General features: G+C 38.9%; 1 protein-coding gene across 3 annotated transcripts; it reads right to left on the bottom strand.

Annotated features, from left to right (window-relative positions):
- Window positions 1–30155: 30155 nt before the first annotated feature.
- LOC106876843 (beta-1,3-galactosyltransferase 5) lies at window positions 30156–57278 on the bottom strand. 3 transcript variants are annotated; one of them, XM_089338465.1, is made up of 2 exons: window positions 56021–57278; window positions 30156–31559 (listed from the first exon to the last, which is right to left on the bottom strand). In XM_089338465.1, exon 2 carries the CDS (start codon window positions 31401–31403, stop codon window positions 30303–30305), a length of 1101 nt encoding a protein of 366 aa, XP_089194591.1. In that variant the 5' UTR covers window positions 31404–31559; window positions 56021–57278; the 3' UTR covers window positions 30156–30302. The 3 variants fall into 3 exon arrangements, 2 of the variants coding, with proteins under 2 accessions (XP_089194591.1, XP_089194592.1); XM_089338466.1 differs by lacking the exon at window positions 56021–57278 and adding an exon at window positions 44474–47073; XR_016237679.1 differs by lacking the exon at window positions 56021–57278 and adding an exon at window positions 44474–49683 and having other exon boundaries at window positions 31400–31559.
- Between the last annotated feature and the right edge of the window lie 10222 nt (window positions 57279–67500).

Here is a 67500-nt window from a genome sequence, read left to right as displayed (position 1 = left end):
CAAAGAATAAGTCCTGGGGTCGATTTACTCGACTAAAGGCGGTGCTCCAGCATGGCCACAGTAAAAAGACTGAAACAAGTAAAAGAGTAAAAAAGAGTACACACACATGTATATATACATAGATAGATAGATAGATAGATACGTACGTACGTACGTACATACATACATACATACATACATACACATGCCTGCATACATACAGACGCATGCATACATACATACACATATATTTATAAGTATGTGTATGTATATGCTATAAGATCCAGCACCAAGACTCTCTACAGGTCACGTGCTAATGTAAACTCTCTCTCTCTCTCTCTAGTAATAAACAGTGTCACAAACAAAGCTCAATTTTGATTTCTTTATAGATTTAACCCATAAGAAGTAATGAACGGAACCAGAGTAAGCTTTGAACATGGGAAAGTTTTTTTGAATGTTAAAAACGTGTTTGAAGTGTAATGAGAGGGCATTCTATTGTGAAAATTGACTGGCAATGACATGTACAATATCTAAGTTACAATGAAATATAGTCACGAATTGCTACCCTCTTTTGGACATTTCAATACTTTGAGCAAACAGACTCAAAATAATGTATTATTCTCAAAGTATATTAAAATCAATATACCTTTTAACTTGTCAAGAAAAATTAGCTCGATTGTATCTAATCTCAAAAACGTGACAAACGACTCCAGGAGCGTAAAAATATATTACTTGAAAGAAATTAATCAGTTAGTTTTATCGAAAACTGAATAGAACGTGAAAAACCGATAGACAACCAAGAATTACGAGAAACAAGATAACACCTAGACACACAAAACTTTATCTTACGTATCAACATACAATCCAAGAAACATGGACGCATACAACATTAACTGTCAGAATATATACCTCTTGCTGAACGAGCTGCGAATGACAAAAAGCACTTGAAACACATAAGACTATTGAAAGTAAAAGACCATTCGAATCTCTAAAAAGACTTTGTTCAAATTTCCAAAAATACAACTCCACTGGTCAAAAATGGATTTTGGGTTTCGAATCCCCGAGGAAATAGATATTTCCTCGGGGATTCGAAACCCAAGATCCTACGAGGATCGGCTAAAAACCTACGAGGATAAACTGACCAAGACACTTTCATGGAATGTGACTAAATGAAGTTTATTTTTCAGCATATTCCCCCTTGTAGTCCGCAGCTTCTACCATCGGTATGGCAGTTCTTGGATTCTATCATCTTTCATCTTGTTGGTCAAAACAGTCATCAAAAGCAGATGTAACGCCATCATCACTGAGAAATTGGTCCCCAGCATGAATGTCGGCATGAATGTTCTAAGGGGCTAAACGTTTTTTCAGCAAGTACTTGATAACAACACGATACCAAATTAACTTTGAACAAAATTGTTCAAGAGAAATCACTAATTATTTTTTAAGTCTTCTTTGAATAGTCAGATGTCAGTTTACCTGGTCAGAAACAAAGCGGTTAATAATAATAATAGTAATAATAAAAAGTTGAAATTAATGATGCAAGATGTTCAGCCTACCTCAGTGCACAACAAGCTTTTTCTTCAAATATCACAATACAACCACTACATTTAAGCTTTATCACAACTTTTCTCAATTCTCACGGCAGCCGCTTCTTGCTCGCCGTTACATCACTCGTGGACGTCGACTCCAACTCGAGAGCAAAATATGTTTTGTTTTGTTTTTTACCATCAGAGTTTTCTTTATTACGATTTCAGACTGGCTGCTCAGTTTTTCAACTGACGTTCAGATTGTCTTTTACGAGGCACCACTGGTGTGGATGACCGTTGGCTCACAATAAGCTCATCCGTTCTTTGACAGGTCTTATTTTTTAGTCCACAACATTCTCCTTACTCTGCAAGCCAGGAAGAAGAACCCATTTAGTCACCGGTCACCTGACCGTAAAACCGGCAGTACCGAATTCTCCTGGCCCGACCATAATCCAGCAGACTTAACAATTTCGTTCAGAGTAAATGAAAATGCAGTGTATTTGGCTCTCGATATCTTTGTCGAGTACTTGCAACGTGACAAAATTGCACACCATTCACCCATTTCACATAGTAATGTAACATGTTAAGAAGTACTCAGGCAGAAAGAAATCTATTAAAAGGGGACATTCATAAACAATAGGTGCTGATGCAATTTATTTGCTGCTGCGTGTGCTGCATAACGAAGAATTTTTATATGTACTGAGACGATGTGAGAACTGTCCGGCCCATAGATCACTGTATAGTGAGTGACTCACACACATATGTGCCATTATCGTACTTACGTAAAAGCGGCGAGCTGGCAGAATCGTTCGCACACCGGGCGAAACGCTTAGCGGTATATCGTCTGCCGTTACGTTCTCAGTTCAAATTCCGCCGAGGTCGACTTTGCCTATCATACTTTCCGGGTCGATGAAACAAGTACCAGTTACGCACTGGGGTCGATGTAATCGACTATCCCCCTTCCCTCAAAGTTTTCAAGGCCTTGTGCCTAGAGTATAATTAATTATCATACTTACATACACACGAGCCTATATGAGCAGAAGACTATGCAAGGATAAGTTAGTAAAAAGCTCCGTGATGATAGTAACATCGATCATCAAAGCAGTTTATCATGGACCAATAACCGGATTGCTACCTGCCACTTTGAAGGGTATGAGTTTGCAATGAAGGAACAACCACTCATAATAAAAAAAATACTGGTGGAATGTTCCCGTGAAGACCTCAGTTAAATGTAAACAAAACAGACCTGATATAATGGTTTGGGATAAGAGAAGAGAAACTGTGCACAGTTGTGGAAATTAGTTGCCCATCGGATGTCAGCATAAAGCTGAAGATCAGTGACAAAGAGAACACCTATGCTGAACTATTAAGGAATCATCATTTACTCTATCCAGATTACAAGTTTAGGTTTATACCCATAATTATTGGGGCCCAGGGATATGTAACACACTGCCTAAATACCAATCCTGAGAAATTAGGCTTCTCAAAACCAGAAAGGAGAAAGCTATTTAAAGATCTGTGAAACTTTCCAGTAGTTTATCATTTAAATGTATATATGAGCATGTGTAGATATGCAAATATATGCATGAGAATACATACATACATACATACAAATTTGCACATACATACATACATACATACATACATACATACATACATATATACATGCATACATGCATACGTAGAATAAGTACTAGACTTCCAAAGAATAAGTCCTGGGGTCGATTTACTCGACTAAAGGCGGTGCTCCAGCATGGCCACAGTAAAAAGACTGAAACAAGTAAAAGAGTAAAAAAGAGTACACACACATGTATATATACATAGATAGATAGATAGATAGATACGTACGTACGTACGTACATACATACATACATACATACATACACATGCCTGCATACATACAGACGCATGCATACATACATACACATATATTTATAAGTATGTGTATGTATATGCTATAAGATCCAGCACCAAGACTCTCTACAGGTCACGTGCTAATGTAAACTCTCTCTCTCTCTCTCTAGTAATAAACAGTGTCACAAACAAAGCTCAATTTTGATTTCTTTATAGATTTAACCCATAAGAAGTAATGAACGGAACCAGAGTAAGCTTTGAACATGGGAAAGTTTTTTTGAATGTTAAAAACGTGTTTGAAGTGTAATGAGAGGGCATTCTATTGTGAAAATTGACTGGCAATGACATGTACAATATCTAAGTTACAATGAAATATAGTCACGAATTGCTACCCTCTTTTGGACATTTCAATACTTTGAGCAAACAGACTCAAAATAATGTATTATTCTCAAAGTATATTAAAATCAATATACCTTTTAACTTGTCAAGAAAAATTAGCTCGATTGTATCTAATCTCAAAAACGTGACAAACGACTCCAGGAGCGTAAAAATATATTACTTGAAAGAAATTAATCAGTTAGTTTTATCGAAAACTGAATAGAACGTGAAAAACCGATAGACAACCAAGGATTACGAGAAACAAGATAACACCTAGACACACAAAACTTTATCTTACGTATCAACATACAATCCAAGAAACATGGACGCATACAACATTAACTGTCAGAATATATACCTCTTGCTGAACGAGCTGCGAATGACAAAAAGCACTTGAAACACATAAGACTATTGAAAGTAAAAGACCATTCGAATCTCTAAAAAGACTTTGTTCAAATTTCCAAAAATACAACTCCACTGGTCAAAAATGGATTTTGGGTTTCGAATCCCCGAGGAAATAGATATTTCCTCGGGGATTCGAAACCCAAGATCCTACGAGGATCGGCTAAAAACCTACGAGGATAAACTGACCAAGACACTTTCATGGAATGTGACTAAATGAAGTTTATTTTTCAGCATATTCCCCCTTGTAGTCCGCAGCTTCTACCATCGGTATGGCAGTTCTTGGATTCTATCATCTTTCATCTTGTTGGTCAAAACAGTCATCAAAAGCAGATGTAACGCCATCATCACTGAGAAATTGGTCCCCAGCATGAATGTCGGCATGAATGTTCTAAGGGGCTAAACGTTTTTTCAGCAAGTACTTGATAACAACACGATACCAAATTAACTTTGAACAAAATTGTTCAAGAGAAATCACTAATTATTTTTTAAGTCTTCTTTGAATAGTCAGATGTCAGTTTACCTGGTCAGAAACAAAGCGGTTAATAATAATAATAGTAATAATAAAAAGTTGAAATTAATGATGCAAGATGTTCAGCCTACCTCAGTGCACAACAAGCTTTTTCTTCAAATATCACAATACAACCACTACATTTAAGCTTTATCACAACTTTTCTCAATTCTCACGGCAGCCGCTTCTTGCTCGCCGTTACATCACTCGTGGACGTCGACTCCAACTCGAGAGCAAAATATGTTTTGTTTTGTTTTTTACCATCAGAGTTTTCTTTATTACGATTTCAGACTGGCTGCTCAGTTTTTCAACTGACGTTCAGATTGTCTTTTACGAGGCACCACTGGTGTGGATGACCGTTGGCTCACAATAAGCTCATCCGTTCTTTGACAGGTCTTATTTTTTAGTCCACAACATTCTCCTTACTCTGCAAGCCAGGAAGAAGAACCCATTTAGTCACCGGTCACCTGACCGTAAAACCGGCAGTACCGAATTCTCCTGGCCCGACCATAATCCAGCAGACTTAACAATTTCGTTCAGAGTAAATGAAAATGCAGTGTATTTGGCTCTCGATATCTTTGTCGAGTACTTGCAACGTGACAAAATTGCACACCATTCACCCATTTCACATAGTAATGTAACATGTTAAGAAGTACTCAGGCAGAAAGAAATCTATTAAAAGGGGACATTCATAAACAATAGGTGCTGATGCAATTTATTTGCTGCTGCGTGTGCTGCATAACGAAGAATTTTTATATGTACTGAGACGATGTGAGAACTGTCCGGCCCATAGATCACTGTATAGTGAGTGACTCACACACATATGTGCCATTATCGTACTTACGTAAAAGCGGCGAGCTGGCAGAATCGTTCGCACACCGGGCGAAACGCTTAGCGGTATATCGTCTGCCGTTACGTTCTCAGTTCAAATTCCGCCGAGGTCGACTTTGCCTATCATACTTTCCGGGTCGATGAAACAAGTACCAGTTACGCACTGGGGTCGATGTAATCGACTATCCCCCTTCCCTCAAAGTTTTCAAGGCCTTGTGCCTAGAGTATAATTAATTATCATACTTACATACACACGAGCCTATATGAGCAGAAGACTATGCAAGGATAAGTTAGTAAAAAGCTCCGTGATGATAGTAACATCGATCATCAAAGCAGTTTATCATGGACCAATAACCGGATTGCTACCTGCCACTTTGAAGGGTATGAGTTTGCAATGAAGGAACAACCACTCATAATAAAAAAAATACTGGTGGAATGTTCCCGTGAAGACCTCAGTTAAATGTAAACAAAACAGACCTGATATAATGGTTTGGGATAAGAGAAGAGAAACTGTGCACAGTTGTGGAAATTAGTTGCCCATCGGATGTCAGCATAAAGCTGAAGATCAGTGACAAAGAGAACACCTATGCTGAACTATTAAGGAATCATCATTTACTCTATCCAGATTACAAGTTTAGGTTTATACCCATAATTATTGGGGCCCAGGGATATGTAACACACTGCCTAAATACCAATCCTGAGAAATTAGGCTTCTCAAAACCAGAAAGGAGAAAGCTATTTAAAGATCTGTGAAACTTTCCAGTAGTTTATCATTTAAATATATACGAGCATGTCTAGATATGCAACTTTTATGCATGAGAATACATACATAAAACATACAAATCTGCTCATACATACATACATACATACATAAATGATGGCCGTCCACACGTGACCGAGGAAGACCATTGCCGACCTTCAGGAACCAGAGGTCGGCAATCCCTGAGCTGAGTTTTAGGTCCAATGAGGCTTGCACAACACCTCATAGACCATCTCCACTTTCTTGACATTATCCAGAGACAAGCCATACATACATACATACAAAAATACCCTGTTGTTGATGTTGAAATTCCAAAGAATGAGTCTTGGATCAAGCTTAGAAACCAGTTCTTTATTGGCAAGAAATATTGAAGTGAAACTGAATAATCACACACACACACACACACACACATCTAGGCATACTTACTTACATGTATATCTCGCATCTTGTTTTTCTCATACAAATAGCACAGATGTACACTCACAGACACACACACACATACATACACTCAGAGATTAAAACACACATTAACGCACACATACATATACACCGTTCATGCACTCTAAATCTAACCCGTCCTCCCTCTCTCCCTCCCTCCCTCTCTCTTCCTCTTACTCTCTCGCTCTCTTACTTTCTTCTTCCTTCAGCCTGTTTGTCACTGATACACATCTGATCCTCTCCTCCTCCTCCTCCTCCTCCTCCTCCTCCAGCACCTCCTTCCGTGCCCTATACACACATCTGATATTTATCTGATATCAACAACATACCTCATCTCTTCCAAGGCCACCATCCACCGCCAGGAGGCAGATCTGGGGCACATACTTTTTCACGCGCATACACACACACATACATACGTACATACATACACACACACACACGCATGCATACGTACATACACGCATGCATACGTACATACACGCATGCATACATAGATACGTACGCACACACATCCATGCATACATACATTCATACATAGATACATATATACATACATTCATCCATACCCATACACCCTTACACACGCAATACATATGCACGTACGTACGTACATACATATATACATGTATGCATGCACACATGCATACACACATACTTACACAGATACATACACGCACACAGACATACACGCGCACACGCACACAGACATACACGCGCGCACGCACACACAGACTACGCACACACATATGTGTATGTGTGTGCGCGATAGAATAAGTAGTAGGCTTCCAAAGAATAAGTCCTGGGGGTCGATTTGTTCGATTGATGGCGGTGCTCCAGCTCGGCCGCAGTCAAATGGCTGAAACAAGTAAAAAAGAGTGAAGAGTAAGGAAAAAATCCCGTCGTCGTCGCCGCCGCCGCTGCGGTCTCGTCGGACCTGTCCATTACACTCCAGGGGATTTGGTGTACCCCAGTCAATTAGTGACCACTAGACCGACTGTTGTAGTATGTAATGTGTACCTGCACACACACAAACACACACACAGTCACACCACACACATATGATATGTTGGAACAGCTGTAGCCCATTGAAATGAATATAACAATTATCTCCTGTTTACTAATAGTGGGATGAGATACAAATTGATGCTACTAGCAGGGTTTGAACTCAAACATTAATCAATACACACACACACACACACACACACACGCGTATATATGCGTATTACATCTGTAAAACTTGTGAATGCGTATATGCATATATGTATGTATGTATGTATGCACGTATGTATGTATGTCATTGTTCAGTTTAATTCAAGATTTCGTGCCAAAAGAGAAAGAACCGGTTTTTAACCTAGATTCAAGGCTCCTTCATTGGAAATTTAACACCAACAACAAGGTATGTTTTGTTTGTACAGGGTGTCCACAAAGCCTGAGTACATGGAGTAAATAAAATGATAACATAAACAATTGAATATAAGAAATAATAGTTTCTCAAAGTATGTGTTAATCCCCATGTACCCAGACTTTGTGGACAACTTGTATGTTTGTATGTATGTATGTATGTTTGTATGTACGTATGTATATGTGCAGATTTGTATGTTTTATGTATGTATTCTCATGCATATAGTTTCATATCTAGACATATTTAAATGATAAACTTCTGGAAAGTTTTACAGATTTTTACAGTTCCAGTGATGGATTGGATCTGTAGTTTCCGAATTAGCTTTCTCCTTTTTGGTTTTGAAAAGCCTAATTTCTCAAGATTGGTATTTAGGCAGTGAGTTACATATCCTAGGGCCCCAATAATTACATGTATAAACTTGAACTGTATGTATGTATGCATGTATGTATGTATATTTGTATGCACGTATGTATGTGTATGTATGTGTGCGTATGTATGTCTGTGAAGGCGCAAGGCTCAGTAGTTAGAGCATCGAGCTTACGATAGTGAAGTTGTGAGTTCGATTACCGGACCGGGCTGTGTGTTGTGTTCTTGAGCAAGACACTTCATTTCATGTAGCTCCAGTTCACTCAGCTGTAGAAATGAGTCGCGACGTCACCAGTGCCAAGTTGTATCGGCTTTTGCCTTTTCCTTGGATAACATCAGTGGTGTAGAGGGTGGAGGCTAGAATTTGAACTCAGAACGTAAAGACAGACGAAATACCACTAAGCATTTCACCCGGTGTGCTAACGTTTCTGCCAGCTCGCCGCCTTAATATAACAATAATAATAATAATCATTTCTACTACAGGCACAAGGCCTGAAACTTTTGGGGAGGGGGCCAGTCGATTAGATCGACCCCAGCACTTAACTGGTACTTAATTTATCGCCCCCGAAAGGATGAAAAGTAAAGTCGACCTCGGCCGAATTTGAACGCAGAACGTAGCGGCAGACAAAATACTGCTAAGAATTTTCCCCAACGTGCTAATGATTCTGCGGGCTCACCACCTTAATAATAATAATAATAATAATAATAATAGTAGTAATAATAATAATAATAATAATAATAATAATAATAATAATAATAATAATAATAATGATCTTCTCTACTATAGGCACAAGACCTGAAATTTGGGGCTCGACATAGCTCGGCAGAGGGTTGCAGTCATTTATCCTTTTACTCAAAATAGTTAAGTCAATTACATCGACCCCCAGCATTTTACTGGTACTTAATTTATCGACCCCGAAAGGATAAAAAGCAAAGTCGACTTCGGCGGAATTTGAACTCAGAACGTCAAGCCGGGACGAAATACCGCTAAGCATTTTTGTCCTAGATCCTCATGTTTCTGCCAATTCAGCGCCTAAGTAGCAAAATGTATCAAGCACCGAAAACAAAGAAACAAACCGAAAAATTATAAAATACAATATATATATATATATATATATATATATATATATATATATATATATATATATATATATATATATATATATATGTATATATATATATATATATATATATATATATGTATATATATATATATATATATATATATATATATATATTATATATATAGCAAAACTGAAATAGGGTAAGATTACAATTTTTTCCCATTGTCAACAACAAAGGACAGTATAGATAGGCTGCAATGATGAGAAAGTAATTAATTTTGCAATGTAATCGATACATAAACGCTGCGGTGAAGACGAAGGTCTAACGAGATCGAGAGATTGATAAAGAGAGTTAAACGACGATGGTATAGCAAATATTGCGGAAAAAGATATAGACGAAACGAACTAGATTTCTACAACCGTTGCCCGCCATTGTTATCTTCTGCGTTGAACAACAGTCGACGAGGATTATTGCATAACAGATTTTGGGGCTTTTTTTTTCTTTTTGTCTTGTTTTTACTGCTGTTGTTGCTGCTGCTGTTGCCCGTTGTTGTTACTAATGTTCCCTTTGTTGTTGTTGCTACTGTTGCCGCTACTCATATCGTTTATTATCGAGGCGCGTTCAGTATATACCAACGATAAAAGACGTCCAAACCGAGGTCATCCCATTTCACACCTGAACTTGTGAGGGCAGTTCTGTCATAATGCATCGCAGATTATATTATTAAATGTATCCTGTGTTTAAGGGTGGGGCTTGAGGCAGAAATGGATATTATTAGTTGATGCGCCGCTGTGTGCATACAAACGCACACACACTTATATGCAGTGCCACATACATACATGTATGCATGTATATATATATATATATATATATATATATATATATATATATATATATATATATGTTATACATACATATATATCATATATAAATGGCAATTTCTGTTTGACTGTTACCATCTTAGTGCCCAGACCAGCGAGCCAATTTTCACAAAACTTTGCATACATGTTACACTAACATCCAGTTCAATAATAGGTTAATTGGATTTCAATAAAAATCTATAATTCGCACACCCACTTCAGGGGCGTTGGGCGAATTATATGACAAAATGAGAAGGTTGCAAAAAGTATTAGTCGGAGGAAAAGGTAATAGCAGAGGGAAGGTGACTTATATCAGTGAAGAATATAGAAAAAGTCCAGATAGGGAAGACGGAGAAAGAAAATCGCCAACGATACACACGCGGTCACATACTTAAATGACTGGAAGGAAATGAGTGAAGAAAAAATTCTTTCAAAGACCGGAGAGTACAAGAGAAGGAGGTATGTGTGTATATGTGTGGTATGTGCGTGCGCGCAGGTCTGTGTGTGTGTCTGTAATGATAGCACGTCTATGTGCGTGTGTGTGTGTGTGTGTGTGTGTGTGTATGGTTGTGGCTGTTTATGTATGTGTGTGGTTGGACTATATATGCATACATACATACATATATATATGGGAGGAGAGCATTGCTGAGGCCCATGAACGGAAGCTGTTGGGCTATGAAGAGCTGGTAGCTGAGATTCGGGAGAAGGGTTACACCAGTGAGCTGGTTGCGATTGAGGTTGGGTGCAGGGATTTCCCATCAGCTTCTCTCAGAATGTTTCTGAAGGTGGCTGGTGTATCTGCTGCGAGGAGGATCACCAAGGAATGTGGGGAGAAAGCAGTTGAGGGTAGTGCTTGGATTACCAGGAGGTTTGTGAAAGCGTATGAAGTCGACCTCCACGGAATTTGAACTCAGAACGTAATGACCGACGAAATGCCGCTAAGCATTTGGCTTGGCCTGCTAACCAACCTGATCGCCGATTTCTCACAATCGTTAATATTGGTTTCAAACTTGGGTACAGGGCCCCTAATTTGAAGGAAGGGGTAAGCTGATTACATCGAAACCTGTACTCAACTTGTACTTATTTTATCGCCCCCGAAAGGATGAAAAGCAGAGTTGACCTCGACGGAATTTGAACCCATTATGTCAAGACGGACGAAATGCTGCTCAACATTCCTTCGGCCTGCTAACGAATCTGCCAAATTACTGTCATTAATATTGCTTTCAAATAATTAGGTCGACACAACTATAATTAAAGAGAAAGTCAAGCATAGAAATTAGACTTCGACAGAAATACGTCAACGAAGTTAACATCCTGGCTTTACAGCTTAGCCAAGCTGTGAACCAGTGCATCTGCTGTCGGTCCCAAGTCGCATATTTGGCTCAGCAACGAAAACAGAAATATATGTTGTACACACTTCGGATATGTTTTTAATTTAAAAAATGTTTTCTCTCTTTTCTTTGTTAAGGTGAAGAAGAGTGTGACCCGAAGCTGAACTCTGAATAATAATTATGGCACTAAACATTAATTATATGCAACAACGGAATTCTTATTTGCTGTTAATTAGAATGGAATTTAAGAGTGGTGGAATAGCAGAAAGGGTTTAGCATCAGATAAAAATGTTTGACGACGTTTAGTTATATCTCCTTGAGTTGGGAATTTAAATTTAGACGAGACTGACTACAGGATCGGCCCCAAATATATATATATTTTTATTTTTTTTTTGTTTTGTTATTCGACAATGATTCAAAACGGTTTGAGGTTTTATCAAGTAATAGGGTCTCTGATAAGATAAAATGTGTATACTTTGTGTTTACAGAAATCAGATCAGATAATGAACAATTTTTTGACAATGGTAAGATGAAAATTAATTTATAGTTTGAAAACCCCTGGTCTATAGGATATAAAGTCATCTCAGAAATATAAAGCTGATTTATCCGATCGGTGCGCAGCCGATATAAGATATCAATGGAGGTTTATAAGCCTTAAAAATTCACTCTGTCACTGCCTACGCATAACGTAGTAGATAAAGGAGTTCGTTAATGCAGTGGTGCAGTCAACTAGAGGTTCTGAGTTCAATCCCAGGCATGGCACTAAGATGAATCACAAAACACCTGGAGAAGACTGGAATGTACAACAGCCGAAACATGCTGAAAGTAACGATCAAGATGAGAACACCATATATAAAAATGTTATGTATGTATGTATACTATATATATATATATATATATATATATATATATATATATATATATACATACATACATATTACCTCTAGTGGTTAGAGCAGCGGACTCGCGGTTGAGGGATCACGGGTTCGAATCTCAGTTTGGGCGATGTGTGTTTATGAGTGAAACACCTAAGCTCCACGTGGCTCCGGCAGAAGGTAATGGTGAACTTCTGCCGAGTCTTTCGCCACAACTTTCCTCCTGCATCTAGCAGCTCACCTGCGACGGATCGGCGTCCCATCCAGGTGGGGGAACCTATACTCCAATAAAACCGGGAAACCGGCCCTTATGAATGTACCAGGCATGGCCCGAGAAGGAACAAACAACATATCTATATATATAAAGTGTGTTTGCTGGGACATATTATCCAGGCAGATACCGTGTTTGCTCTCAGTTCGGTTCCAGATGCCGGCTAACACTCCAGTCCGTATTCGATGCCCTTGCTTCAAGAAGTTGGTAAATTTTCTCTTTAGATAATAACGTGTCCCCTACTCAGGACTGCAAAGGCTCTGTAGAGTATAAAATAGCATTAATAATATGGAGATTTGCGCGCGCGCCTGCGTGTGTATGTGTGTGCGCGCATGAATATAAGCAGAAGCAGGGGTCGGTTTAGTCGCATTATATGTTCTGGGCCCTACAGTATTTATTTATTGACAAGCCCCAGCATACTTAGGTCAGGATTGGGCCCCGAAACCCAAGAGGCTCCCTGGCAAATCAATGCACTGGGCTCAATAGTATTTATTGCCAATAAGCCACAATATACATAAATCAGAATTGGTTCCTCAGGCTCGTGGGACCCTTCAGCAGCTGCCCATTGTGCCCAGATCTTAAGGCGGCCCGGGGCGCAGGCATGGTCCTCTGTTTAAGAAGCTTTAACCTCAACCCCACAGTGCAGCATCATGTCTTTTACTATGGCGTCAGACTGACCAGCAGTGCCGGCCCTCGGGTTGCTGGTGCCCCGGGCAAGCTGAACTTCAGCCCCCTTACAAGTATAATTTTTTAAAGCTTTCAGTAGGAGAAAAACTAAAAATGTAGATTAAAAAGTACATAGCGCCCCTGGTGACTGTCCGAGTTGCCGGTACCTTGAGCCGGCCCTGCTGACCAGTGAGTGAATTTGACGTACTGAAAGTTGTATGTCTTTGTGCATGTGTTTGTCTCCCTCCGCTTGACAACCGGTGTTGGTTTGTCTACACCCGAGCAACTAAGCGATTCGGCAAAAGAGACAGAGTAGGTATTGGACTTAAAAAGAAAAATCAAAATGTTGGGGTTGATTTGTTCGTACATCATACGACCCTGGAGTAGTAGTTCCGATTTCGGTGGGATTACTGTAGTCCATAACGCTTTCACTTCACCACCAGCAATAGTCCACTTTACCACCTTGACAGGGACTAATCATGCTTCATCGAGCAGAAATCCAGTTGACACCTCATAAACACCAAGCAGTTCAGACCGAAGAGGTAAGGATACTCTTTCTCCACCACGTAAACTAGAAGCATGACCTTTTGTCCTGCAACTTCAGTCAGGACATCAACCGGTCCTCTCAGTTCAGTACAGTGCTCGGTAACACCACACAATTGCCGTGACGACTGTGCTAGATCTCGATGCTGTAACATCTCGAATCTCACAAATGTCTGATCCAAGGCCGAATCAATCATACGGCGACACTTCTGGCCGTCAATTCTACCATCTACTTGTATGGTGTCAATTACAGTCTTTTCATATCTTCTCGGGGTTGGGACTTCTTTGAAATATTCGGCTGGCGGTTGCCCCTTAACACCAGCCTTTTCTAGTTTCCCGACCCTCCTTTGTCTTTCGTTACCTTCTTACTATCATTTTTTCGTGTAAGGCAGTCAAAACTGAGATGTGCCTTTTCACCTCATATCCAGCACTCTCTCCTAAGTACGAACTTTTTACTACCGTCCTGCCTTTGCTCTCTCTCTCTCTCTCTCTCTCTCTCTCTCTCTCTCTCTCTCTCTCTCTCTTCGGGCTGTAACTATTCTGAATCTTGTGTCCTGGCTTCCCACAATGCCAACAATTTATTCCAACCATCTCTTGTTCTTTCTTCCTCAAATAGCTTTCTCTTTTATGTCCGACCTTCTCGCAGTACCACCAACTTTCATTAAATCTCCCCGCTTGTCTAGGACTGAGTTTTCAACAGCCGGTCTTCCCTGACTATCCATGAATGGTTGTCTGGTCCGGAAGCGTCGTTAGGAGTTTATCCAATGCTTTTTCCCCCTTTTTTATCTTTTTGAATGTTTCATTAGAGATTCTATTTCATATATATATATATATATATATATCGAAACGTCTAGTGGCTATCTGTTTTCCTATGTGTTCGTTCCGTGGTCTGTAGTTTATTGTTCTAACGTCCTGTACCCTGATATGCATCTATATACACATGTAGATGTAAGTATGTACATATATGTGTGTATACATGCATATATATTCTTTGTATTATATATATATATATACATATATACATATATATACACACCCCTCACATACATAAAACCACACACACACACACACACACACACATACACAACACACATACACACATGCACACACACACACACACCTCTCACATACACAATACTCACTCACATACATAACACACACGCACGCACGAAAACATACACAATATACACATACACGCACGCACAAAAAATATACACTCACGCGCACACATACAGAAACACATAAACACACACACCCGTACCTAACACTCACAATCCCACACACACACGCACATCCACACACATACACACACACGCACACACCCACACTTCTCACCAACACTACACACTCACACAGACACGCATACAATCACACACACATGGGCATAAACAACACACGCATATACAATAGCAAACGCACGCACACACACGTACACAGCAACGCACATACACACAACATACACATACACACAAACACACACGCACGCACAGAAAACATACACATACACACACGCGCACATACAAAATACACACACACACGTACACGTACCCAACACCTACAACCCCACACAAACACGAACACACACACACCCAAACAACCACCTGTTGACCTTCTACCTACACTGTCTATAGCGTCCACTAACCAGTCCTGCTACTAATTTCTTCCACTACGTCATACACACACACACACACAAACACACTAACAGATAAACCACCAAACCATACACACACACACACACACACACACACACATACATACGCACACACGTTCTGTTATCACACACACACTCGCAGACTTCCGCACACGCACAGATATTCATCTCCCTTTTTCACTCTCCTATCTTAGAAAGAACTTTTCCCCCACCACCTCCTCTTCCGGTCTTTTCATAATGTAACCTCGTGGGCATCGGTACCATTTTCCTCTTTCTCCGTTCTTCCATTCTCCGAACTTTCCATCTTTCCGACGAAGGGCTACGCCCGAAACGTCATACACTCTCTCTTTCCTTTCCTGAGCGTCCAATAATACTATCCATATCACGTCCTCACTTTGTTGTTTTTTTTTGTTTTTTTATTATTGTTTTTTTTAACTATATATATATATATATATATATATATATATATATATATATATGATTCGAATTCACGGAAAACAAAAGACAGACAGGTGAGGGAACAGCAAGCAGGTGTATTAGTTTGACACTCGAGGAAAATGGAAAAATCTTTGAGGTTTGGAGCATATGCTCTTCGATAGAAAGTGATAAGGGGTTATTTTCAGGCCCAAGGTGCCACGCAACGGAACTGAACCTGGAACTATGTGATTAGGAAGCAAACTGCTTACCACCCGTAATTTTTTTCTTCGTTGGATTGCATGAAGTAAGATCATATTTTGAACAATTGAGGATTTTATTGTCACGAAAATGAACGAAATAAGTAGAAAATGGGTTGTTTTGCTTTTATTAATATTGAGAGGTTTTTTTTCTTTTTTTCTGAACATTTGTCAATAATGGCGTCTAGAATAACGAGAAGAAATGCTACCTACATAGGGAACAGAAAGAAAAAGTGAAAAACTTAAGATGTTTGTCGCAACACAAAGATGGGAGAAAAAATTGACATAACAAAATAAAAAATAAGACAGAGACTTTACTATTGATAACAGTATCTTTCTCTCTCTCTCTCACACACACACACACACACTTTCTCTTTCTCTCTCACACACACACACTTTCTCTTTCTCTCTCTCTCTCACACACACACACAGAGCTTTATAGAAGGGACTATTACGTGACAAATGTCTTATTCGGCTTCGTTTTGAAATGTCATTAGAACACACGAACATCGCACACGCTGAGCCCATTTGTGTGAAAATGTGTTTTTGCATAAATTAGGTCAGTTCGTGCAAGGTTGTTTAAGCTGCTATTTTTTTCTGACCGTTCAAAGTTTTTTTGTTTTTTTTTTTAAATAAAAAAAATTTATCTGTCCTTCAACCGCCTACCTAAAGTAATCAGAAATATGAATGGAATCTCTACTGAAACATTAAGGAAAAAAAGAAAAAAGGACAAAAAAACATTGGATAAACTCCTAACGACGACTCCGAACCAGCCAACCATTCAATGATAGTCAGGGAAGACCGGCTGCTAAAAGCTCAATCATCGACCAACTTCCAGCCATAAAGCGACAGCAAAACTGAAGCTATAGTAGAAGGCACTTGCCTAAGGTGCCACGCAGTGGGACTGAACACAGAACCATGTGGTTGGTAAGCAAGTTACTTACCACACAGCCACTCTGTATATATACGGAGGGTTTCTTTCAGTTTCCATCTTCCAAATCCACTCACAAGGCTTTGGTCGGCCATATATATATTCCCCGAAAAGATGAAAGGCAAAGTCGACCTCGGCAGAATTTGAACTCAGAACGTAGCGACGGGCGAAATACTGCAAAGCAACGATTCTACCAGATCGCCACCTTAAATTACCGTAAAATAATAACAGCTTCCTTACATTCATTATAATTTTGGCTATTATGTTCTGAGTTCAAATCCCACCGAGGTCGACTTTGCCTTTCATCCTTTTGGGGTCGAATAAAATGAGCACCAGTCAAGCACTGGGGTCGATGTGATCGATTTATTCCTTCCCTCAAAATTGCTGGCCTTGTGCCAAAATTTGAATCTATTATTATTTGTAAATTGGCGTGAGGCGGCGAGCTGGTAGAATCGTTAGCACACCGGGCGAAATGCTTAGCGGCCTTTCGTCTGTCTTTACATTCTAAGTTCAAATTCTGTCGAGGTCGACTTTGCCTTTCATCCTCTCGTACTGGGTCGATCTAATCGATTGGCCCCCTCCCTCAAAATTTCGGGCCTTGTGCCTAGTGTAGAAAAGAATAATATAGTTTCTTTCATTTAGGCGGCGAGCTGGCAGAATCGTTAGCATGCCGGACAAAATGCTCAGCGGTATTTCGTCCGTCTTTGCATTCTGAGTTTAAATTCCACTATAGCTGACTTTTCCTTTCGTCCTTTCGGGGTCGATAAAATAAATACCAGTTCATTACTGAGGTCGATAGAATCGACTTAGCCCCTCCCCCGAAATTGCTGGCATTGAGCCAAAATTTGAAACCAATATGTTCTCCTTTATTCGTGACCAAGGATCGAAACATGAATCTTCACGTTCGTTTCTTTTGTTCTCTAATATACCTACATCCGTGGAGACGCAATGGCCCAGTGGTTAGGGTAGCGGACTCGCGGTCATAGGATCGCGGTTTCGATTCCCAGACCGGGCGTTGTGAGTGTTTATTGAACGAAAACACCTAAAGCTCCACGAGGCTCCGGCAGGGGATGGTGGCGAACCCTACTGTACTCTTTCACCAAAACTTTCTCTCATTCTTACTTCTTGTTTCTGTTGTGCCTGTAATTCAAAGGGTCAGCCTTGTCACACTGTGTCACGCTGAATATCCCTGAGAACTATGTTAAGAGTACACGTGTCTGTGGAGTGCTCAGCCACTTGCATGTTAATTTCACGAGCAGGCTGTTCCGTTGATCGGATCAACTGGAACCCTCGACGTCGTAAGCGACGGAGTGCCACAAAGTCTGGGTACATGGGGATTTAACACATACTTTAAGAAATTATTATTTCTTATATTTAATTGTTTATCTTATTATTTTATTTATTTCATGTACCCACATGGGGATTAACACATACTTTAAGAAATTATTATTTCTTATATTTGATTGTTTATGTTATGATTTTATTTACTCCATGTAGCCAGACTTTGTGGACACCCTGTATGATGCAAACTTCCCGTGTTCAAAGTGGTCTTACTTTAAATCCGTTCATCAAAGTTTCATATTAATTTATCCTCTAAACACCACCTTAATAATGACAAAATAATTTTACTAAATCCTACAATATTTTAATAATACATTGAAACAAAAGCAGTGTGCTTCATTCAAAATATGGTAACAATGAAGTTAAGAACACTAACTTATAAGCAACCAGGTACGACTTTAAACTACATCCGGTTGTGAGGCCCTGAGGATTCGAAAGTTCCATGGTTTTGAGGCATGAGGAATTAACTCTTAACTATTATTGTTCCCAGATCCATTCTGACCCGGAGTAGTAGTAGTAGTAGTAGTACCTATCAGGATTCCAGCAATGGGTTAAATAGCGTGTAACCACCCAAGCCAGGGTAAACTGAAATCATGGTCGATGTGAACTATTTCGGCAGATGAACTTATCGAGTCAATGGCGAATATCACCAGAAGCTGAGTGGATGAAGAGGCAACAAACTGTCAACGGCCAGGATCAACCAGTTTCGTTAGCGAACTACTGTTACCATCTGTAGTGGTGAAGTGCGCAGGTGAGATATTTCAGCTAGGGGAAAGGCCAGCGCGACTAAAACCCAAGCCAGATGTTCAATTGGGCGTGGAAGAGCTGCAATGGTTCGAATAAGTTACTCGACCGGATGATGAAGATGACTAACAAGCAACATCAACTCTGCTTTCTTTCAGTTTTATACCCACCACGCATCCAATACTGCGAACGATAAATCTCTTGGCGTTGTCTTGCGTCAAGTTTGGTACAATTTTGAGTGAATTAGATTGCTTTCAGAAATAGATGAATTCTATAAATGAATGACGTCACGTTGGCTAATCTGAATTAATTTTTGTGTTTCCGACGCCATTCATTATTTATAGAAGCTGTTAGTTGGCTGCAGTTTGTTCTTCCCACGAATCCAAATGCATTTATTATTTTATAACGCTGTTTTGTAACAGCTTGCAAAATTACTTGACAAAATAACGTCTCTCTTTGCTGGCTAATACGTCTCCATTTGAATGTGTTCTCTCTTTCCACTCTCTTTTACTTGTTTCAGTCATTTGACTGCGGCCATGCTGGAGCACCGCCTTTAGTCGAGCAAATCGACCCCAGGACTTATTCTTTGTAAGCCTAGTACTTATTCTATCAGTCTCTTTGGTCGAACCGCTAAGTTACGGGGACGTAAACACACCAGTATCGGTTGTCAAGCGATGTTGGGGAGGAAAAACACAGACACAAACATACACACACACACACACACATATATATATATGTATATATATATATAAATATACAGGGATTAGCAATTGATTCCAAACTACAAATTTTCTCCAAAGTGGATGGCGATATTTATGGCACACATAGAACAAAAAACCGGAGGGAAAAGCGTAAACAGGCCAAGCCTTTAGTTAATTGGATACGAATCGTTTCATGGTTAAGTGAATGGAAATTTCACTATTCCAATCTTCAGCCTCAATATTCTGATAAATTTGAAAGTGTCTCTAAAAAAATTCACGGTAATCTTTGGCCATGCGACACCAAAAATCAACGATAAGAAAGGCACTTACGAATTCATCGGCTAGCGAGTTCAGGCACCTCACCTCAAAGAAATCTATTCCATGTGCGTCACAAATAGTCCCGTATGAAAAAAAGTTCCGTGTCGAACTGGATTACGGTTTAGCCATCTAACTTAGAGATATCAAATATAAAATATACAAGAATAAGGGCAGAGAATCGTCAATTAATAATAGAATTAATAATTAACAATTCTGCCAAGTAGTTCAGTATGAAAAAAACCTTTATCGGTAAGACTATTTATCATTATAAATATACAGGGATTAGCAATTGAGTTGCTTCTCCAACATACTGAAAATTTAGAAATAGCAGTCAAAGAACTACTGATTCCAAACTACAAATTTTCTCCAAAGTGGATGGCGATATTTATGGCACACATAGAACAAAAAACCGGAGGGAAAAGCGTAAACAGGCCAAGCCTTTAGTTAATTGGATACGAATCGTTTCATGGTTAAGTGAATGGAAATTTCACTATTCCAATCTTCAGCCTCAATATTCTGATAAATTTGAAAGTGTCTCTAAAAAAATTCACGGTAATCTTTGGCCATGCGACACCAAAAATCAACGATAAGAAAGGCACTTACGAATTCATCGGCTAGCGAGTTCAGGCACCTCACCTCAAAGAAATCTATTCCATGTGCGTCACAAATAGTCCCGTATGAAAAAAAGTTCCGTGTCGAACTGGATTACGGTTTAGCCATCTAACTTAGAGATATCAAATATAAAATATACAAGAATAAGGGCAGAGAATCGTCAATTAATAATAGAATTAATAATTAACAATTCTGCCAAGTAGTTCAGTATGAAAAAAACCTTTATCGGTAAGACTATTTATCATTATAAATATACAGGGATTAGCAATTGAGTTGCTTCTCCAACATACTGAAAATTTAGAAATAGCAGTCAAAGAACTACTGATTCCAAACTACAAATTTTCTCCAAAGTGGATGGCGATATTTATGGCACACATAGAACAAAAAACCGGAGGGAAAAGCGTAAACAGGCCAAGCCTTTAGTTAATTGGATACGAATCGTTTCATGGTTAAGTGAATGGAAATTTCACTATTCCAATCTTCAGCCTCAATATTCTGATAAATTTGAAAGTGTCTCTAAAAAAATTCACGGTAATCGTTGGCCATGCGACACCAAAAATCAACGATAAGAAAGGCACTTACGAATTCATCGGCTAGCGAGTTCAGGCACCTCACCTCAAAGAAATCTATTCCATGTGCGTCACAAATAGTCCCGTGTGCCATAAATATCGCCATCCACTTTGGAGAAAATTTGTAGTTTGGAATCAGTAGTTCTTTGACTGCTATTTCTAAATTTTCAGTATGTTGGAGAAGCAACTCAATTGCTAATCCCTGTATATTTATAATGATAAATAGTCTTACCGATAAAGGTTTTTTTCATACTGAACTACTTGGCAGAATTGTTAATTATTAATTCTATTATTAATTGACGATTCTCTGCCCTTATTCTTGTATATATATATATATATATATATATATATATATACGACGGGTTGGGTAATTTTAGCCAACCGAAAGTTGTTTTTAAATTAAACCTGTTTTTTTTTTAATCGAACGAATTTTTTTTAATTCAAAGTAGTTTTTAAAAAAATTTAACAGTATTTTTATTTAACGTAGTTTTTTTTTTCTATGTAGTTTTCTTATTCAACGTAGTTTTTTAATTCAACTTATTTTAAAAATATTTAACAGTTTTTTTCAATTTAACGGAGTTATTTTATTTAATGTTATTTTAAAATTAAATCTAGTTTCTTTTAATTCAACGTAGTTCTTTTCATTAAACGTATTTTTTCTACTTCAACGCTGTTTTTTATTTAACGTAAGTTTTTTTTACGTAGTAATATTTCTTACGTAGTTTTTTTTTTTCAGTGCAGTTTCTTTTTATTAAACGTAGTTTTTTTTAATCAAACCTAGTTTTTTTTTTAATTTAACGTAGTTTTCTTTATGTAACACAGTTTTTAAATTACTGTAGGTTTTTTTTTTTTATTAAACTCAGTTTTTTTCAATTAAACCTAGTTTTTAAAAATTTAACGTAGATTTTTTTTTTAACGCAGTTTTTTTAAAAATTTAGCATAGCTTTTAAAGTAATGTAGTTTTTTGTATTAAACATAGGTTTTTCATTTAACGTAGCTTTTAAAAAATTTAACGTAGTATTTTTATTTAGCGTAGGTTTTTTACGTAGTTTTTTTTTTATTCAATGTAGTTTTTTTTTAATCCAACGTAGAAGAAAATATGAGTAGGTAAGAAGTAGATGAGGTGATGTGGTTAGAAAAGGCATTTCGTGCTATTCATCTCAGTTCTGTTGTTAATTCCTGGTCTATATTGTTTGATACGAAGTGTTTTCTTGATCATTAAATTACCAATATTCCAGTCAGTAGTTTAAATGTACTACATCACAGTTATTACCTTGGTGATTATTTTTTTAATTTGCTTATTTGTGCTTTAAACGTTTTATCATTAGTTATACAATAAATATTTTATGTACAAAACCTCTAAAGACTTAACACCGCACCTAGAATTAAGTTTAGTAAGCTGTTTTATAATGCCAATTGTCCTCTATAAGGAAAAAAACTTGGATAATGTAGTACACAGCTATGGAGAAAAAGTTTGGAAGCCTTTGAGACGTGAATCTTTCGCGGATTGAACAGAGTAAGTTGGAAAAAAAAACGGTAACAAATGTTGCAGGACTAGAAAACCTAAACGTCCACATACACCTTTTATCGAGAGTCAAACCCACGAAGATGTCATATTTTGGACTTGCAATTTGTCACGAGTCGCCGCCCTCAATCTGATAGACAGAAAGACATGAGGAGAAGAGAGCAAGAGGCCATCAAAAACGTTTGTAAACTGACATGAAAGAATGGACTAGAAACAGGAGCCTGGCATGCGGTATAATACAGAGGGAACTGGAGGGACCATGCCAAGCCGACCACAGGCAGGGCATCAGACTGATGGCACAATACAGCACGAATCAGATGTTTTGAAATATGAACATTACAAGGCTTTGGCTGTGATAACGAACTATTAGAATGTAAATATACGCCTATGTTCTAGATGGTTACTGACAAGATCGGTCTATTTATACTGTTCCATTTTAAATAAGAATTATCTATTTTATGTGGTGGCTTATATCGAGGTAATGGCCGGGTAAATATGTTAAAGAAAGTTTGAAAAGATCTGACTCTCTTTTTTAAAAGGTTTAGCCATTTGATCACATTTGACACGAATTTATATATCTGAACTTCTTCCATGCAAATTTGAATTTATCCAATGGTTCATTTTAGCCTTATCGAAAAACCAGCAAGGTTTTCAGCTTTAACAATGAATTTCTAGTCGTGCTACCCACATCACTAAAAATTTGATTACAACGAACAAAATTTTAAGGCTATTCGTTTTATTATTAGTGATGCATTGCCTCGGAGAGGATTTCGGTATAAGGTGCGTTATGATAACAACGAACGGAGAAATAGTAAGACATATTGGTTGGTATAACTCACCATCTAATTTTTAAGAGGTTACCTTTAACCAAAATGAAATAACAGCTTTTATTCTTTTACTTGTTTCAGTCATTTGACTGCGGCCATGCTGGAGCACCACCTTTAAAAAAATGATCAACAACCTTAATCGATTTTCGAATCTTATTGGGTTCTCATAAGAGGCGTCCACATTATTTTGCCAATCTCAAACAAAGGATTCGACCACGACGAGACTCGAACTCGCAATCTTCTTATTCGAAGTCAGACGCCTTATTCATAAAGCCACACGGGAGGGGGGGACACGAAGCTTTTTTTTGTTTTTGTTTTTGAAACTGTGTAATTGATTACATCGATGATTGTTCTTGAGTTGTAATCAGTTTATCAATTCCACCACCACCTGGAGGATACAAATCAAATTCTACCTCAGAACACAAGACAACGAAACTAAATACCATGTAGCAATTTTTTGTCGCCATTCGTTGTTTCAACCCTGCAAACATTTTTTTTTATTAATTGCAATTATATTTATTACAGACAACGGTTTATAAAAATAACGAGAGAAATCAATAAGTTTTAGAAAAATAATCAGCAGATTTATTTTCGTTTGTTCTTCTTTCAACAATTCATTGACACATAATAACAGTAGTAGTAGTGATAATAATAATAATAATGATTTCAAATTTTGGCATAAGGCCAGCAATATCGGATGAGGGGCCAAGTCGATTACATCGACCCCAGTGCTCAACTGGTACTTATTTTATCGTCCTAGAAAGGATGAAAGGCAAAGTCGACCTCGGTAGAATTTGAACTCAGAAAGTAAGGACGGAAAAAATGCCGCTAAGCATTTTATCCGGCGTGCAAACGATTCTGCCAAGCCACCGCCAATAATAATAATAATAATAATAATAATAATAATAGGGAATAACAAACATTCTGGACGTGCACGAGCGACTCCCTGCGAAGAAGGATTAAATCTGTGATCATCACCAAACAGGATTTAAGAAACCGCAAATAAATGAAAAAGAAAAAAAAAAAAAAATTTTTGTAATGTAAGTCATTTCAGGACGCTGAAATATTTCTCTCATATATGAAACACAGTTGCTGCCGGATTCGCGCGTAAAAATATAGACAACACGTGAAAATACGATATACCCATACAGCAATTTAATCAACACGCGAAAATGCGATGTCCCTATAAAAAATTGTTTTTAAATGATAGAAAGAAGAAAAAAAACTGGGAGTACAAATATTAATCATATAGGCATTCCCATATACATAAATGTAATGTTTAGACATTTCACACACATACACACCTTGCCTAGGATTTGCACTGCATTAGCTAACGCCTTCATCCACTACGCTTTGCCCATAGGACATAGTGTAGTGGATAAAGGCACTGAAATGAAATGCTGTCACCTAAAAGTTCCGAGTTCGATCCAAGACAAGGTACTAAGGTGAATCACAAGATACCTGAAGAAGGCTCGAGTGTAAACAGCCAAAACGTAGTGAAAAGCAATCACCGAGGTGAGGATACAATTCCGATTCATAGAGTATAAAGTTCCTCCTCTCAGAATTACAAGAAAGATATTTTATTTTACGCCGTTCTAATGATTCTGCTTCTCCACTAACCTGCTTAATATTGGGTTGGTGCATAATTATTGCGGCTTTTTTTTTTTTTTTTTTTTCAACAAAAACATCTTCAAATGACGGTCTGACCGTCTGCCAAGCAAATGGGAAGCAGTAATTGAAGTAGATGGTGAATATGCTCCGGAATAATCATTTAAAGATGTTTTTGTTACATGTTGCTATTGTTTTTGTTGAATAAAATTTGTTGAAAAAAACCCGCAATAATTATGCACCATCCAGTTTAAATACAAGTCCAGCAAATTTCTCTTTGTATTAGGTGCATAGTGGAGGGAAGTTAGACAATTATGCTGATCCTACATTCGACTGGTTGTTAAGGAGGTGAGTGGCCTAGAGATTAGGGTGTTGTCTCATGATTGTAAGATATAAAAGCAAAATCAAAGTCAAAATCAGTGAGCCATAAATGCATCTTTAATAGCCGAATTATTTTTAATGGTTGAAATGTTAAGTTAGCACAGAGATCACGAATATTAGGGTAGAGGAACGTTTTGTGTTTATAGAGTTTTGCTTAATAAATAACGCATCCGGATTCTACCAGATACAAACTTGGAAAACCTATAAAACGATTTCTAAATTCAAACTAGTAAATTCACTTCTTATGGGCCATTAAGCTTCTTTTCACTCCTAGCAAAATTTTATTCACCCCTTAGAATTTATATGGACCGACTTCGTGAGATTCAAACTAATAAATTCATTCTTTATGGTTCCCTGAGCTTCTTTTCATTCCTACCAAAATTTTATTCGCCCTTTATAGTCTATATGGACCTATTTTGTGAAGCCCCGATCTAAACTAAATCCACAACCACACCACACGATACATTTTCTTTTTGACAAAAGAGCTGAGCTTGGTACAAGGTCAGACATTTCGTGAGTAGAATTTAATTGAGAGAATGCATCCACTCAAGTATTTGACTGAAACTTGTTATATCGACTCCGAGTGGATAAAAAGCAAAGTCGATGATACTGACGGACGTTCAGAATGAAAATGAAAAGTACTAAATAATAAACATGAAAATTAGCAGCCATTTAGTTTTCGTCAATCCTCAAATATATTACATACGATCCTTTTGAATCAAACTGAGCACGTGATAACAGCAGCGACCAATCATAATAGTCTGCATTAATGAAAGGAAACGGTGAAAACAACCAAATACAATGAAAATATTTTTGTAAAAATTGGGAAAAAAGAATGTAAATCAAATTTTTGTGATAAAAATATCAATTTATATATACAAACAAAATGGCCTTGCATTTATGTGGGCGAGTAATAAAGATGAAAGTGATTAATGTTCATTTTTATATATTTTCGTTTTTGTAAGGGAATAAACGATATGGGGGAAATACTAGCAGGAACTGAAGCCGCAAATCTTACCTGAACTTTACGATGCTAGCCCCGTTTATGATAGGAAAGTTAGCGAGTCCCTACCAGGAAGTCAACCAAGCAGGCGCTGAACTTTGCCAAAACAAATATTTTGTCCAAAACAAAATATTTTTGATCAAAATAAGTGACGTCACGAAACCTACAACTTATCAGAAGTTGTTCCTTCACCGTAGTCAGCAAGGAATGGAGATCACCAGGAAGCCAACCAAACAAAAAAAGCTAGATTTTGTCAAAACAGAAAGACGTCATCAAAATTATAACCAATCAAAACTTGATCCTTTACCGTAAAAACCATATATATACTAACAGATTTGGACTGACATTTCGAACTCTTAGCAGCTGAGAAGGTGAACCCGTGCACCTAAACTGGCATTGAAAAAAGAACTGCACGGACCACGGGAGAAATTGTTTTAATTTATCGACCCCCCAAAAGGATAATAGGTAAAAATCGACCTCGGCGGAATTTGAACTCAGAACGTAGCGACGTGCGAAATACCGCTAAGCATTTCGTCCATCGCTCACCGCCTTAATAATGATAATAGTATTTTGTAGCAAAAGCACAAGGCCTGAATTTTTTTAGGGTGGGGGAGGAAGCGGGATAGTCGATCACATCGATCCCAGTGTTTCGCTGATATTAACTTAATCAACCTCGAAAAGATGAAAGGCAAAGTCAACCTCGGCGGAATTTGAACTCAGAACGTGAAGACGGACGAAATGCCGCTAAGCATTTCGTCCGGCCTGCTAATGATACTGCCAACACGCCGCCTTAACAATAATAATCATTTCGAACTAAAAGCACAAAACCTGAAATGTTGGGGGAGGGGACTAGTCGATTACATCGACCCCAGTATGCAACTGGTACTCAATTTATCAACCCCGAAAGGATGAAAGGCAAAATCGACTTCGGCGGAATTTAAACTCAGAACGAAGCGACGGGCGAAATACCGCTAAGCATTCGTCCAGCGCGCTGTCGGTTCTGCTAATTCGCCGCCTTAATAATAATAATAAATCCTTTTTCTTTCTCTCCATCTTTTCGACTTTTTTAAAATAAAAATTCAAAATAACTGAAATTTCAATAACGTACCTTTGTTATGATTTTCACTAAACATTTCCATTGATATTTATTATCAAATCCCTGTAAAAGTTACTGAAATGTCTGAATATTTGATAGTTTGAACAGGTTTTTTCGACTGAACCTTATCACTTTAAAACTCTCCTAAGCCCTTTATTCATATATTTGTAGCATTGATAAGCCAAAAATTGTCAAAACCGGTTTAGTATTTGAATAAACCTGTTACAAAATTTATTAACAACTACACGTTTTAAGACTCAAGTGCATTTTCGAACCCTAATACAAATTATCCGATATTTTTTCATGCATGGGAACTCACTTATATAAGAGTTTCTCACCTTCCCGAGAGTCAAACTAAAATACCTGCTTTTTGTTTATACACCTGTCTTCGTCTTTTTTTTTTCTGTAAATTTCAACTATATGCATATATATGTATGTATGTATGTATTACTCACATACACACATACGTTTTATTCATATATAAAGCTATATATATATATATATATATATATATATATATTCATATATATATATATATATCTATTTATATATATATATATATATCTATTTATATATATATATATATCTATTTATATATATATATATATATATTTATATATATATATATATATATATTTATATATATATATATATATTTATATATATATATATATTTATATATATATATATATATATATATCTATTTATATATATATATATATATATTTATATATATATATATATATTTATATATATATATATATATATCTATTTATATATATATATATCTATTTATATATATATATATCTATTTATATATATATATATCTATTTATATATATATATATATATATATATATAAAGATATATTTATATAAAGAAATATTTATATATTGCACATATATATAAAGATACATTGATGTATATATATATTACACTTATATATATATATATATAAACATATTTATATATATATTACATTTATATACGCCACAGAAACCGGGAAACCAGACCCATGTGTCTGGCTAGGCTTTAAAAAGGGCGCATAAAGAATAAACAGGTAGCCATAGACGCAGCATGGCCAAACAGTTAAGAAGTCCACTTAGCATTTATAAGATGCTGAGTTCGATCCCATAGGTTAGCTTATCGGATCAATTTTCTTTTCCTGTAGTCTTAAGCTGAGTGAAATCGGATTGATGGAAACTATGCGGAAGCCCTCAAACGGGGTTTAATTTAATTCTCCTAGAACTGACAGCCTAAAGGCATTGATATTGTATTCACAGTGATTTGAAACAAAGACACGAAGTCGGTTTATCTGGTGTCATTATTCCTGTTTAGACTGAGGTACTCTCAATATGGACTAACCGTTCCAGCTTTAACTACTGTTTTTTCTCCTGTGTGTGCGTTTATAGACAAACAGATATGCATATATGTATTATCAATAAGATGAAGGTGATTGGGTCAGTGGCTAGCGCGTTGGGCTCACAATTATGAGGTAGTGAGTTCGATTCCCGGTCCAGGCTTAGCGGTATTTCGTCCGTCGCTACCTTCCGAGTTCAAATTCTGCCGAGCTCGACTTTCCCTTTCATACTTTCGGGGTCGATAAATTAAGTACCAGTTAAACACCAGGGTCGATGTAATCGACTTATCCCCTTCCCCCAAAATTTCAGGTCTTGTGTTTATAGTAGATAGAGTTATTTCGTGACTTATATTTGCAACTATAAGATACCTAATTTCTTCTATCACTTTTCACTTGCCACCCTCTATGGCCGGAGATCACAACAATACGCATGCGCATACGTCCAGACATGCGTATGAATTTATTTAAGCGGGGATTAACATTTTCCGAGAGAAAGATGACTCGCGACCCTTCTACGCAAGACATGTTTTAAGCAATCCCTCTTTTGTCCCTTTATTCGGGGGGAGTCGTGGGGCTAGTGTTCTCCCCACGACCGTTCTCAGAAATTCATCATCAGTTGTGACCACGGTTATTTTCGGTGTTTCAATTATTTTTTTTTTTTTCTTCTTTTTCTGTTTGATATCTGGCAAATAACAATCACAGAATTTCAAACAATTTCATGTTTGAGATAATTTGAGAAATAATGAGAATATCTGATCAAAGAAATGAAATGATTTCGTTTATTCCGTACCTGTCCGTTTCTTTGTCTGAAATTAAAATCACAATGTCCTAGATTCCAATTTAAAAAACAATATGCAAGACCTCTCCAAACACTCACTCTCTCTCTCTCTCTCTCTCTCTCTGTTAACATTTAGCATTCCATATGTCTTCAATTGCTTTTATGGACATGTAATGACTGGTTAACACCGACTTACGGAACTCACACAAATCGTTTGTTTGGTATCTAGAATTATAAAACCCACGAGTCGGCTGTAAATGGAAACCGTTTCCCAGATACTCTATACACAAAGATACGTACACATCTTCTAAATAGAGAAAAGGCACGTACACTGACACGTTGTGAATGCTAGCGGCAGTATATAAATCCATCACATACCCAGTTCCTGAACAGAAGCCAGGATATGAATCTTTAGAGTATTCTTCGTAGGAAACATACCATTTGGAATCTTTAGAACGTATGGGGCCCGCCGTCAAAGGACAGCAGCCGGCAACAGTCTTATGTAGGGGTTTCTCTTTTAATGTTTCAATTAGTTTCGGTATGTTAACCCACATATCATCATCTGTTTTCATCACGTGTTTCACGTGAGGGCAATGCCTGCTCACCCAACCAAGCATTGTTATTGTTTTAAAAGTCAAATTCCGGTAACCCTCTTTGAAATCCCCCTGAATGATGTCTTTGTATATGCCTGCTTCTTTCAACAACGCTGTGTTTTCTGCGTCTGTAGGAAGTCGACCGAACGTAAATGCATAGCGAACGTTTGAAGTATTATTTCGTGAGTGATGCAACCAAGTGTTGCGAATGGTGTCTCGTTGCGTTTTCGATTTGAACTGAGTGAATATTATAATAAACAAATCCAACTGAATTGGCAGATTTTCGTGGGGTTTGCAAATATCTCGGTTCTCTACTATAATTGGAATGTTGTTTGGAACGCAGTTTTTACAAGAATTTCTACTTTGGTCTGTTAACGTTGCAGTTCTTATGGCTTTTACTATTTTACTAGATGAGGCAGCCGTTGCCACCGATGCTGTGGCGTTAGGTTCCACCAATATCGACTGCGTAAATGCTCGCCAATTTGAAGTGAATGCTTTAAGAATGGAGTCAGGTAAGTGCAAATTTCCGGAACCGTATTTTGTTAGAACAGATGTGTAGCCAAAATAATAGGCAACAGAAGAGAAAACGAATAGCATTACGAACACACTGATACGTTTATAAATCGGCTTCATGTTGAGGATACTGGGACAAAGAAAGAGATCAGCATTGAAAATTGGTAAGAAAATAGAAAAGGGTAAAATATCTCAAGACTCCTGGAAAAAATTATAATAAAGTTCTCTCCATTCTAACACCATTCTCCGTTTTCCATTTCGATATGCCGGAAATATCTGCAAAATATACAAAAAAAAAAGTTTAAATAACACACAGATAGAAAATATGTGAGTTGGCATAAAGGTGTGTGTGTGTGTGTGTGTGTGTGTGTGTGTGTGTGTGTGTGTGATCGCCAAAAATTGAAACAACACGGTTACACTGTCGGACGATTTGATACAAATAACTTCTCCCTCAAATCTCATACATTTTACTCTCATCAAAAAAGAAGTAAAGCCGTCCTCTTTGGTTCGTATTCATCTTAACTACAATCACGTGTACCCTGCCTACAAGGATGATAATCACCCTTCACTCCTTAATCTTCGACACACAGGTAACATTTCCACCTGTAATCTAGATATCTCATTTAAACATGTCATGAACAGAGACTTTGAAAGCATCCTACTCCAAAAGGCTGTGGGTCGTGGCCTATTTGTTAGAGCGTTCGACTCATGACCATAAGGTTACTGGTTCAATTACTAGACCGAGCGTCATGTTGCATCCTTGAGCAAGGCCCTTCAATTTTACATTGTTCCATTCTACTCAGTTGTAATAAATACCAGGCGAGTGCTGATGCATTTCTCTCTTTTTTCTCTCTTATTCTAGGTATCTTCATCATGGATCTTCTACCGGTCAAAAGTCCAGGGGTACAGTAACAGCATAAAATGCTCGGTAATTCTACGAAGTACAGTTTAATTCCTCATTTTGTGATTCATTTAAAACAGGCATGGTTAGTCCGCAATACTCCGTGACTAGCATAAGGTCGAGTTCCCGGTTTCTCTGACGTATATATTCCACCCATAACAGAGGGCACCACCCGCTCCAGATTGAGTGGCTGTCTCGCAGACTTTGACATATATATGTTTTCCAGAAGGAGGCGCCGGTAGCAGAAACGCTGACAAGCCGGACAAAATGCTAAGTGACATTTCGTTCGCCTTTACGTTTTGAGTTCAAATGCCGCGGCGGGATCGACTTTGCCTTTCATCCTTTCAGGGTCAATAAAATAAGTACCAGTTGTGTACTGGGCCGACGTAATCGACTTAATCCCTGCCCCGCAATTGCGAGCCTTATGCCAAAATTTGGGGTCCATTGTTATATAAAATAAACAGCGCATCACTTCAAACTGCTGTTGCTTTTTTTAAATATTGTACTTTTAGGCGCAGGCTTGGCTGATTGGTAAGAATCTTGCTTCCCAACCACATGGTTTCGGGTTCGATCCTCATAGGTAAGTGTCTCTTGTAGCCCTCAGATCGAACAAAGCCTTGTGAGTGGGTTTGGCAGGCGGAAAGTGAAAGGAGTCTGTCGTGTGTGTGTGTCTTTGTGTCTGTGTTTGTGCCCTACCATCCCGTAACATCTCTCTTTCCATCAACCCCCCCTCCAACTCTCTCACTACCTCCGCCTTCTTCAAACCCACTGACTCCCACCTCTACCTCAACTTCTCCTCCTCCCATCCATTCCACACCAAACGAGCCATCCCCTACTCCCAGTTCCTCCGCCTCCGACGTTTGTGCAGCCTGGACCAGGATTTCGAGACCCAGTCCCAGTATCTTGCTCGTCTGTTCATGCATCGAGGATACCCCTCCCACCTTCTCCAATCCGCCCTCTCTCCTCCCCCACACCAATCCCCTAACCGTACCCCCTTCCCACCCTGCCACCCTACGGATTTCAGATTTTCTTCGTCGGAGGATCCTACGGGCCTTACGTCGCCTCCAGCTCGATCCCACTACCCACCCCATTTTCCCCAACCCACCCCTATCCGCTTTCAAACGCGCCCGCAACCTACGCGATCTACTGGTCCGCAGTACCTTCTCCTCTTCCTCCCCACCCCCACCCGGCTCCTTCCCGTGCTCCAGATCCCGCTGTCACACCTGCCCCTTCATCACCAACACTACCTCTGTCACCGGATCGAACCTACAAACACTTCACATTCCACACAGTTTCACCTGCACCTCCTCCAACCTTATTTACTGCATCAAATGCACCCTATGCAACCAACTCTACGTGGGGCAGACGGGCCGCCGGCTGGCCGACCGTTTCACCGAACACCTAAGGGACGTTCGGCTAGGTTCGGACTCCCATGTCGGCCGTCACTTCCAACTGCCCAACCACTCTCCCTCTAACATCTCCGTTTTTGGCCTCGCCCTGCACCATGGGTCCACTCCCTCGCGACTCCACTTGGAGCAACGCTACATTTTCAACCTTAATTCTTCTTTCCCCTTCGGACTCAACGCAGCCTTCTCTTCCTTATGACTCTCCCCTTTTACGTCCCTGCAACACTTTACATAATTTTTTTTTTTAATCCCCCCCCCCTGTTCCCCTTACATTATATCCATTATTCTCTTGTTATTACACTTACTTTTTTCCAATTTTTATCTCACCACTACCTACACGCACACATACCCACACACCTTACATATATATACCGCCCACATACATGACAAACATACATACGCGCCCTCACACACACATAGCCGAATGCACATATATACACACACACACCCATATATACGCGCACGCCTTCATACACAGCCGCATACACATGCACACACAAAATAACACACATACGCACGCACACACATAAACACAATTAATTATGCAATGCATGATAAAATTAGTAATGGCTATTAAAACAAAATGAGAAAGAGGTATATACATCATGGCTAAAAACATGTCTGAACAAGAAGAATTGTTATTTTTCTGCCTTGAATAGTAATTTTAGACGCATGCACTTGCTTGTTGTCTTCGTTTATTATGATCATCAACACCATCATCATTTAACGTCCATTTTCCATGCTGGCATGAGTTGGATGGAATGTATTTAGGTTTAAACTCGTTTTGAACTTCCGAACATGCTATCTCTCCATGGCGTGATTCATTCCGGGTACTTCTCAATAAGGTTGCAGTAAAATGTCACATGATTCATTTAAATACAGAACTTAGAAAACCAACTTAAATGTAACTTTTTTCAAATAATGCAATCTCTTTATGCCATGATTTATTGTTGAAACAACTCCTTGGAAGTATTAGATCTGGAACACTATTAAATTTTAAAAATAGGAATGTAAGTCATTGCTTTTGTTAAAAATTTGTCTGATAAGGAACAATATTAGGGTAAAAGCTTGATGACGAAAAGTAATACATCAAAACGTGGATCGACGTAAAACAAGATTGTTATTTATGATAAGGTCATCCATCGTCATAGACTAAGTTTGGTATACGTTTAGTATATTGGGGATGCGTGGCTAAATGCTAAGGGGTGTTGCACTCGTGATGGCCTGATTGTGGTTTCTGTTATTTTGTTCTAAACCAAATGTATTTAATGAGCTTTCTGCAATCAGGGAGGATAAGGATCTCAGTTTTCTTCATTTCGTTTCTTTATATACTTATATATACATTATATATATATAATATATGTGTATATATGTAGTGAAACTACCTCCCGCCATTAGATACAAACTACTATCGCCATTACATACAATCTTCTCATTTAAATATAAATAAATGCGAGCGTAGTAGAGAACCCATTCCCTGTCCATCACGTGACTGATCATTATTCGAATCGGCAACTTCTTCGAACCGTTCCCGCCAGAACGCAAACTGACCAATCACGGCCCCTAATAAGGTCACGTGATAGAGAATATTTCTACCATCTGGTGAGCCAATAGTTTGTTATAAATAGCTTTAACTCGGCAGCCAAATTCGTCTCGGTCCAGTTTCTCTTTGAGAACTGTTCCGTGTACCACACGACAGCAGCAGCAGTTCCAGCGACCACTTCAGCAGCTTCGTCCAGCCACGATGACCTCCGCCGTCGCCACATCAGCAACAAGAGTCTACTACTACTATCCAGCATCATCATCATGACCAACACGATTCTACGATTACTACTAACCAGCAACAATCTCTACCAGCGTCAACACGATTTACTATGTACACCAAACCAAACTCCGCGGCACATCTCTCTCTTCGATTCTGTTAGGTGACTTAGCTTCACCACAGTAAACAAACAGACAAGAGAACCACAGCCAGCGACGAACATCTGTATAACAAGAATCACGGCTAGGCATCGATGCCTCGACATCACAACTAGTGATCAGCTCTGCCAAACTCAGCCTCCCTCACTTTCACATACAGAACTTTTCTTATTGTGTACCCAAGATCTGGTATAATTGCTCACGTGTCATTGACTCTTTCTATCTGCTGTAAACACTCATACACACATGTATCACTCACATACACACTTTTCTTTGTACGACGGCCTGTCTTTGATTATGTTCTTATATGTCGCATTCACACTCTCACACAGACATACATCTTTAACGCTACAATAAATATCTCTGTTGTTCATCTTATACGGTTGTGGTCTTTCATTACTGGTCATCTATGTTATCGACGCATAACATATCATCTATATACATCATTTGATATATATTTTTGTGTTCGACCGTGTGACACGTTTAAATAAAAGGAGTCCTGTTTTTCCATTCGTCACCATATCTCCTTTTATGAGTTCGCACGGTCGTCCCTAACATATATACTCTTTTACTCTTTTACTTGTTTCAGTCATTTGACTGCGGCCATGCTGGAGCACCACCTTTAGTCGAGCAAATCGACGTTGTATTATTAAATATAACACAACGTCGATGACTTACATTCATATTTTTAAAATACTTTTCTGATACAATCTTGACCTAGATTTAGATTTCCATTGTTTTCTTAATCACGTAATTCTATTTTAACTGACATCCTATACTGAATTTGATAGTTGGTTTTTGTGGGTTTTTTTATGGAGTATGAAATTTAATAGTGTTCCAGATCTAATACTTCCAAGGAGTTGTTTCAACAATAAATCATAATTAACACAACACTCGTTATCAATCTGATTCAAACTTGTTAATAGCCAATAACATTTTTTTTTTTAAGAAACATAACATTTTTCGTTTTATGCACACATAACTCTCTCGTTATCTTATTACACATGTATGTGCACGTGTGTGTTACCATCACCGTTTGACAACCGGTGTTGGTGTGTTTACGTCCCCGTAACTGAGCGGTTCATCAAAAGGGTCGACAGAATAAATACGAGGCTTAAAAAAAAAGTCCGAGGGTCGATTGTTCGACTACAACCCTTTAAGGCGGTAGCCCCAGTATGGCCGCAGTCAAATGACACACAAGTAAAAGAATAAAAGAAAGAACATACATACACACACACACACACGTATGTATGTATTTTCAGGAACCGATCGAATCGGGTATTTAAACAATAAAAACATCAAGGTAGAGTCGGAGACAGCGAACCAGCGCAGTTATGTGTTGACACATACGTGCGTTCTAAAATGAATAGGGATTTGTCACTCCAGTTACGTACACATTCACAAGTATTGACAGAATACACAACGTGTCATCAAAGTCACACAGTCGACTATAGGTTCCGGATCAAAACGCATGGAAGGTTCCGAGTTAGGTGGAGAATAAACTATAACATGGATGGGCTGTTTCACTACAGCTGTTTCAGACGTGTCCTTTAGGTTTAATAATAATAATCATTCAAGTTAGGCCTTTAACTTGAATGATTATTATTATTATTATTAAACCTTCACATTTTATGTATTGTACTAATAATAGCTTTCCTACTTGTGCGGATATTTCTACTTTATTCCTATTTTATTTTATTTATATTATTTAAATAGTAGGATACGTTATTTGAATTTATAAAGACCTGAAAAGTTACTTCATTCTGAGTGGAATTTATTTCAGTTTTTTGGCCATAAATGGAGTGCATTTAATTCGATTATGAAGAAGAGAGAGGATGAGGCAAAAAAAACTGTCAACAGTCTGTCATCCTATGTGAAAGGCCTCTCCGAAAAGATACAAAAGATATGCAGTCCATATGACATCAGGACAGTATTCAAGAGTAATACAACACTTCGCAAATATCTCCTTCGAATAAAACCACCAATAGAAGAGAATATGACCAAAACCTGTGTGTACTCCATCCCATGCAGCTGTGGTAGGTTATACAAAGGCGAAACATATCGCCCCCTCAAAATAAGAGTAGAGGAACATCACAAAGCTGTGACATGAGGAGATATATATACACACCTTACATATATATACCGCCCACATACATGACAAACATACATACGCGCCCTCACACACACATAGCCGAACGCACATATATACACACACACACACCCATATATACGCGCACGCCTACATACACAGCCGCATACACATGCACACACATACACACAGGAGTGCACACACAAAATAACACACATACCTGGCACACATACGCACGCACACACATAAACACACACACACACACCCCTCACATACATAAAACCACACACACACACATACACATATACACACACACCTCTCACATACACAATACTCACTCACATACATAACACATACGCACGCACGAAAACATACACAATATACACATACACGCACGCACAAAAAATATACACACGTGCACACGGAAACACATAAACGCACACACACCCGTACCTAACACTCACAATCCCACACACACACGCACATCCACACATATACACACACACGCACACACCCACATACACACACACTTCTCACCAACACTACACACTCACACAGACACGCATACAATCATACACACATGGGCATAAACATCACACGCATATACAATAGCAAACGCACGCACACACACGTACACAGCAACGCACATACACACAACATACACATACACACAAACACACACGCACGCACAGAAAACATACACATACACACACGCGCACATACAAAATACACACACACACGTACACGTACCTAACACCGACAACCCCACACAAACACGAACACACACACACCCAAATAACCACCTGTTGACCTTCTACCTACACTGTCTACAGCGTCCACTAACCAGTCCTGCTACTAATTTCTTCCACTACGTCATACACACACACACACAAACACACTAACAGATAAACCACCAAACCATGCACACACACACACACACACACACACATACATACGCACACACACGTTCTGTTATCACACACACACTCGCAGACTTTCGCACACGCACAGATTCATCTCCCTTTTTCACTCTCCTATCTTAGAAAGAACTTTTCCCCCACCACCTCCTCTTCCGGTCTTTTCATAATGTAACCTCGTGGGCATCGGTACCATTTTCCTCTTTCTCCGTTCTTCCATTCTCCGAACTTTCCATCTTTCCGATGAAGGGCTACGCCCGAAACGTCATATACTCTCTCTTTCCTTTCCTGAGCGTCCAATAATACTATCCATATCACGTCCTCACTTTGTTGTTTTTTTGTTATTGTTTCTTTTAACTATATATATATATATATATATATATATATATATATATATATATATATATATATATATATATATATATTATATAATCATCATCATCATCATCGTTTAACGTCCGCCTTTCATGGGTTGGACGATTTGACTGAGGACTGGTGAAACCGGATGGCAACACCAGGCTCCAATCTAATTTGGCAGAGTTTCTACAGCTGGATGCCCTTCCTAACACCAACCACTCAGAGAGTGTAGTGGGTGCTTTTACGTGTCACCCGCACGAAGGCCAGTCAGGCGGTACTGGCAACGGCCACGTTCGAAATGGTGTCTTTTATGTGCCACCCGCACAAAAGCCAGTCCAGGGCCACTGGCAACGATCTCCCTCGAAAACCCTACGAAGGCCAGTCAGGCGGCACTGGCAACGGTCACGCTCAAAATGGTGCATCTTATGTGCCACCCGCACAAGAGCCAGTCCAGGGGCCCTGGCAACGATCTCACTTGGCTTGCCGGGTCTTCTCACGCACAGCACATATATATCGTCGTCGTCGTTTAACGTCCGCTTTCCATGCTAGCATGGGTTGGACGATTTGACTGAGGACTGGTGAAACCAGATGGCTACACCAGGCTCCAATCTGATTTGGCAGTGTTCCCACAGCTGGATGCCCTTCCTAACGCCAACCACTCAGAGAGTGTAGTGGGTGCTTTTACGTGTCACCCGCATGAAGGCCAGTCAGGCGGTACTGGCAACGGCCACGCTCATCTCGCTCGAGGAACCTCATGTGTCACCTGCACAAGAGCCAGTCCAGGGGCACCAGCAACGATCTCGTTCAAAAATCCTACAACAACCCCACACAAGAGCCAGCCCAGGGGCACTGGCAACGATCTCGCTCGAAAAACCTCATGTGTCTCCCGCACAAGAGCCAGCCCAGGGGCACCGGCAACGATCCCGCTCGGAAAGATTTCATGTGTAGCCCTCACATGAGCCAATCCAGGGTCACTGGCAACGATCCCGCTCGAAAGATTTCATGTGTCGCCCGCACATGAGCCAGTCCAGGGGCACTGGCAACGATCCCGTCCCGCTCAAAACATTTCATGTCACACGCACAAGAGCCAGTCCAGGGGCACTGGCAACAATCTCGCTCGAAAGATTTCATGTGTCGCCCGCACAAGAGCCAGTCCAGGGGCACCGGCAACGATCCCGCTCGGAAAGATTTCATGTGTCTCCCGCATATGAGCCAGTCCAGGGGCACCGGCAACGATCTCGCTCGAAAGATTTCATGTGTCGCCCGCACATGAGCCAGTCCAGGGGCACTGGCATCGATCCCGCTCGAAAGATTTCATGTGTCACCAGCACAAGAGCCAGTCCGGGGGCACTGGCAACGATCTCGCTCGAAAGATATCATGTATCGCTCGCACATGAGCCAGTCCAGGGGCACTGGCAACGATCTCGCTCGAAAGATTTCATGTATTGTCTGCCCATGAGCCAGTCCTGGGGCACCGGCAACGATCTCGCTCGAAAAACCTCATGTGTCACCCGTACAAGAGCCAGTCCAGGGGCACTGGCAATGATCTCGCACAAAAGATATCATGTGTCACCCGCACATGAGCCAGTCCGGGGACACTGGCAACGATCCCGCTCGAAAGATTTCATGTGTTGCCCACACATGAGCCAGGCCGGGGGCACTGGCAAACGATCCCGCTCGAAACATTTCATGTGTCACCCGCATAAGAGCCAGTCCAGGGGCACTGGCAACGATCTCGCTCGAAAGATATCATGTATCGCTCGCACATGAGCCAGTCCAGGGGCACTGGCAACGATCTCGCTCGAAAGATTTCATGTATTGTCTGCCCATGAGCCAGTCCTGGGGCACCGGCAACGATCTCGCTCGAAAAACCTCACGTGTCACCCGCACAAGAGCCAGTCCAGGGGCACTGGCAACGATCTCGCACAAAAGATATCATGTGTCACCCGCACATGAGCCAGTCCGGGGACACTGGCAACGATCCCGCTCGAAAGATTTCATGTGTTGCCCGCACATGAGCCAGTCCGGGGGCACTGGCAAACGATCCCGCTCGAAACATTTCATGTGTCACCCGCACAAGAGCCAGTCCAGGGCCACTGGCAACGATCTCGCTCGAAAGATATCATGTGTCGCCCGCACATGAGCCAGTCCAGGGGTACTGGCAACGATCCCGCTCGAAAGATTTCATGTGTCACCCGCACATGAGCCAGTCCGGGGGCACCGGAAACAATCTCGCTCGGAAGATTTCATGTGTCGCCCGCACGAGCCAGTCCAGGGGCACTGGCATCGATCCCGCTCGAAAGATTTCATGTGTCGCCCGCACATGAGCCAGTCCAGGGGCACTGGCAATGATCCCGCTCGAAACATTTCATGTGTCACCCGCACAAGGGCCAGTCCAGGGGCACTGGCAACGATCCCGCTCGAAACATTTCATGTGTCACCCGCACAAGAGCCAGTCCAGGGGTACTGGCAACGATCCCGCTCGAAAGATATCATGTGTCACCCGCACATGAGCCAGTCCAGTGGTACTGGCAACGATCCCGCTCGAAACATTTCATGTGTCACCCGCACGAGCCAGTCCAGTGGTACTGGCAACGATCCCGCTCGGAAGATTTCATGTGTCGCCCGCACGAGCCAGTCCAGGGGCACTGGCATCGATCCCGCTCGAAAGATTTCATGTGTCGCCCGCACATGAGCCAGTCCAGGGGCACTGGCAACGATCCCGCTCGAAACATTTCATGTGTCACCCGCACAAGAGCCAGTCCAGGGGCACCGGCAACGATCTCGCTCAGAAAAAAAAAAAAACCTCATGTGTCACCCGCACAAGTGCCGGTCCAGGGGCACTGGCAACGATCTCGCACGAAAGATATCATGTGTCGCCCGCACATGAGCCAGTCCAGGGGCACTGGCAACGATCCCGCTCGAAAGATTTCATGTGTCGTCCGCACATGAGCCAGTCCAGGATCACTGGCAACGATCTCGCTCGAAAATCCCATGACGGCCCCGCACAAAGCCAGTTCAGGGGCACAGCAACAATCTATTTCTATTTCACTTGCCTCAACAGGTCTTCGCAAGTGGGATTTAGTGTTCAATTTTAATATAACTCGATTTCGATTTCACTTGCCTCAACAGGTCTTCACAAGTGGAATTTAGTGTCCAATGAAGGAAGGAAGGAAGGAAGATACGCATAAGTGGGCTGGCTGGGCCTTAGATTTAGGTCTCACTTGGCTTGCCGGGTCTTCTCGCGCACAGCATATTTCCAAAGGTCTCGGTCAGAAGTCATCGCCTCGGTGAGGCCCAATGTTTGAAGATCGTGCCTTACCACCTCATCCCAGGTCTTCCTGGGCCTACCTCTTCCACAGGTTCCCTCAACTGTTAAGGTGTGGCACTTTTTCACACAGCTATCCTCATCCATTCTCGCTACATGACCATACCAACGCCATCCATTCTCGCTACATGACCATACCAGATATATATATATATATAATATATATAATATATATATATATATATATATATATATACATATATATATGTATGTATATTGTATAATGTGAAATGATAAAGCATTGATAAAGACAGAAGTTGTAAATTGACTTTATAGATTGCAAGTTAATGATTTCCTTGTGCCTGATAAGATTTATATATATATATATATATATATATATATATATATATATATATATATATATATATATATATATATATAAATAAAATACAGGGTAGCAAAGAAAATTTTAGAAATTTTATTTTACCACCAGTGGTCTAGCGAGGGTAAAAAAACAGTCAATAGACTATGCATTATTCATTTAAAATACAGAGATGCCTGTAATAGGACATCTAACCCGCTAGAAATAGCAGCAAGACTACATACCACAAAAAGTAGGGATAATTTCGAAAGGGAATGAAAAATAAAAACATTTACCGATCTATATTCTGTACCATGGTTTCAAGTCAATTTTAGTAAGATAAAAATTATATATCTCACAAAGGTCGGACTATCATCGGCAGAATGACCAGACAACATTTGAGATACGAGTCAAATAGCATGGTTCATATTCGAATATCTAATTTTCCAAAAATTTTAAATGAATATATCATATATATATATATATATATATATATATATATATATATATATATAAATATATATATATATATCATAGAAGAAACATTAAAATGAGTTAGCGACTTTATATACGGTATCAAACATCCAACATACATCATATCTAAATAAATATTACCATGGCATTCATGATATATAAATCAAAATATAAAATAAGACATACAAATAGAGAAAACCACTATGTGTTTTTTTTTCACACAGCCATGCTTTCTGCATTAAGCCCAAAAAACAAAGCCCTTGAGAAAAAAGAAGCAGAAAACAAAATAAAAATGAAAATATGAATGCCACATACAAATCAGAATATAATTGAGATCAAGACTTGTATCTACACACAATACAGATAAAAAAAAAATTTTTTAACTCTTACTGTAACAGTAAGGAAATAATGTCTCTGCGGTAAGAAGCTTGCTTACCAAACACATAATTCCGGGTTCAGTCCCACTGCATGGCTCCTTGGGCAAGTGTCTTCTACTATGGCCTTGGACCAACCAAAGCCTTGTGAGTAGAATTGGTAGACAGAAACTGAAAGCCCTCATATATATATATATATATATATATATATATATATCAGTCAAGAATAACTATTGTGTCTTTCAAAAGAGACAAAGAGTTAATAGGACTGCGAAAAAGATGTGCTCAAATAAATGAGGCAAGGATAATTAAACATTGGTCATAGAACAAACATTAAAATGAGTTAGCGACTTTATATACGGTATCAAACATCCAACATACATCATATCTAATTAAATATTACCGTGGCTTTCATGATATATAAATCAAAATATAAAATAAGACATACAAATAGAGAAAACCACTATGTGTTTTTTTCACATATATGTATAATTTTAACTCTGTATTTGTAAGTCTTCTATATTTTATATTTTGTGTCATATATCATGGAAGCCATGTTAATATTTATTTATTTATGATGTATTATTTATTTAACTCATTTTAATGTTTGTTCTATGACCAATGTTTAATTATTTATATATATATATATATATATATATATGGTAGGATGGTGTGTGTATGTGTGTGCACGTTTGTGTGAGTGTGTATGTGTGTGATTAATATATATATATATATATATATATATATATATATATAATAAAAGTAAAGTTGTGGAATACCGTACGAGTGGAAATATATATGAAAGAAGGTTTGAAAATGCACTTATTTTTAAAAATATTTATTTAGTTAACCGGTTTCACTTTTTTAGAAAAAGATTATCAAAAGTCTTTGAGAATAATAAAAAATGTTAAAAAACAGTTCGAGAATTAAAATGCATATATACATTCTTTGATGATAAAATATATTTAAAGTATAAAGCTTTGTATGAACTTTGTATTGTTACATACTGATTATCACACATTCTCTGATAATAAGATGAAAATGTTAAAAACAGTGTATGAAAATACACATATGGAAATATACATATTCTTTGATAATCCAATAAAGTTGAGGAGAAACTGACCTGGCTTTTTTCTCTTGTGTATATTGAGGGAATGTTTTACTGTCTTAAGAGACAGTATGACTGGCTAGCTGGGGTGGGAGGGAGGAAGAGTTAAAGAGGATTTTTTTCATTTTTGGTTGGTCTGTGACAGTCTGTCATGGTTCACTGGTTTTTGGGACTGGTTTTGTGCACATCTCTATGTGTGTTTGTGTCCGTGTGTGTGTGTGTGTGTGCCGTTTTTATTGGTCCCAGAGTTTATTGTGGAATGTGTATATGAGTGTGTGTTTGAGTGTTTTTTGTGCCGGTGGGGATGTTAGGTGTGTGTACGTGAGAGTGTGCTTATATCTATTTTTCTGAGTATGTACGTGTTGTTTTAATCGTCCTTGTGGTGCGTGTGTGTGAGAGAGAGCAACCGTATGTATGTGTGAGGGTGTGTACATATGTGTGCGTCTGTGTGTGTACGTGAGTGTGTGTGCGTCTCTCTCTGTCTGAGTGAGTGTGTTGTCTTAAATACCCTTGTGGTGTGTGTGTGTGTAAGCAACCGTATGTGTGTGTGATGGTTCATATGTATGTATGTCTATTTGTGTTGTGTGTTGGTGGGGGTGTTATGTGTGTGTACGTGAGTTTGTGTGTGTCTCTAAGTATGTTTGTGTTTGAATTGTCATTGTGGTGCGTGTGTGTGTGAGGGAGCAACTGTATGTGTGTGCATGAGGGTGCATGTGTGTGTGAGCATGTATGTGTGTGTTGTTTTTATTAGGTGTCCTTGTACGTTGGGTTTATCCAGGTGAGGTGTATGTGTGTGCATGTGTGTTCCGTGTATGTTGGTACTGGGTATGCGTTTGTATGTGTGTGTACGTGGGTATGGTTTGTGTAGTTTCCTGGTGTATATGTGTACATGTGTGTGTGTGCTGTAATTGTGAGTGATTAGTTTTGTTTGTATTGTTAGTACAGTATGTGTGTGTATACGTGTGGGTGTGTTTGTGTGAGTGCGTCTATGTGGCTTGTATTTGTCGGGGAGGTGTGTCATTGTGTGTGCATGCTTCTGTGCATGTGTGCTTGTGGGTGTTTGTTGTGATTGCTGGGATTGTATTGTGTGTTTTTCTTTTGAGTGTGTGTGTGACATTTTTACTGGGGAACAGGCATATGCTGTTTGTATGTGTGTGTACATATGTATGCAAATATGCGTGTGTGAACATGATTTGTGGTTGCCGGAGTGGTGTGTAGGTGTGTGCATGTACCTGTTTACATATGTGTGTATGGGTGTTGGTTGTGGTTGCTACAATTGTATTGTAAGTGTATATATGTATGTGTTTTTTCTTGAAATGTATGTGGGTTTGTGCTCTAGTGTGGAGATATTGTGATTGTGTGTGTGTGTATATATGTGTGTAAGTGTGTTCGTGTCGGAGGTTTGCATTGTATTGGTGTGTGTGTGATTTTGCGTATCTGTGTGTCTTTGTTTTGGGCGTGCACCTGGGGAGGGGGCTTATGTTAGAGTATGTTGAGCTGTGGTCTGTATTTTTGAATAAGATTATTTTCCCTATTTATTCGTGTTTGGTCAGTGGTGTTGTCTGAGCATTGGTATAATGGGAAAACTAGGAATTTGGGGGACTTGTTTTGTGCACAGAGATCTAAGTGCCCACTGAGTGGTATCTGTCTTGTGGTGGGATCCCTCAATTGTTGGCGGTGGACTGTCATCCTTTCTCTGTGAGTGAGGCTCGTTTGCCCTATGTATTCTTTGTGGCACCCTTCACACCTTATGGCATAAAGTAAATTTTTTGATGCGCAGGTGAAGTTATTTTTTATGACAAAAGTGTGTCCCGACTGGAATCTGTATGTTGTTCCTTCCATGAGGTGGATGCAAGTCCTGCAGTTGGAACGGCCACATTTTTTTACGGTAGGTGGTGGGCTTGTGTTGGGCAATTTTGCATTCGTGAGTAGGTTTTTTAGGGATTTGGGTTGTCTTTTGCTTTTTATTATTTTATGGGTTGCAAGTACTCTTTTTAGATGTGGGTCTTGATTCAGTAGTGGGATGTTTTTGTATATTATTGTGTAAGCTTCTGCATTTCTAGGATTGTGTGTTGAGAGATATGGGAGACTATTTAACGTGCCGTGTATGTGTTTCGGTTTTCGCAGGTCATGGGTAGCAATTGTCTTGGCTCGTTCTATTCCATTGTCAACTAATGATGCTGGGTAATGTCTTTCGAGGAGAATTGCCTTTAGTTCTTCGAGTCTTTTATTTCGAGTTCTATAATTAGAGACAATTGTGCAAATTCTTCTCGCAAGGTTGAAGGGAATGTTTGTCTTTGTATGTTTTGGGTGATTGGAGGTGAACAAAAGGTATTGCTTGGAATCAGTCGGTTTGTAATGAATATCAGTCTCAATGCTGGTACCTATTTTTATAATGAGAATGTCAAGAAAAGGAAGTTGGTCTTGACTGTATTCCATTGTAAATTGGATATGGTTGTTGACACTGTTAATTAGGGTTTTGAAGTCAAAGAGTTGGTCGAGTGTGTGGGACCATAGGATGAGGCAATCATCCAAGTAACGTTTCCAATTCTTCAACAGGCATTGGTGGAAAGACAGGCCATATCTAGTTTTGGATTTGTCGTAGATCTGCAATTCTAAGTAGGCCATCACCAGGTTTGCATATGTAGGGGCAACTTTAGTCCCCATTGCAGTCCCTGATACCTATCTGTAGGTGTTATCATTAAAATTCAAAAAATTGTTTTGAAGGATAAACTTAAGGCCCTCGGTGATGAATTCTTTTTTTATTCTTTCTGGGATCTCGGGGATGGTCATATTGCCAGTTTAGCCAATAAAAACACACGCACTGTATATTTGGTGTTAATTTGCTTCAGCTTTATATTACATTACATTACATTACATTACATTAATCCTATTTCGGCCAGAGTTCTTTCGTCACACTTCTGTGACCTCATCAGTGGTCCTTTGCTTTCTTCTTTCTTATGTGTGTCTCACCTTGCTAACTATCAGTCATTTTGTGTTGTGTATTCCTATTGTATGTGTCTATGCATGCGTATCCTTCAATGTGTCTATGTTTTTGTAAGTGCATGTGTGTGTATGGGGAGTGCCTGTATTATCTATATCCTCTGTTAATACATGTTCGCTTGTTTTTGTTTTTATCTATTTATTTGTTCATGTGTTTATACCTACATTTCTTCTTTTTTTTTTGTAAGCCTAGTACTTATTCATCGGGTGAAAGGTAAGATGCCAATCCAGGGTGACATAGCAAAAGGTGGCCAAAAGCTTGAGCAAACCAAGAAAATTACTGACATTTGAGTCTTCAATCAACTGAAGTGACTCCCTATTACCTCGCAAAGCCAAATTCTGAGTTGCAACACAACTTAATGCAATGTAGAATTCTCATCAAAACATCACGCCATCTTTGCTTTTCATGGTCGATTTGTGACTTGAGAGCAGCGTCTATGAAACACTTCTTATCGGTTAGATTTCTCTCCATTTCTTTCCGCCGTGTGAAACTATCTCAATGTTTCTTAGCGTTTTCATGAACCAGCATTCGTTCAGGCGCTTTCCACTGGTAAAATCTGCTTTCCTGTTCTAATGATGGTTGATAATCTGATTGGGAAAAAAGTAGACAACACAAACAAAATGCAGACTTCTTATGAGGGGAACTGAGTAGCCATGAGTGAACAATCTCATCAACTCGACCATTTCCCAATTTCCTTTTCAACCAGTTTTTATTAATTGAGCGGATATTTGTTGGCAAGAAAGGTCCTTCACAGTTCTGAAAAAATATTTCTAACCTAGCTTAACTATTTCTATCCTCCAATATTCAGGAACTATCACCTTCCCAGTATTTGTATCAAAAATTAAGGAGCCCAATGTCATGCTGTTCGATCACTTCTTCAAGTGTAGTGTTAGTGTTTTCGACCGTATTGATTTTAGGTTTGTTTTCACCATTGTAAGACTTAAGACAATTGTCTTCTGCATTGGTCTGACGTGGACTGTTACACAAAGCAGTAATGGACAATAAAATGCGTGGTTGAACTCCAGGCCATCTTTTGGTCTGTGTTGAACAACTATCAGCATGTTTTACAAAGAGGGACATGAAGACTTTGCTCAACTTCTAAGATTCTTCTGCCTCAGCTTGCGTCTTTTTCGCCCTTCTTTTTCCACTTTCTTTTTCCACTTTCTTTCTTAGTTAATGGTTTTTTCATGTTTTTATAACGATTTTCTCTAAGCAAAAAAACCATTGCTTGAAAAAAATCATGAAAAATTCAAACATAAAGATGGATGAAATGTCGTTATGCATTCTGCCTGCCGTGCCAACAATTCCGCCAGCTCGCTGCCTTAATACAACTACTACTACTACTAATAATAATAATAATAATAAGGCAAGCTAGCAGAAATGTTAGCACGCTGGGCAAAATGCTCAACGGTATTTGATCTGCTGCTACGTTCTGAGTTCAAATTCTGCCGAGGTCGATTTTGCCTTTCATTCTTTCGAGGTCAATAAATTAAGTACCAGTTAAGTACTAGGGTTAATCGACTGCCCCCCCCCCCACTCACCAAAAATTTCAAGCCTTGTGCCTAGAGTAGAAAAGAATAATAATAATAATCCTATCTACTATAAGCACAAGGCCTGAAATTCTGGGGGAGGGGTAAGTCGACTAATACCAATCAAAATAACAGCGTGAACAGGAATGCTCCCCTGAATGTCCAAGACACACATCTCCGGTGCCCAGGAGGAGCCACCTCAGAGGGCAGTAGAGTGGACAACCAGACTCCACCCAGTTGTGGTCCTTTTGCTGGCTAAAATATGCGATGTGCTCTCAAATGCAAGTGGTTTGTAATATAAACAAAAAGGAAAAAAAAAACCCACAACGCAAGGACGTGGAATAAGTACAGTGTTATTGGACGCTCAGGAAAGGAAAGAAAAGAAAGAGGATTTCACGTTTCGAGCGGAGCCCTTCATCAGAAATATAGGAAAAGTCCAAAGAAGGGAAAACGGAGAAAGAAAACTGCCAACAATACACACGCGGTCGAAATTTACAGAAAAATAAAAGACGAAGGCAAGGGTATGAACAAGAAGCAGGTGTATTAGTTTGATACTTGAGCAGGTGAAAAAGTCTTTTACGTTTCGAGCCCATGCTCTTCAACAGAAAGGTTCACGAGAAAATAAACAGAGATAGAATATATCGCAGGAGTGGCTGTGTGTTAAGTAGCTCGCTTACCAACCACATGGTTCCGGGTTCATTCTCACTGCGTGGCACCTTGAGCAAGTGTCTTCTACTATAGCCTCAGGCCAACCAAAGCCTTGTGAGTGGAGTTGGTAGAAGGAAACTGAAAGAAGCCCGTCGTATATATGTATATATGTATATATATATATATATATATATATATATATATATATATATATATATATATGTGTGTGTATGTGCGTCTGTGTTTGTCCCCCCCAACATCGCTTGACAACCGATGCTGGTGTTTACATCCCTGTAACTTAGCGGTTCGGCAAAAGGGACCGATAGAATAAGTACTAGGCTTACAAAGAATAAGTACTGGGGTCGATTTGCTCGACTAAAGGCGGTGCTCCAGCATGACCGCAGTCAAATGACTGAAACAAGTAAAAGAGAGTATATATATGATGGGTTCTTTCCGTGTACGAAATCCACTCGCAAGGCATTGGTCACTTCTAGGCAATAGAAGAAGGCACTTGCCCAAGATGTCATAATGTGGAATGGAACCATATCATTGAAAAGCTGTTTTCAAACCACACAGCCATGTTTGCACATGTGGTGTTGACAAATCCCAATAATGATAAAACAGCAGTGTCTCTCACTCCTGGATGGGACCAGATGCAAGTTATCTTACGTGTGCATAATTTCCAGGTGTTTTAACACCAGATGCGTTGATCAGAATACATTCTCTTATGCCTAAAAGTGCAGCCTACCCATAGACCAGTAAAGCACATACCTGGTGTACGTCTGTTCAATATTGTTTATATCCCTTGAACTGCTATAATTTCTCTTGGCTTGATGAGTCTTCTACTCAAACATGGCATGAATTAGAAGCAGCTCAAAGGATATAAAACAGTATCGAAAGCACATACCAAAGTATGTATTTTGCTAGTCTGCGCTTCTAGGCTGCACTTCTAGGCATAAAAGAATATACTCTCATCAAAATGTGCCTGGTGTTAAAAACACCTAAAATTCATAGACAAGTGAGACAATACGCACCAGATCCAATTCATGATGCTATATATATATATATATGTATGTATGTATGTTTGTAACTTGCATTGAGTGTAAATTGAAACAATTGTAGGCAATGTTAATAAATAAATTAACTTATAACTATTAAATCTCTCCATTTTCTTACTTAATAATAATAATATATATATATTGTTGCACTTGGGGATGGTCATATTGCCAGTTTAGCCAATAAAAACACACGCACTGTATATTTGGTGTTAATTTGCTTCAGCTTTATATTACATTAATCTTAATCTTATTTCGGCCAGAGTTCTTTCGTCACACTTCTGTGACCTCATCAGTGGTCCTTTGTTTCCTTCCTTCCTTATGTGTGTCTCACCTTGCTAAATATCAGCCATTTTGTATTTTGTATTCCTATTGTATGTGTCTACGCATGCGTGTCTTTCAATGTGTCTGTGTCTTTTGTAAGTGCATGTGTGTATGGGGAGTGTCTGTATCACCTATATACTCTGTTAATACGTGTTCGTTTGTATTTGTTTTTATTTATTTATTTGTTCATGTGTGTGTGTGTTTTTTTTGTGTTTAATTAAATTTTGTTAACGTATGTAGTATTTAATTCCATTTGTTTATCTATGTATTGTATTATACTTTGTTCATATTATTATTGGTTTATGGGTAACATGTTGTCACATGCTGTGGTTTGTTAGTGGTGTGTGTTAGTGTTCCATTCTAGTTTCCTATTCAGGCTAGGTTTCTCTTCTATTATGTGTGTAGCTTCAGTAATTTGTCTAAGTGCTGCATCACTGCTATGTGTAGATAAGATTTTAATTTCTATGTTGTTGATTGAGCCTCTATGTTCTTGCTCAGCGTGCTGGTACAGAACTGATGAGTTCTTCCCTTCCTTAAGTTCCCTCCAATGTTCGTTTGCCCGCTCCCCTATGCTCCTTGCTGTTTCGCCTACATATGTCATTGTCTTATTTCTGCATCGTCCCTCTGTACATCTTATACTATAGACCACATTTCTGGTTTTGCAGTTCGTTTGTGGGCTAAATCTACATACGATACAGTTCCTATCAGTGCAGGGGGTTCTACTGAAAGGGTATGTTCTACTGATAAGGGATTTAATAGGGTTGCCTGGCCTTTCAACAACCTTAATTCTTAGCTTAATTTTGTCTAGGGCCCTTCTAAAGCGGTACGCCAGTTCGCCTCTAGGGGTGGTGTCGACGAACATGACGCTCTGGTACTTGTGGCTATCGTACCATGAGCTTGCCTTCCCTATTTTCTTCTTAGTCCTTTCTATGGTGTTCCATGATTTGCTCCTATAGAGTGGGCAAATCCCATTCCTATCGTTGCGTTTGATTGTTTCAAACTTCTTCATAGCTCCTTTGTATACCCTGATCCTTTCTTTATGGCTGTAACCTGAGAACTGCATGCGGTGGACGAAATGTTGTATATGTCTCTTTAATTCTGTAGGGTCGCACATGCAGGAGACATTTCGCATTACTCTGACGAGGTCTGCCATCAATATGTTGAATTTGGCATTGTCCGCAATAACCGAGTTCCGGTGGATCAGGTATTTGGAGGCCATAGGTTTTGTATAGTGTGAATGGAGGATTCTGGTTTTATTGTTCTTAGTTTCTAGCCAGAGTTCAGTATCTAATACAGGTAATCTATGGTTAGGGTGTTTAGTAGGGTAGTCTATCGTAACTTTAATACTCTGGTGGATGGAGTTAGCTATTTGCTGGATGCTCTCCATAGTCTTAGTTTCTATTTCTATTTCAGGGGTACTCTCTTGTGGGGGTGTCTTTACCACTAAGTTGATATCATCGACATATCGAGAGTACACATTCACGAGTATGGAGTTCTGTGTCAGGCGTTCCTTAAGCCTTCTGTCCCACCATACCATGAAGAGATTGGCCACATCACCGGCGATACTAACACCGATGGCTGCCCCCTCGTCCTGGGCGTATAATTTGTTGTTAAATTTAAAGGTGTGGCCTTTTAGGGTGACCTTTATACTAGCTCCTAGTGCATGTGCGATCATTTTCTATAAGATTAAGATTAATGTAATATAAAGCTGAAGCAAATTAACACCAAATATACAGTGCGTGTGTTTTTATTGGCTAAACTGGCAATATGACCATCCCCAAGTACAACATGTTTCAACACACGATTTCACATCAAAAATCTTGCAAAACAAATATGTAAACAGAATATATATATACATATATATATATATATATATATATATATATATATATATATATATATATATATATATACACACACACACACACAAACAGAGATAGATAGATAGATAGATAGATGGATGGATGGATGGATAGATAGATAGATAGATAGATAGATAGATAGATAGATAGATAGATGGATGGATAGATACACAGACAGACAGACAGACAGATAGATAGATATCATCTTGAACTGGTTTCAGTTACCAAAGTTATATTAAAGCCTGTAAATGCACAATGGAATCAAACCCGTAATCACAAAGTTGTAATACAAACAGTGCAATGGGTCCACATAACCAACGAGTTATATATCATTGAAGTGCTGTGCAGATGAATTGAACCCACAATCAAGTAGTTGTAAAGTAAACTTTCTAACTACGGCTGCATGTAAATCCCAAACACCGAGCGGTCCATTATTTAAATGCACTGTTGCCCCTCTCTTGCAAGCACACAAATACTTGTTAGAACAGTTCTCAAAGAGAATTCGAAGTATTTCGTAAACACACAACCAGTCTTTCGTTGTTCTATATTGAATTTCTACTTCAAACGAGGTGTAATGGTGGTAGTCGTGGAGTGTTAATGGTTAAACAAACAAGAAGAGAGAAGGTGTAAGAATAAGGTTTAACCGTCTGTGAACTGGAAATCTGCGAAGCAGCTAAAATTTTTGTCGTTTGGCTAAAGGCGGCCTTCAAAATCACTCCACTTTTCGACCATCCTTTAAAAGAAGGGCACTATCTTATCCGGTATAACCACATAAGCGTACCCCACGACCGAATTTATTTCCTCATAACTTTCAGGAAAATGGGTATTTTTTGCTGAAATTTTCTACAAACACTTTCTAGATGGTGAAGATTACGGAATACATCGTATTTAATGTGAAAACAAATGGAGTGATCGATTTGATGAGGAAAACAATGCGGCACACTTGTGTGGTTACGCCTATTATCCAATTGTTTGTTTTAGCATATTTTCATTCATGTTATTTATTTATTTATGTTATTTATTTCGACATGGTAGTATGCGACTTGTCTGCTGTGTGCAAGCAGGTGGGAGCGTCTTTTGGTTGAAAAAGATCAGGCACGAGAGGTTAATGAGGTAATTTGCGTAGATAATAAATAAGAGGCTGAATAGAGGGGGGGAGAGAGAGAGAGAGAGAGTGTGTGTGTGGCAGACAGCGAATGAGTAAGAGATATAGAATGAAAGACAGAAAGAGAGAGAGTAAGAGAACGAGAGGAGGGGGATCAATTCAACACTAACAAAGACCGAAAATGTTATAGAAAACAGAAGTGATGGGGGAGAGTAGGAGGATAGAAGACACGTGGGGAGAGAGAAGAGGAAAGGGAAGAAAAATTTAACTATTACTACTACTATAACTACTACTACTACTATTATTATTATTATTACAATGTCCTGATGGGAATCGCCCCTGTGTGGTCTTTCGGCCTGTTAGAAATAGCAGTCAGATCTTCATAAAACTACGTCTACTGGCTGGAACAAAAACAAGGACACAGTGGACAGTGTAGGCACTCTTACGTTTGAATAAAATATATAACATTGTCACGGATGGAACGCCTTCGATATGGTCTTCTTTGCCAGGGCTGTAGTCGCTCAGCCTTGCTAGAAATAGCAGTTAAATCTCCATAAAAACTATATTAAATAAATAAAGACACAGTAGGGTATATTTTTATGATTGTAGATAATGTAGGCAGTCAAGTATGAATAAAATAGACAGGGTTGTCATGGCTGGAACGCCTTTGATACAGTCAGCTACTCCGGAGCTCTAGCCATTTGGCCTTGCTAGAAACAACAGTTAAATTTCTATAAAACCATATCAAACTAGATGTGAATATAATAGACAAGACAGGCACGGTTGGAAGGCCTCTGACACGATCTGCTTTGCCAGGAATAACCTAGAGCTAAAACAACTAGTGATGCCGTTTTTGTTAGATGTGATGAAATAAGGAGGATGAAGAATTCCACGAACCAGCAACCATAAAATAAACACGAACGAACACACAAGACGATGTAGTTCCAGCCACAGCGAAGAGATAGTCACAGATGGAGCGCCTTTTCATCATAGGGACTATGAGGGTCATGGTTGACATGGGGCTAAACAACAACAACAGACATCATGCCAAAAGTGAACAAGGAAGACAGACTCCACGCGGGTAGTCGACATGCTAGAAATAACAGCCAAAGTTTCCTTTAATTATGCCCCCAGTATGTTATGAAATAAAATGGTTGATGTAATTCTAGGTGTTGTAATGCCATGTCTGGATGTGAGAAATAGAATAAACGGCGTGATGGTCACATTTTGGTAAGTAAAACGTTTGGTTTGAAGCGAAGAAACATTGAATAATCTAGTTTTATGATGGAGATAGTGTAGAAAAAGGCATAATTGTCTTCGAATTGCTTTTTTATCGTATGTCTGTTTGCTCTACAAGGCTGACCTAGGGTTAAATAAACTAGGGACAATGACTAAGTCTGAATTCGTAACTCGAAATTGCTTGAAATAATCGACAAATTTCCCTCAAATTACTATGTTAATGAATAAAAAAAGAGAGGAACGGTAGTGTAAGTTCTAGTTGGATTTTTGGGGAGTGGCGGGAGATATATGAAAGGCCTCTCGAATAAGGATTTTCTGCTCCATCTAGGGCTGAATAACAATAAAGAATGAACATTTCTTCACATAGTTCTTTACAGAGTGTATAGAGAAAAGATAAAATGGTCATGTCTATAAGGTTTTTTAATATAGTTCTGGCGGATATGGTTCAAATAAGGAAGAAAAGGAGGCTGTAGGTGTTGTTGGAAACTGTTAGAAATAGCAGCCAATTCATCATATTACACACTAGACTCATGAAAAATAGAAAGAACTCATTGAATATACAATAAATAATAATAAAACGAGATGGTCGCGATTAGATTCCGTTTGGTTAGAGTTCTACTCGGTCAGAGACTGACTGGAGTGAATTAAAGAACTTAAAAGAACTTAACTAGACTAAAAAAAAACAACAGCGACGACGATGACGAAGGAAAATAAAATACAAACTGGAATCTATCAATAAATTAAGGAGAGCTTTAAAGACATGAGAAGAAAAAAATCGTGCGAAAATGCCACTTACCAATTCTTGCAGTAAATATCGTTGAAAGAGAAGCGATGCGCTTAGTTTAGGCTTTAATACAAGTAAGATAGAAATGGTAAAAACAAAAATAAGACTTATAATTTAGCAGAGGAATATATATCCTTTCTTTCCTTGTGTATCCAGTACGTGTGATTTTGTCCGTTATCATGATTTTTTCACATTCGTTCTTTCTTTTTGTTTTTGTTTTCATTTCGACTCCTGAGCACTGCTCACTTGCTTATCACTATAGAGCGCTGTATAAAGGAGACAAGCTATGTTTGAACACGCAAAAACACACTTTCTGCTTCATTATTTTCATGTCAAAATAAATATTTGCCATGGGAAATTATACATCATTTGAAAGTTCTGGATGTGAACTTTCTTCACATAGTTTTAATTAAAATCCGACAGTTACACTACTCAGGGTCCCTCACACATCCTGGTATTTCCACGCATTTTAAAAGTTTGTCTGTTTTTTGGGTTTTTTTTCTTTGTTGGACTGCTGAACGTTAACCCTCCTAGTTCAATGCGCTGGAGCACTATAATAGCTGTATCGAAAATCATTGTCATGATGAATAATGTTTTTGTTTTATTTCAATTTTTTTTTTTAATTGATGGGGGTAGGTCAGGTAATCGTTACGAAATATAAAAGTGAAAAGTTTATTGTTAATTTTCACTCAGAAAAGAACATAAGATAAAAATTAGTTTCTCGTGAATCATAAACTTTAAAGTTTATTTTTCCTAAAAAGCTAACCTCAGCATTTCCAAGACCTTGATGCGTAAAAACAAAAATGGAAAAATCCCTGCCAAACAGGAGAAAATCCTACTTATGTGGGAGCCCTAATCCGAAACTCTGCCATATTTGATAATCTATTAAAATTCTACTGAAATGCTGTCATGTCCCAAAATATCAGGATTTATTTAATTCTATACCTACAACAAATGTGCCAAAAACTGACGTCCCTGTGCTTTGTACTTTGGGATTTAACAATGTATGAAAACACCATGTGACATGTAACAGAATAGGCTTTATATAAATATTTTTAAAATTGCCAAAAAGCAGTTTTCTTTCGTAAAACCTGGGGGAGAAAAAAAACCCAAGTCACTATTAATATGTGTAATTTGAAGATGATTATCATCTCAATTTCAAAGATATGACATCAGCATCATTCAAGCAGTGTCATTCTTTTACAATCTTGTGTAAAAATATGTCTGGCCATAGCCTGGGCAAAGTTTAGAGAGCTCTTACCCCTGCTGGCGACAAAGGGACTCTCACTCAGAGTAAAAGGCAGACTGTATGACGCATGCGTACAAACAACCATGCTACATGGCAGTGAAACATGGGCTGTAACTGCTGAGGACATACGTAAGCTCGCAAGGAATGAAGCCAGTATGCTCCGTTGGATGTGTAATGTCAATGTGAATACCCGTCAGAGTGTAAGTATCTTGAGAGAAAAGCTGAACATTAGAAGCATCAGTTGTGGCGTGCAAGAGAGACGATTGCGCTGGTATGGACATGTGGTGAGAATGGAGGAGGATAGCTGCGTGAAAAAGTGCCACACCCTAACAGTTGAGGGAACCCGTGGAAGAGGTAGGCCCAGGAAGACCTGGGCTGAGGTGGTGAGGCAAGACCTTCGTACATTGGGCCTCACCGAGGCGATGACTACGGACCGAGACCTTTGGAAATGGGCTGTGCATGAGAAGACCCGGCAAGCCAAGTAAGATCGTTGCCAGTGCCCCTGGACTGGTTCTTGTGCGGGTGGCACATGAGATGCACCATTTTGAGCGTGGCCGTTGCCAGTACCGCCTGACTGGCTCCTGTAGGATTTTCGAGCGAGATCGTTGCCAGTGCCCCTGGACTGGCTTCTGCGGGTGGCACATAAAAGACACCATTTCGAGCGTGGCCGTTTTCGTGCGGGTGACACGTAAAAGCACCCACTACACTCTCTGAGTGGTTGGCGTTAGGAAGGGCATCCAGCTGTAGAAACTCTGCCAAATCAGACTGGAGCCTGGTGTTGCCATCCGGTTTCACCAGTCCTCAGTCAAATCGTCCAACCCATGCTAGCATGGAAAGCGGACGTTAAACGATGATGATGATGATGATGATGGTGAACTATTATTTTGCAAGAAGATAGGTGAGGGTTGGCAACAGGAAGGGCATGCAGCCGTAGAAAATCTGCCTCAACGAATTTCTTCCATTCCATGCAAGCATAGAAAAGTCAGCATTAAGACGACGATGATGATGATGGTGTGTGTGTGTGTGTAAATACACACACACAGATAGATAGATAGATAGATAGGTAGATAGATAGATAGATAGATATACAGGGTGTCCCAAAATTAATTATTCCAATGAAATCAGGTAATGTTTTTTTTTTTTTAAACTGACAGAATTTTATATTCATTACTTAATTATGATACCAAACTAAACACATGTGTACATCTTACATCAAAACTTTATTGAAAATTTTCAACATGTAATTTGTCTATATCACTGCAAATTTCAAATCTATCTTTAGCATCGCAAAACACATATTCTTTTGTACTCTAGGCACCAGGCCTGAAATTTTGGGGGAGAGGGGGCCAGTCAATTAGATCGACCCCAGTAAGCTGAAAGGACAAAAGGCAAAGTCAACCTCGGCGGAATTTGAACTCAGAACATAACGGCAGACAAAATACCGCTAAGTATTTCACCCGCCGTGCTAACCACTCTGCCAGCTCGCTGCCTTCTAGGACGTTGTATTGTTGAATTGAACAATGACAAATGAGACAGTTAACTTTTAGTCTTGGCAAAAAGTTGAGTGTTAAGGTCTAAGACATAAGAGAAGTCTGTAAACAACTGAATTTTAATGAATATCTCGGTTTATAATGAACGGCTTTGTTAACCTTGTATGAATTCACATATATATATATGTGTATGTATGTGTGTGTGTGTGTGTGTGTGTGTGAATATATATATATATATATATATATATATATGCTGGCATGGGTGGGATGTACATATATATATATACATGAATATATATATATATGTGTATATGTATATATATATTGTATATATGTATATACATATATGTATATATATATTGTATATATGTATATATGTATATACATATATGTATATATATTTATACATGTATATATGTATATATATATATATATATATATATGTGTGTGTGTATATAACTTTAAAAAAACAGAACAAGAACATGATGGACAACAATAAAAACTTATAGACAGATTGGCGATACAAAGATGGACAGGAAAGCCAGGATGGAACATTCGTGGCTTCCTATTCATCAGTCAAGCTTCCAATCATCTAAACTAAGGGCATTAAATTTTTGGAAGAAAGCGAGCAAATATGTGTGACAACACAGATACAAAAAGAAAAAAGACGACAAAACAGAGAAAATGTTGCAAGATTACAAATACAAGCAACAAAAATAACTTAATTAAAAGGAAAAGCTGGCAGAGTAGGATACAAACTGGTCACCTACATAGTTAATCAGGAATTCGGGAAGGTGTCATCCCTTCATGACTGGTGTAGCAGCATTATAGTATTAGATAAAAGTAATTATAGGTGCATGAAATTACTGGACCAGATCATGATGGTTATAGAAAGCATCAGAGCCCAATTGATTGGGAACAGAATGAAATGCAGGTCGGCTTTGTACTGGGGAGAAGCACTGGTGATGCTATTTTTAAAGTCAGACAAATGCAGAAGTATTTGGCTAAGAATAAACCATTGGTGGAGGCCTTCAACAGAGTATCCGACTGTGTGATATGGTGAGCTCTGAGGAAGCTAGGAGTAGACAATTCGCTTGTGAAAGCTGTACAGAGGTTCTGTTAGTAAGCTGAGAGTGAACCATGAGTATAGTAGTAAATTCTGTGTGTGAGTAGGTGTTCATCAGGGTTCGGTTCTCAATCCCCTCCGATTCATCATTGTCTTCCAGGCCATAACAGAGGAATTGAAGACCAGCTGCTTCTGGGAACTGCTATATGTTGATGATATTGCTCTCATAGCAGATTCTGTAATAGAACTAATATAAGAAGTTCCAGACATGGAACCAAACCTGGAATCAAAGGGCCTTAAGGTTAACTAAATAAAGATGAAGGTCTGAGCAAGCAGAAAAACAGACAAGACCCTATCCTCTTCATGTAAATAGACCTATTTCATATGTAGGAAAGGTGCTAGATGGAATTCCATATGGATGTAGTATGTCTTCCAGGCCATAATAGAGAAATTGAAGACCAGCTGCTTCTGGGAACTGCTATATGTTGATGATCTTGCTCTCACAGCACCTGTTTTCTCAGTTTCTTTCTTTTCCCCACCCCAAACCACTTCCATTTTCCATCACCTCTCCTTCCCTCCTACAGTCGCCACCAATCACCATCTGAGCCTTCTCTCATGCCCTCCTACATCCACTGCAACCCCAACCCTTGAACTTCTCCCATATTTCACTTTATCATTTTTCCACAGTCACCTCTCTCCTGTGCTCTCACCACCCAGTCCTAACCTCTGTACCACCCCCACTAGCTCTCACCACCCAGTCCTAACCTCTGTACCACCCCACTAGCTCTCACCACCCAGTCCTAACCTCTGTACCACCCCACTAGCTCTCACCACCCAGTCCTAACCTCTGTACCACCCCACTAGCTCTCACCACCCAGTCCTAACCTCTGTACCACCCCACTAGCTCTCACCACCCAGTCCTAACCTCTGTACCACCTCACTAGCTCTCACCACCCAGTCCTAACCTCTGTACCACCCCACTAGCTCTCACCACCCAGTCCTAACCTCTGTACCACCTCACTAGCTCTCACCACCCAGTCCTAACCTCTGTACCACCCCACTAGCTCTCACCACCCAGTCCTAACCTCTGTACCACCTCACTAGCTCTCACCACCCAGTCCTAACCTCTGTACCACCCCACTAGCTCTCACCACCCAGTCCTAACCTCTGTACCACCCCACTAGCTCTCACCACCCAGTCCTAACCTCTGTACCACCTCACTAGCTCTCACCACCCAGTCCTAACCTCTGTACCACCCCACTAGCTCTCACCACCCAGTCCTAACCTCTGTACCACCCCACTAGCTCTCACCACCCAGTCCTAACCTCTGTACCACCCCACTAGCTCTCACCACCCAGTCCTAACCTCTGTACCACCCCACTAGCTCTCAGCACCCAGTCCTAACCTCTGTACCACCTCACTAGCTCTCACCACCCAGTCCTAACCTCTGTACCACCTCACTAGCTCTCACCACCCAGTCCTAACCTCTGTACCACCTCACTAGCTCTCACCACCCAGTCCTAACCTCTGTACCACCTCACTAGCTCTCACCACCCAGTCCTAACCTCTGTACCACCTCACTAGCTCTCACCACCCAGTCCTAACCTCTGTACCACCTCACTAGCTCTCACCACCCAGTCCTAACCTCTGTACCACCTCACTAGCTCTCACCACCCAGTCCTAACCTCTGTACCACCTCACTAGCTCTCACCACCCAGTCCTAACCTCTGTACCACCTCACTAGCTCTCACCACCCAGTCCTAACCTCTGTACCACCTCACTAGCTCTCACCACCCAGTCCTAACCTCTGTACCACCTCACTAGCTCTCACCACCCAGTCCTAACCTCTGTACCACCTCACTAGCTCTCACCACCCAGTCCTAACCTCTGTACCACCTCACTAGCTCTCACCACCCAGTCCTAACCTCTGTACCACCTCACTAGCTCTCACCACCCAGTCCTAACCTCTGTACCACCTCACTAGCTCTCACCACCCAGTCCTAACCTCTGTACCACCCCACTAGCTCTCACCACCCAGTCCTAACCTCTGTACCACCCCACTAGCTCTCACCACCCAGTCCTAACCTCTGTACCACCTCACTAGCTCTCACCACCCAGTCCTAACCTCTGTACCACCCCACTAGCTCTCACCACCCAGTCCTAACCTCTGTACCACCCCACTAGCTCTCACCACCCAGTCCTAACCTCTGTACCACCCCACTAGCTCTCACCACCCAGTCCTAACCTCTGTACCACCCCACTAGCTCTCACCACCCAGTCCTAACCTCTGTACCACCCCACTAGCTCTCACCACCCAGTCCTAACCTCTGTACCACCCCACTAGCTCTCACCACCCAGTCCTAACCTCTGTACCACCCCACTAGCTCTCACCACCCAGTCCTAACCTCTGTACCACCTCACTAGCTCTCACCACCCAGTCCTAACCTCTGTACCACCCCACTAGCTCTCACCACCCAGTCCTAACCTCTGTACCACCCCACTAGCTCTCACCACCCAGTCCTAACCTCTGTACCACCTCACTAGCTCTCACCACCCAGTCCTAACCTCTGTACCACCTCACTAGCTCTCACCACCCAGTCCTAACCTCTGTACCACCCCACTAGCTCTCACCACCCAGTCCTAACCTCTGTACCACCCCACTAGCTCTCACCACCCAGTCCTAACCTCTGTACCACCCCACTAGCTCTCACCACCCAGTCCTAACCTCTGTACCACCTCACTAGCTCTCACCACCCAGTCCTAACCTCTGTACCACCTCACTAGCTCTCACCACCCAGTCCTAACCTCTGTACCACCCCACTAGCTCTCACCACCCAGTCCTAACCTCTGTACCACCCCACTAGCTCTCACCACCCAGTCCTAACCTCTGTACCACCTCACTAGCTCTCACCACCCAGTCCTAACCTCTGTACCACCCCACTAGCTCTCACCACCCAGTCCTAACCTCTGTACCACCTCACTAGCTCTCACCACCCAGTCCTAACCTCTGTACCACCTAATGTCTCTCGAAGTCATATCCCAACACATCTTCACCACCATCTCTCTCACTATTGCTCTCTTTAGTTCACTCCCTGAATCATATGTTTTCTGTATCTTACTCTCTAACCCACACTCCTTTCATTTCCAACTGAGATACCCATGTATCGACTGCACAGCAAGACACATGTCCTTGCCCCCCCCCCGTATGCTTTTAATCTCTTATTTTCTCGCATTGAAAATTATCTATTATAGGTAGTTTCTTTTGTGTTTAAAAGTACACTATTATATATTGAGACTATGTTGTCTATTGATTTTTTTATACATGCTAGGCCACTGGTAGTGAAATTTCTGAAAAATATTTGCTACCCTATATATTTTACGTATATATATATATATATATATATATATATATATATATATATATATATATATATATATATATATATATAATTATGTGTATTTCTTCTATCTTAATGAATAAAAATTCTTCTGATAGAATAAATGGGTTAATAGAAACCAATGTAGCAAAGAACACAAAATAACTGTGGTTTAGTTCCTGTTTTTAAGGCAGGGACTCCTTGAAATTTTGGGTATATATATGTGTATCAATATGCATGTATGTGTGTGTTTGTGTATATGTATTTATGTATGCATGTACGTTCTCACACATTTATAGGTATGTGTTGTCCAAACCACTATCCGGCAGCGTCCAATTCTCTAACGGTTTTTTTCAAATGAATCAAGTCATAACCTTATCCATCTATTGTTTTCATAATCAGTCATAATGTCTTACGTTTAAGATGATTCCCATGCTTTCCCTGATGAGAAGGTTACAATTTTAATATCAAAGATCCCTATGGATCACACAAGTTGTAATCCTTTGAAACATATGTAGGAATAAAGTATGCAATTATAACATGCGTTTTCTCCATTCCTTAAATTCTTAAATATATATATATATATATATATATATATATATATATATATATATAATACAAAGAATATATATACATGTATACACACATATATGTACATACTTACATCTACATGTGTATATACATGCATATCAGGGTACAGGACGTTAGAACAATAAACTACAGACAACAGAAAGCCACTTGGAATATCCCTTCATCAGCTGTCTCTATTCTATCTAGACGTTTCGAAGACAAGACAGAACGTACTCTAGAATAGTCTCTTCCTGAGTAGTGGATCAACCCACTACACAGAGGATTCCAAGGTGGCAAACACAAACCAAGACAGGAAAAAATGGACAGTGAAAACAACATTCAAAAGCCGTACGGTCAAACGCAAATCTGAGGTAGAACGCTAGGCATTCTTTCAGTTTTTGTCTACCAAATCCACTCACAAGGCTTTGGTCAGCCCAAGGCTATGGAAGAAGATACTTGCCCAATGTGCCACACAGTGGGAACTGAACCTAGAACCATGTGGGTGGGAAGCAAGCTTCTTACCACACAGCCACTCCTGCACCTATATTGTGTAGAGAACAATATTTGGTCTCTTTGAGAACAAAAACTCTCTAGTAATGGTGCCAAGATAAATGCATCCAATATACAATTACAGTTAGCACACTGGGGCGAAATGCTAAGTGGTATTTTGTCTGCCGTTACGTTCTGAGTTCAAACTCCGCTGAGGTCGGCTTTGCCTTTCATCCTTTCGGGGTCAGTGAAATCGACTTAAGCCTTTGTCTGTCCTTGTTTGTCCCCTCTATTTTTAGCTCCCCTGTGAACAATAAAGAAATAAATATACGATCACAGTGGGCGGAGTTAGAACGAGAACAACTTAGTTTTTTTCTGGCTTTGTAATATGTATAAATATAAATTAATATTTGGTGGAAACTTGATCCTGTCTAGCAGGGCAATAAATCTGAATAAGAATTGAATGGGTTCCATGTAGGAATGCAAAATGCAAAATTTAGGTTAGTTAGAATAAGTCTGTAACATATTTCAACTGCTAAAAGGCAAATACACTGCAGTTACCATGGAGAAAATAACTTTTCAGCGTCGCCATCTATCTTGTTAGACTGCAACACTGAATGGACTGGGCTGCAGTTTAAAGTCATACCTATATAAACATATGTATCTATAAATACTTACATACATATATATATATATATATATATATATATATATATATATATATATATATATATATATATATATATATATATATATATATATATATACACATATATATATATTGTATATATATATATATATATAAACAATATATGAGTATATGCATATATATGTACATGTATGTATATACGTTCATCCACATGTACATATAGATACCTAACTGGGTACATGACGTGGCAAAAGAACAAGGACAAAAATGGTAAACAAGGTGCAACAAACAAGCAGGCCACATAGAAACATCCCCTTCATCAGCTGCCACCATTAAAACTCCGGCATCTGTTGCACCTTGTTTACCATTTTTGTCCTTGTTCTTTTGCCACATCATGTACCCAGTTATGTATCTATATGTACATGTGGATGAACGTATATACATACATGTACATATATATGCATATGCTCATATAGTGTTTGTATCACGACAGAACGCACGCATTAGCTTTATATATATATATATATATATATATATATATATATATATATATATATATATATATATATATATATATTTATATATATATATATATATATATTTATATATATATATATATATATATATATATTTATATATATTTTTATATATATATATATATTTATATATATATATATATATATATATATATATATTTATATATATATATATATATATATATATATATATATATATATATATATATATATATATATATATATATATTTAATGGAAAAAATATAATATTAAATTTTTGTAAAGGAAATATGTCAATGAAAATAAAGTTTATTTGGTAACCGAAAGATTACTGAATATTTTGATACCCCATACATCAAAATCAACAACTCAATTTTCGAATGCATAAGGAACATACGCGTGCATGCACACACACACACACACACACACACACACACACACACACACACACGCATACACGCATACCCACAGGTAAAAACTCAATTAAATTCAATTTATCAAAAATTAAAATTAAATTAAGCTTCACAGTATATAATATATAAATATATAATTTAGAGAAAAGAACCAAAGTTCATGAACTCATCTATGAAAATCCACAGTCACATACAGAAAAAATTAATAAGTAAATACACGATAAATAAGTATAATAAAATACAAAGTAAAAATCATAAAATAATAATAAAAACGACTACACGTGTTTCATAACCAAGTTTTCAAATAGAAACTAAAGTATAATCAAATCGATTAAATCGATCGAAAATCAATTCTATTCAAAAATATAGCTAATCTTCAGGTCAAAATACGACAATAATAATAATAATAAAATGAATGTATATATCAACCAACAATAAATAACAAATGAATGTATATAAAAATACCTATTATATCAATATAAAAAAATGTTAAACAATATTATTAAAAAGAAATGTAATACTAATCTTATCGAAAATTATAAACGTGATATATGTGATATATATATATATTTTATCTCTGCATGTATGTATATATACATACATATATATGCGTATATATACATATACATATATATACATATATGTGTGTGTGTGTGTATGTATGTATGTATGTATGTATGTATATATATATATATATATATATATATAGGTTCAAGAAAATGAAAAGACAAAAAAACAACAATAAAAACAACGTGAGGACGTGATACAGATTGGGTTACAAGACGCTCAGGAAAGGAAAGCTATATATATATATATATATATATATATATATATATATATATATATATATATATATATATATATACATACATATAAACATATATATATATATATATATATATATATATATATATATATATATATATATACATATATATATGTATGTATGTATGTATACAGCGTTCAGAAATACGGATATATGTATGTATTTGTGCATGCGCCTGTGTGTGTATTTATGTATAAACGTTGTACAGAAGGAATATAAAAGAATTTACGGGATTAACGGGAATAAAAAGAAAACAGAAAAAAGACTGCTGATACAAAATCGCTCATACCTCCATCACTTGTCCAAATGCCATCACAATTTCGACATCTTCCGATGATATCGTTCAATTTATTGGCGTCAGCAAAGTAAGTTGTTGAGGAATGAATGAAAAGACATGACAAACGAACAAGGGCAAAAAGAAGGGAAAAAAAGTTCTCTACACTGAAAAAAAGCGTTTTGTAAAAAAAAAAACAATGTACATGATAACACTTCCAATCAGTTAAGCTGAGAAGCCATGAGAGCCACTGCCTAGTACTGCATCAGGGCATGTATGTATGTATGTATGTATGTATGTATGTATATGAGGCAGTTTTTGCTGAAGCATTGCGAGGTATAACTTTAAATAATGTAATTGTGTAAGACCGGAACAATGCGAGAAGTTACAAAGTAAATTACGAAAAAAAAAACAATTATAGCTTAACCTTGTATTTCTATATTTCGGGATGAAGACCCCCACTTCTTCAGGACATTTGGAAAAGGCAATGGTTGAGAAAAGTCGTTGCTTGGATGTATGTGGAGGAAGGAGGAAGGTGACATATGCAGACTAGTGTTGCTAATACAACCAGTT

The sequence above is a fragment of the Octopus bimaculoides genome, chromosome 20, assembly GCF_046866305.1.
Source record: "Octopus bimaculoides isolate indiv1 chromosome 20, ASM4686630v1, whole genome shotgun sequence".
NCBI lineage: Eukaryota > Metazoa > Mollusca > Cephalopoda > Octopoda > Octopodidae > Octopus > Octopus bimaculoides.
The sequence above is the reverse complement of the archived record's forward strand: the minus strand, read 5'-3'. Positions and strand labels throughout refer to the sequence as shown.

Bases quoted from the DNA above. Each gene is read 5' to 3' on its own strand.
- LOC106876843 (XM_089338465.1), bottom strand. From the start codon at position 31,403: ATGAAGCCGATTTATAAACGTATCAGTGTGTTCGTAATGCTATTCGTT.